The 72,089-nt window shown below is 29.3% G+C and overlaps 6 protein-coding genes across 23 annotated transcripts; 2 read left to right on the forward strand and 4 right to left on the reverse strand.

Annotated features, from left to right (window-relative positions):
• Nucleotides 1–2,275: 2,275 nt before the first annotated feature.
• LOC141527920 (uncharacterized) lies at nucleotides 2,276–7,214 on the reverse strand. 7 transcript variants are annotated; one of them, XM_074243676.1, is made up of 7 exons: nucleotides 6,886–7,214; nucleotides 6,093–6,506; nucleotides 5,241–5,446; nucleotides 4,418–4,629; nucleotides 3,049–3,509; nucleotides 2,720–2,872; nucleotides 2,276–2,472 (listed from the first exon to the last, which is right to left on the reverse strand). In XM_074243676.1, exons 4-6 carry the CDS (start codon nucleotides 4,572–4,574, stop codon nucleotides 2,840–2,842), a joined length of 651 nt encoding a protein of 216 aa, XP_074099777.1. In that variant the 5' UTR covers nucleotides 4,575–4,629; nucleotides 5,241–5,446; nucleotides 6,093–6,506; nucleotides 6,886–7,214; the 3' UTR covers nucleotides 2,276–2,472; nucleotides 2,720–2,839. The 7 variants fall into 7 exon arrangements, with proteins under 7 accessions (XP_074099777.1, XP_074099774.1, XP_074099772.1 ...); XM_074243673.1 differs by lacking the exon at nucleotides 5,241–5,446 and adding an exon at nucleotides 6,653–6,789; XM_074243671.1 differs by lacking the exon at nucleotides 5,241–5,446.
• A 131-nt stretch (nucleotides 7,215–7,345) lies between these two features.
• Gwl (serine/threonine-protein kinase greatwall) lies at nucleotides 7,346–10,155 on the forward strand. Its single transcript, XM_074243793.1, has 3 exons — nucleotides 7,346–7,793; nucleotides 7,988–9,725; nucleotides 9,850–10,155. The coding sequence occupies exons 1-3, from the start codon at nucleotides 7,581–7,583 to the stop codon at nucleotides 9,894–9,896; spliced, it is 1,998 nt and encodes a 665-aa protein (XP_074099894.1). The 5' UTR covers nucleotides 7,346–7,580; the 3' UTR covers nucleotides 9,897–10,155.
• A 54-nt stretch (nucleotides 10,156–10,209) lies between these two features.
• LOC141527986 (uncharacterized) lies at nucleotides 10,210–14,789 on the reverse strand. The gene is made up of 6 exons (XM_074243795.1): nucleotides 12,691–14,789; nucleotides 12,020–12,315; nucleotides 11,341–11,891; nucleotides 10,957–11,231; nucleotides 10,484–10,629; nucleotides 10,210–10,362 (listed from the first exon to the last, which is right to left on the reverse strand). The coding sequence occupies exons 1-6, from the start codon at nucleotides 12,782–12,784 to the stop codon at nucleotides 10,210–10,212; spliced, it is 1,515 nt and encodes a 504-aa protein (XP_074099896.1). The 5' UTR covers nucleotides 12,785–14,789.
• Nucleotides 14,790–16,809: 2,020 nt separating this feature from the next.
• Grh (grainy head) lies at nucleotides 16,810–46,333 on the reverse strand. Of its 7 annotated transcripts, XR_012479273.1 has the most exons (16): nucleotides 46,197–46,333; nucleotides 44,471–44,676; nucleotides 43,125–43,858; nucleotides 28,751–29,152; nucleotides 24,042–24,417; nucleotides 23,586–23,954; nucleotides 23,200–23,465; nucleotides 21,969–22,137; nucleotides 20,766–20,877; nucleotides 20,318–20,412; nucleotides 19,916–20,086; nucleotides 19,551–19,736; nucleotides 18,927–19,391; nucleotides 18,399–18,511; nucleotides 17,556–17,620; nucleotides 17,269–17,336 (listed from the first exon to the last, which is right to left on the reverse strand). XR_012479273.1 is itself a non-coding variant. In XM_074243791.1 (15 exons), exons 2-15 carry the CDS (start codon nucleotides 44,534–44,536, stop codon nucleotides 17,042–17,044), a joined length of 3,768 nt encoding a protein of 1,255 aa, XP_074099892.1. In that variant the 5' UTR covers nucleotides 44,537–44,676; nucleotides 46,197–46,333; the 3' UTR covers nucleotides 16,810–17,041. The 7 variants fall into 7 exon arrangements, 5 of the variants coding, with proteins under 5 accessions (XP_074099892.1, XP_074099891.1, XP_074099889.1 ...); XM_074243791.1 differs by lacking the exon at nucleotides 18,399–18,511 and having other exon boundaries at nucleotides 16,810–17,336; nucleotides 28,751–29,149; XM_074243790.1 differs by lacking the exon at nucleotides 18,399–18,511 and having other exon boundaries at nucleotides 16,811–17,336; nucleotides 18,927–19,388.
• Nucleotides 46,334–56,481: 10,148 nt separating this feature from the next.
• Dhit (regulator of G protein signaling double hit) lies at nucleotides 56,482–64,257 on the reverse strand. Of its 3 annotated transcripts, XM_074243648.1 has the most exons (6): nucleotides 63,226–64,257; nucleotides 62,151–63,095; nucleotides 61,775–62,076; nucleotides 60,002–60,407; nucleotides 59,401–59,638; nucleotides 56,482–58,386 (listed from the first exon to the last, which is right to left on the reverse strand). In XM_074243648.1, the coding sequence occupies exons 2-6, from the start codon at nucleotides 62,157–62,159 to the stop codon at nucleotides 58,370–58,372; spliced, it is 972 nt and encodes a 323-aa protein (XP_074099749.1). In that variant the 5' UTR covers nucleotides 62,160–63,095; nucleotides 63,226–64,257; the 3' UTR covers nucleotides 56,482–58,369. The 3 variants fall into 3 exon arrangements, with proteins under 3 accessions (XP_074099749.1, XP_074099747.1, XP_074099748.1); XM_074243646.1 differs by having other exon boundaries at nucleotides 56,482–59,638; XM_074243647.1 differs by having other exon boundaries at nucleotides 56,482–59,638; nucleotides 62,151–64,257.
• Nucleotides 64,258–65,339: 1,082 nt separating this feature from the next.
• On the forward strand, nucleotides 65,340–70,909 carry Chn (zinc finger transcriptional factor charlatan). Of its 4 annotated transcripts, XR_012479261.1 has the most exons (10): nucleotides 65,340–65,674; nucleotides 65,818–65,904; nucleotides 67,337–67,458; nucleotides 67,591–67,770; nucleotides 67,836–68,137; nucleotides 68,282–68,835; nucleotides 68,915–69,268; nucleotides 69,354–69,440; nucleotides 70,071–70,165; nucleotides 70,319–70,455. XR_012479261.1 is itself a non-coding variant. In XM_074243663.1 (9 exons), exons 3-9 carry the CDS (start codon nucleotides 67,359–67,361, stop codon nucleotides 70,321–70,323), a joined length of 1,596 nt encoding a protein of 531 aa, XP_074099764.1. In that variant the 5' UTR covers nucleotides 65,340–65,674; nucleotides 65,818–65,904; nucleotides 67,337–67,358; the 3' UTR covers nucleotides 70,324–70,444. The 4 variants fall into 4 exon arrangements, 3 of the variants coding, with proteins under 3 accessions (XP_074099764.1, XP_074099762.1, XP_074099763.1); XM_074243663.1 differs by lacking the exon at nucleotides 70,071–70,165 and having other exon boundaries at nucleotides 70,305–70,444; XM_074243661.1 differs by lacking the exon at nucleotides 70,071–70,165 and having other exon boundaries at nucleotides 65,344–65,674; nucleotides 70,319–70,909.
• Nucleotides 70,910–72,089: the final 1,180 nt, after the last annotated feature.

Below are 72,089 nucleotides of genomic sequence, written 5' to 3' on the forward strand. Positions count from 1 at the left end.
GCTAGATATAAGGAGGACGATCGTAATGTATTACAAGCGTCCGAAAATTGGAGGACAGATCTTTCACCACTAGAGTGCGCAAGTGTCTCTAATGTCAGGTTTTTAAATAAATGACGCGGAATGCAATGTACAATCACATTTATCAAAAGAAAACATTAAAATTTCATTTTAGTTGCGAATTGGGATAATAATAATAGTAATAGTAATAATAATAATAATAATAATAATAATAATAATAATAATAATAATAATAATAATAATAATAAAGTATTCAAATAGTTTAGGTAATTTTATTCTTAATTAATAAGCGTATATATGTTGAAAGTAGAATATTACTGAAGAGTTTAATAAGTTAAGCTAGTTTAGAAATTTTACGATGTTTCTTGGCCATCATCTTTCGTTCGTTAAGAGTTCGGTTGATAAGATTAGCTAAAAATTACCTCTCATAATTACAAAATTATTCAATATTTTAGCCGTAAGCTCCTTTTTGTGTTCATCACATCCTAGGATGGGGAGGCATTTAGCTTTTGCTATTTTCTCTAGCACTTGGTGCATAGTATTTATTTTAACAGTTTTAGTACCAACTACGGTTAAAACTATTTGTTCCAATTTTTAATTAGTCTGAATAAATTTTCACTGGGAAAATTAATCCACCATTGCTCATTAATTATATGACCCGATCACGTTCAGAGGAATTCGCAGAGCGTAATGTTTCAATACATTCACAGCAAGAAGTCATTCGCTGAAATTTTCTCGCAACATATCCAGCAATATAAGCAACTATACCATCACTGGTGGAAACAACATCATAATCATGATGGTAATGCTGGTCATCACGAAAACTATTACTTCCTTCCCAATCATTTTCACTTTGTAAAAAGTTTTCATTTGAATCAATATTAATTTTATTTTGATTATGATGATTAATGTTGTTTTCAGTAGAAGAATCGTCAACCTCAGTTAAATTTTCGAACGGATAATGATTATCGTGATACAAATCATCATCGTCCTCTATATCATCCTCACTATCTTCGTCTAATAAACTTTCGAATGGTTTTCTAATAAATGACGGTATAGTATCATCATTATCGTCATCACTATCTTCGTCTAACAAGCTTTCAAAGGGTTTTTTAGCCACAGAGGTATTTGGATGAGAAAATGTATTATTATTATCATCACTAGACGAATAATTATTACTAGAAATACCATTTTCAACAATAGCGTCAATTTCATTCAGCCAATTTTTTTAATGCATTAGCTGTAGCCAGAGAATCTTTGGACTGCATTAAAGATTGTAGTAATTCACCAGCTGTGACATTGGACCCTTTCGGCGGCGTGACTAATGAATATGAACACAATAATCGAAAAACTTGCCCGAAAAGGATTGTATCCGGATGATCGTTGCAACGACAAACACTCCGCATTATACCGAAGAACTTCTATAAATTAAATAAGATTCAAATATTAAAAAAAAAAGAATATTTACTATATAACAATTTTTAATTATTCATTTGATAAAAATCCAACGATTAATACATACTTCTAATTGATCTTGATTAAGCCGCGATGTCATCAAGTACTCAAAATTACATTCTTTTGCAAAAATTCACTTAGCTCTAAAGTAGCCTGTAACGTAATTTTTAATCCAGTAAGAGTACTAGGAGTAATTGCGAAAAAAATTTATCATCAACTTCATTTTCATTTTTGATTTTTGTTTTTGCCTTTCTTCTTCTTTTTTAAAGTTCTCTTTCTTCATTAGCTTTGGCTTCCCAAATCTTCAGATAATCAATAAAATCACTTATTACCTAGCAAAAATAAATAGCATTACTTATTTATCCTCTATCTTATGGTAGTAGAAATTACTCTAGAAAAATGCATGTTTCAGAAAATAGGATACATAGTCCAAGAGAATATCAGCTATGATAAAGATTAGGAACTTCCGCAACTAATAAACTCAAATTCATTGAATTTGACTATCATTTGAAGTTTCGTTTAATAAGTTTCATATTGAAAATGTAAGTAAACTTGCGAGACTGGATTATGTGCAAACATTAGTAGGAATAATGTCATGATAAGATTGGAGTGTCTTAAATTATTTTTATAGTTATATACTTACATATATATACTTTATAAATATTTTCCAATATTGGTTATAATATGTGATCATGTACACATGGTATAATGATGGTTTTATGTTGACAATGGTTCTCCGTTTAGAACTATAATTTTCGCTTTATTATTGCGAAAAAAATTGTATGAAGCTATCAAAAGACCTAATGTATATATTAAAAATTACCTTTTTCGGGGACAATTATCATTTAAACGTAAAGCATTCAAAGGAGTACGTGAACTCATGGCTTCAATTAAATCATTTACTCTTTTAATAAAAACCACTGTTGGATCGCAATCACTGAGCTCAGGAGTAGCGTTCTTATAAGTCGCCATTGCAACTTGTATATTTTTCGAAAAAAGCTAAAAACAAAAAGTTTTAATTTTTCTCATTAAAATTAGATAAGCAGTTGTTATGATTGAAAATTTATAAAAATTAATTTTTATCAAAATAAGAATAAATACATCTTATTATTTATTTTAACTGAATCAGCTATTTATAATATGAATTGTTAGAAATTAAAGATAAATATTAGGCCAGTTACCTCGATGTTAATGATAATCTTAAATTCATTTTAACTTACTCTCGCAGCTTTATAATTATAATTACCTGATAAGCCAACGGGACATTCATCTTTTGATATCCTTCTGGATTTAAATGCTGGGGAGTTAGTTGATAAGCTATTTTTAGATTGGCTTTCAGATAAATTTCATGCAATAATAAAGCTTCCTAATGACTTTTTCTTACAAAACCATCTGGAGTCTAAAAAATAAATAACATTTTCATAAATAATTAAATACAATCATTGAAAAATTTGATAGTTGTAAAATTAAATAGGTCACTTATGAATATATTCATTCCAATGCTAACTAAATTGAAAATTCAATCGTGAATAACAGTACACTGGTGTTAAAAATCATATTATAAGAGAAGCTTACCCAAAAAAACAATCGTTTCATAATTTTGTTCCTGAAACATTTTATTAAGTGTGGAAAATCCGAAATAAACCAAAGTCTGCGGTCAAAATTGCATGGATGATCACAGCTACATTGTCCATCTTTGACACCGAAAAGTGTCCATGCTCCTCTGTTCCATTGAGCTGCATCAGAAGTAACGACATCAACATAAAACCCAGCATTCTCCAGTAATACGATGCATTCAATGAGTAATTTGTGAAGAATGGCACTCGTGACAGAATTTCTGCTCAGGAAGCTACCAACTACTTGCACCCAGTTACCCTGAAAAGGTTGGTACATGAAGACTAAGGCATGATCAGCCCGACTGTTGATTAAATTTTCCGGAGTATGTGCCCCCAAGTCTACAAAACCATCAAGCTGCATAGTTCTCCGATTTAGCTTCACGGCTTCACTTAAAGCTACTTCATCTATTAAAAGGGTACCTAGGAGAAAAAATAAAAAATTGTTAGAATGAAATAAATGTGAATCAGATGTAGTCTAACAATAATAGCCAGCTACTGTTAAAAGTTAATGAAGCTTTTAAAGAGTTATTTAAAAATATCAAATACGAATTACTTTTTCAGCTAAAAACTTATGCGCTCGGATTTGTTAATATAATCATACTCGATAGCTAAGTAGAGTTGTTAGATATAGTTAAAATGGTTGCGTTTTTAAGATTTGCATTTTTAAGATTTGCAGTTAGTAGTAAAGTGTGACAGGAATGGTGCATGGATACCCCGTTTTTCATGTGGTTCCATACGTGAACTTTTAATACGAAGAGTGTCGAATATGGCTTTAGGGAAACCAAAAGCGCTATCCAACTTCTGGATATATTTGTTAAGGGTGTCTTTGCAGGGAAGAGGGAGGATTTGACGTTCTCTGAGTCGTTCATATACCGCAGCATTTTTATACCAAGTAGCAAACATTCATAAACCCACTCAACCGTATATCTTCGTTGTTTGGCATTTTTAGCTTTTACTGCATTAAAACAAGCACGAATTGCTAGTTGTTGCACGGGAGGCAAAATAGAAATTTCCGCTCTTAGAGCTTCATCTTTAATTGCCATACAATTAAGTCGTTGCGTTTCTATAATTTTGATGAGTGATTCATTCTGTAAAGGGTTAAATAGTTAAATAGGCATTTACAGGTGATTTAATTTAAGTTCTCAGATTGTAGTTGATTAAATTTGTATTCACAAACTAAACCGTATTGACGAAATGATAATGTAATGTAACGAGCATTGTATCAAACTTTTAAGTTTATTGAAAAAAAATAAAAGAATATTGATCTTAAACACTCACAACCTGTAAATAATCAAGTATACATGAAGAAACGATAAATAAGTAAATACCTACTTTACGTTTGAGGCGCTGAATTTGTTTAGTTTTCAGGCTCTCCTGGTACTTCAAGTCAGTGTACGAACTTTTAATGTCGGGTTTGACTTTGTACGATCGATTTTGCAATTTCCGTCTCAATTGCCGACAAGCAAAGCATCGAAAAAGATTCATTTGTTTCTTATATTGTTCGTCAGGCAATGACACACCAGAACACGCCGATGAACATCTATTATTAATGAGAAATGATACTAGTAAAGTTCATTTAACAAGTAATAAAAACCTTAGAATTATCATTTTTAGGCAATTGTAGAGTATACTAATGTGCTCCGTACTTAAGATACACAATAATTATTAAGTTTGGTAATCGATTTTTAAACATGGAAAATCGATAGCAAATTTTTTAAATTTATTAATAACAAAAAATTAATGTCCGTAGCCAAAAATGGAAAAGTAATCCAGTCCCTTCACATAACTCACAGTTTTCCAATTCCTTCAAAAACTCCCAAAAATCAGATATTTGGGAAAAATTGGTATTGAATTCTACCGACTCTTGCGTTTTCAAGTTAAGTAACTAATCAAAAGTATAATGTTAACATTACCACAAAAAAAAAAACTGACGTTCGAACATTAGATTCTTATGAATTTTCAAAATTCTTGAAAGCTATTCTATCAAAATCTTCAAAAATACGCGAAAAAAATCGAGAAAATAACTTTGAGAACTGATATATTTCTGTGTAATGTTCGCTTCGAAGAAATTTGAACATTCGTTAGCAACCAACGTTCGGAACTTTATGTTTATACTGTGAAAAATAAATTACAAGATCTAAAAATTCTTACTGATATATTGAAGTCTTCACTTATTTTTATACGAAATTTTAAATTCATGGATACTTTATCTAAATGACATAAAACTATATTTTTGGATTAACTAAATCTATTGTCCAACTCCAATTTTGTGGCAAAGCATTGAATTTCAACACGTTGATAATTGTTAATAAAGAACATTTCTCAAGACGTAATTCAGGAGTAGATAACTCACGTGGCTTGAAATGATTAAATAAACAAAAATTAATGATTATTTTTTTGTAATAATAGTTCTAAATTTATAGGAGACGATATAAGAGACATGTCTAAAGACTTAACTTTTTTAACATATTCATAATTCAGATTGTTTGACTTATTGAAATATCTTATAACATGATTCTTTAATTATTTCATTTACTTTTGTTTTAAAGAATTGAATAGAGAAAAGAACGTGAATATGAAAAAAAAATAATTAATAATTTCTTTTCGAAAGACTATTTGTTTTATAACAATATTTTTCAAATTTAACTCTCATACACTGCTATAATAAATTCGAGTAAACTTGATAATTTTTATAGTGAATGTTTCTTATTATTTATAATAGTATATTACACACCTACGGAAGAAAAGTAAGAAATGTCTCAGATCACATGTAATTGTCGGCCGAGGCGAAGCCGAGGTTGACAAATATGTGATCTGAGGCTTTATTTACTTCCGTAGAGTGTATACTATTTTTTTGCTCCACGAAGGCAGGGAGCTTCACTTTCTCAATATCTCAAGTACTTAAATAAATATTCTAACAAACAAGAGTAATTAGGCCTCCTAATTGTTTGTGCTTTTATCTTAAGTTGCAGAGTAATAATTCGAAATTTTAATTTTTCTTACCTGCATTTCGTTCTCACAATTATCATTTTCTTCAAAATTTTCAAATACGTCAATGCGTTTTGGTGACTCACAATTAATTATGTTTATGAGATCATTACTAATTATTGGTTCTTGGTTTTGTGGTGAGTTAGTTTTATGGTCATTTGTAATTAATAAATGGCATTGCATATACTGAGCTTCGTTATTTTCATTGTTGCAAGCTTTGTTTACACGGTTCGGATTCAACGTCGGAATAGCATCAGGCTTTAGCGAGTATCTTTTTCGAGGTAATTCTTCATAAATTCCAGTAGTCAATAATATTTTATCAGTTTTAATAATATCTTGATCATTAAAATGTAATTCACAGACATAATCTTTTTTTGGGGTGAGATCTTGCTTTAATCCACAGTACCACAATTTTAACAAGTCTGGACACTTGAATAAACAAACAAAAAATTGACATGAAGTTATATTTGGAAATAATTTTGATAAGTTACTTTGAGTAAAACGTTAGCTCCAAAAAAATGGTAACGATGCAATTTTTTAAAACTAATTCTAAGAAGAAAAAAATTACGTTATACCTTTTTACAATTTCTTTTTTAATTTGATCAAAAATGATACTAAAATCTACTGATATAAAAATTTTTGGGACTCTTGTAACATAAATTATTTAAAAAAAATATTTTGAAAAAAGAGCACTTATAATTTCCTTTAATTTCTATAGGTAAAATTTTTTTTATAATCATTTAATTAATATAAATTTAATTAGTATAAAAATTATTTCTTACAAAAATACTAAGTTAGGTTATATTACCTGTGGCACAATAAATAAAGACGTGTTTCGACTATTTAATTTTAATTTTTTATTACGATCTTTTATCCGGCCACTCAAACACCCATCAACTATACATTTATTTACCATTTTAAACTATTATCACTTTGATTATTAATTAAAAAACTAATTAACTAACTGAATGTCAATTTGGTGTTATTAATAAACAATAACAAACGGACGCCATGATCCGGACATTAGCGAACGTAGTGACGCCCTAGCGGCTTCTTTTTGAAAATGATCTATCCTCAGTTTTCCGGACGCACTAACTGTACATTTACCTATGTCGATCGTCCTCCTTATATCTAGCCTCCGTGACAAAAATATAGAAATGAAATGTTATCATCATGCTGCCATCTCTTAAATAATTACAAAACTATTATTTGAGACATGCGCATTAAAATCGTTAAAAAAAAAAAATCCCAGCAGCTGTTTATTGTCGCTGCCGCTGGGAATAGCCGCATATTTATTTATTTATTTTTTTTTTTTGACGTGAATACAAGAAAATAATGGTTAATATTTTATCTGTAAAATGACTTTTTATTCATTGATCATTCTTTATTTATTTTAGTCGTTCAAAATCAAATGTGATAATTAAAATAATTGGTAATTTATTAATTTACTAATTTAGTTGGTGATATTGATGAATTTAATTTGGCTTTGGGGTTATATTTGTAATGGCTCAGGTGAAGGAATTTTCTGAGAATAAAAGGTTTGACGTTGACGATTTGAGTGACAATGAAATCAAGGGCTCTATCAACGGTAAAGAAAATAATGACAGCAATTTTGAGGACAACTGTGGAGAAAAAACTCCTGTACAAAACAGAAGCACAAATAAAAACAATTCCATATTCAACACTATTTCAAAAATCGTTAATCGCTCTACTAAGGTAATTTTTTTTTTTTTTAAATTTGTATTCGAGTATTTAGTTGTTTAATTTTATTAGATTTTAATTATTCTGACATTAAACTATTTCAAGTTGATTACTTATATTTTTCTTGAATTCAATCATTATTTCTGGATTAATTTCCAATAATATTACTGGATAATTAAAAATAGAATTGTAATAATTGTTATTTTCAGGTCCCAGAGATCACGGATTTTAAAATAGTAAAGCCAATAAGCCGAGGAGCATTTGGAAAAGTTTTTCTGGGTTACAAGAAAACAAACCCAGACCAAATCTACGCAATAAAAGTAATGAAAAAAAATGAGATGATCCACAAGAACATGGCCTCTCAGGTAGTAATTGAGCGTAATGCTCTTGCAATCACTCACAGTCCATACTGCGTCCAGCTTTTTTACTCACTGCAATCTCATAGCTGCATCTACCTGGTGATGGAGTACATGGTTGGCGGGGACTTGAAAAGCTTTCTGGGTAACGTCGGTTATATGGACGAGTCAATGGCAATGTTCTACACCGCGGAAGTTTGCCTTGCCCTGGAGTACCTCCATTCTCACGGAATCGTCCACAGAGACCTGAAACCGGACAATATGCTTCTCTCTCGAGAAGGTCACGTTAAGCTTACCGATTTTGGGTTGAGTCGCATCAACGCTCTTCACCGTGACCTCGAAATATCTGACCTCGTAAATCATACTCCCACTACTGCAAATTTTTTAGCTCGGACACCTGGACAATTGTTATCACTTACCTCTCATTTGTCGTTCGGCTCCGGAAAATCTTCAATAGACCTCGATGGATCTATCACTGAAATTGACACTTCAGTATCTCAAAATTTGCTATCAGTTTTACAGAAAAACGCCGACAGCAGCCACTTGTCTGGAGTAGACCCGTTTCAATCAGCAGATGACATTGAGTACAACGCCGACGACGATGTTTTCGAGGCACCCAGTGGAGGTAGCAGCTATCACACCGCCGAATCCTCGAGAAAATTATCTACTACTAGCAAAGACACCGCTGAATCCACTTTTGGGAGTGACTCCAAGAGTATAAACAGCCCTTCTAATTTTTTGGTCTCGTTTTCCCGAGGAACTAAAAGAAAAAGGGGATCATCCTCAACAGGACTCACCCGGGAAATTCTTTTAATAGGCCTGGATGCTAATTCGACTCCGAAAAGACCCAACAGAGGACTATTGACCAGGACAGGAAGCTTCAGTGGAGAAATTCTCGGAAGAATAGAAGAAAATTCCGAGACCGGAAAATACAAACATGAAGCTCGGGTTGCTTTCAGTACTCCGGTTTCTTCTTATTCTTGTTCTTATTTTTCTAGACAAGGATTGGGTGGTGGGCCAGGAAAAAATAGAAAAGATAAAAAAGAGACAAGATTCGAGCTTCCAGAGACCGGATCATCTGCTGGAGAGCGGTCACCACAAGGGATTTCTCCGATAAAAACTCCTGCGGGAAGTTTACAAGATGCTAACTTTACACCATATAGAACTCCTAAAAGTGTGAGAAGAGGGGGAGATAAGTCGGACAGCAGGATTCTTGGGACTCCTGACTATTTGGCACCAGAGTTACTTAGGAAACAAGGGCATGGCGCTGCGGTAGACTGGTGGGCATTGGGGGTCTGTTTGTATGAGTTTTGTACGGGGATTCCCCCTTTTAATGATGATACACCACAAAAAGTTTTTGAGAATATTTTGAAAAGAGACATTCCTTGGCCTGAAGGGGATGAAATTTTGGGAAAATACGCGATTCAAGCGATTGATAGCTTGTTGACGTTGGATCAAAAGGAGAGGCCAACGGCTAAGGAGGTCAGAAAAATGCAATTTTTTAATGAATTTCCTTGGGATAAACCTGAAGAAGCTGTGCCCCCTTTTGTACCCAACCCTGATGATAATTGGGATACTTGTTATTTTCAAGGTAATAACCTCCTATATAGTATATCGTTATTTTTTTTTTTTTTTTTTTTTTTTTTTTTTTTCTCGCAAACTTGTATTATTTTTAATCAATAAATTTTTTTATTAATCATTTAATCATTTTTCAGCTCGAAATATAATGCAGCATCTAAATGTTAGCAGCTGTGAAAGTTGAACAAGGCCAAGGGTTTCTGCAGTGTGTAAAATAAATAATAATTCTTATCGTAAGCCTTATTTTTAATTAATTGTAAAATAATATTAATAACATAATTATAATTAATTTTAGTAATACCAATTATTGTACTGATATTTTAATGAAACTTAATTTTTTATACTAATGATAAACTTATACACATATATTTATAATTAAATTTTATTATTTAAATGCCCAGTCTTTTATTGGATTGATAAATATAACGGACGTTTACTATTAATATTATTGTTATTATTATTATTATTATTATTATTATTATTATTATTATTATTATCTATTTTAGATTCTTGTAAATCCAAGGAAGAAAATGAGTTACTCGTGTATAAACTCCTGGATATTGTCCTTTTCCGCACCCAATTCCCCAGCTTACTATTCCAACTTGTGTCCATCTGCCGTCGTTTACCATTAATGGTCCACCACTGTCACCCTAAAAATAAAAAAAATCGATATAATATTTCAAAAGATCTTTAAGAATTTTTTTTTTTTTTTTTTTTTTTGTTAAAATTTTAATTTATCAAAAGATAAATTTTTAAATTATAAAATCTTACAGAACACGAATCTTTAGCAGCACGTCCAGCACAAAGAAAACTGTCAACAATACCACCAGGTGCTGCTGCGCCATATTTAATTTTGCATTCTGCATTAGACCATACTGGAATTGCGACTTCTTGTAATACAGCTGGTTGAGGTCCACCTGAAAAATTTCATTAAAGATAATAAAATTTATTATTTCAATAAATAAAATCTTTCCACTTGAAAGGATTATTTTTAAAATTCAAAAAACCCGCCATCTTTAAATCTAACCCCAAGCGCCATCTTGAAGACTCATTACGAAATCACTATTTCCGAAGAAATTCAATCCGAACAAAGCGACGGTTTCGTTTATAAAAAGGTTAAATAATTTTATTTCGACATCTCTACCAAATTTATTCTAATTGATAAATAAATAGCATTAGGTATCAATTCGAAAAAAAAAAAAATCTTTAAATTAACTTTAATAAATTAAAAAAATAAAACATACTTTCCCGGAGAGATCCCCACCCAATAACAGTAGCAACTTTGTTGTTGTACAATTGGGAGCCGGTTGGCAGGCAAATTGGCCTGATGAGCTCTGAAAATTCCACAGGCTCATTCAAAGTCAACAGAGCTACGTCGTTATAGAGCGTCCTGGCGTCAAAGCCTTTATGCCTGACAACTCTCCTGACACGCCTTTCTACGTGACGGATTTCCGTGCTAGTCTTTATGTTGTAGTCTCCAAGTCTCACAGTGAGTCTTGCTACATCCCAAGAGTTCATGCTGAAAAACAGAAAAACGGTATGTTTTATAATTTACAATTTTAAAAAAAGTAATAAATAAATAAATAAATAAAAATGATGATGATGACAATAATTGTAGGATAACTCACTGAGCAACACAATGGGCGGCAGTAAGTATATGTTTGTCGCTGATGAGTGATCCGCCACAAACCTGTCTTCCAGCGTTGAAAAGCGCGGCGATCCAAGGCCACTCGCCGGGATCAGCATTGTGACCACCAACAATTCTTTTGTCTTGCTCCTGATCCCCGTTCTTGGCCCCGCACTCTGAGGAGCTGACAATCGTCGAGCTGGTGGTTGTTGTTACAGGTTTTGTTGTGGTGGCACCTGGCCACCAGCCGGGTTTTTTAGTCGGCCAGGTTGTTGAACTTGGCTTTTTGCTGGTCATCGTTACTGATGAAGCGGAGGAGGATGATGATGATGATGATGATGATGATGGAGGCATCAGGCTAGAAGGATACTCGTCTGATAATGGCCTCGAGGAGCTGGATGTTGTTGGCCTAGAAGATGAAGACGATGAGGGATGAGTGGGGAGAGGAGGAATTGTGTGATGGGGTGGATGGGTCGGCAATGGAGGCGGCCATGAGCCCATTGGTGGTGATTGAGGGGCCAGTTCGATTGGCTTATCGTGTGATTCGTATTCCTAGAACAATGTAAGTATTTTAATTTTCAATTTATCGAAAAATTAATACCAATAATCGATAAAAAAATTTTTAGTGATAAATATTAAATCTTAATAAATATTTTTTTTTAATATTGTAAAAAGTTTACTTCGGGATCTTCAACAGAAACAGGAACAGATACTGGAGCTAACGTCGTTGATGGTGCTCCTGAACAACATATACCGTAACCCATTCTTCCGTCACTCCGGGTGTAGCTGCATGTATCGTAGACTCCGAGGATCCAGCCGTCAAGAGCCCCAAGATCCGGGATTTTAAAATACGGGTAACATTCTTTAAAAGTTGTACAATTACCCACTTGACCTTTTGACGTCAAGCATTGCCCTCCTGGTTGTTTTTTTCCGGTCCAATCTAAATTACGGGCTCCTGGACGCGGTTCTGTTGGTACTTAAATTTTTTAATAAATTCTCAATATGCTCATAATAACTTTTTATTATTAATAACTAAAAATTGGCATCCAGTTAAATATTCTTTAGTATTGATATAAATTGAATACGTGTAAAAATTTGGCACGATTTAAAAAACATTAGAATACTTTAAACGTATATAAATAACATGTAAAGGCTCAATAAACACATGCACTAATAACATTATTATTGCAGACGTGAAATCGGTACGCTAGAAGACGCGTCATGAATACACAATGATTTTTTTTTTTTAATTTCTACGACATTTTTCGTAGTTCAAGGTCAATGTCAACAAAAACAATCAATAGTAATAATTTAATTAAGGATAATTAAACATAATATCAAAAATTTTTACCTTCTAGGACGACAGCGTCTTCGAAACAATAACAACAACAACAACACCAACACAAAAAAAGAGTTATTAAACGAAAAATCATTTTGAGGGTCATGATCACAAAACTTTCATTGAATCTCAACAAGTGAATAGTTGATATACATATATTTTTTTTTTTATTTTTATTTTATAAAGTAAGGAAAATAACGAAAATTAATAAACAAATGACTGATTCAATATCTATCGGTCGAATAATAATAAAAACACGTTCGGTCGAGTAAGAAAGGTAGTCAGGATAAGACTAAACCGTTTTCCAAGGCGCGTCTTCTTTATAACGGGTTAACCCTTCTCCTTCTCTTCTTCATAATTCTAGCTTCTATTTCACCCCAAGGTATCGTTTGTTTTAGTGAAGGTATTTAGCAAAAAAATTTGTTAAAACAAGATTGAAATTTATTAAGTAACCTTGAGAAGGGCAATAAACTTTATTGAAAATGGTTTTTTATCGTTAGTTTCAAAATATCTATTTTTATGGGTAATTATTTAGAATAAAGAAAAATAGGTTGTAGAAAATTTTATTGAAGATAAAAAAAGGTCTGATGCAAAATTGTCATAGAACAAATCGTTAAAAATTTTTGGTAATTTATATGACTTTTTATATAGAAAATATAAAAGGATAATGATTTGCGTAAAAGGAGAATTTTATGGCGGGTAAAAAAAATTTTACACAAAATTTTGATAGGACAAGTCATTGAAAAATTATGGCTATTTAAGCTTTTCCTTTTTTTTTTTTTTTTTTAAATCCAAATAATGTTGGTGGAAAAAACCCGATGGATTTTGTAAAAAAAAAAAAAAAAAATAAATAAATAAATAAATAAGTTAAATAATCCATTAAAAGTTAAGTGGGGAAAAAAATAACTGAGGTGACTGTACAAGACGATTTATTTTATTTCTCTCTTCGAGGCCTGGAAAAGGACTTGGATTCGCGTGATCTCCAAGAAAATAGATATCTAGTTGCAAAAATAAAATATAAATATATTCATCAGCAAGTAGATGATGATAGAGATTTTATTTTTTTTATTTATTTATTTTTTTCTTCCACTTAGAAGACATTGATCTGGGGAGGTAATCGATAAAGGGAAGTTTAACAACCCGTCAAACCGGACTTACTAACCAAAATAATCTTCTGCTTATTAGAAAGGTTTCACAATTTTTTGCAGGCTGGTTTTTTTTTTTTTTTTTTTCCCTTTTTAACAATTGTTCATAGTTCATATAAACAAACTTCCCCACGATTAACATAAGATTAAAAAAAAAATTGCCGGAGGCTACTCTATTCAGATAATAACGGGGCTTAAGATAAAAAAAGAGAAATTTATTTATACTCAAAAAACGAATTTGAGTGACATTTGTCATAGATTATAAAATTAAATGCAAATTAGTGTTTTAATAAGCCACGGGAAATTGGGATTAACTTGATCTATTGAGAGCTTTGTTTGTGTAGACGTTTGTGAAAGGTAAAAAATATATTGGCGTCACTGGCCTCGTCAAGGTCGCCAACGTACACGACTCAGTAAGCGAAATTTTAAATTTGCCGCTTCATTTAATTTTGTTTGTTTATTTTTTTTTATTTTTTTTTTTATTTTATTTATTTTTTTTTTTTTAAAAGAAAAAACTTTGAGAAAGTTTTATTTTCTTGTGGCACAAATTTCATTTAAGTTTGCATGACTGTATTTGTTTTTTAATTTTCGGTTTAGAACAAAAAAACGTTTGATAGAACGAGTCGTTAAAAAGTTATCAGAAATTGAAGTTTTTGAAAATTCATAATGGGAGGTTTTTACTAAAAATAATTAAAGAAAAACTTTTATTATAAAATGTATTTATTATCATTTTTTTTTTTACTATTGTATTGAAAATTTATAATATTTGATAATATATCATATCATAGTAATATCACCTCTGGCCCAATCTCACGATGGCAAGATATCGCGATTTTTTATTTTCATACATTTAATTTTTATGTTAAACAATGTTTTAATAAAATAACTTAAAATATAAATTTTTACTTACAAATATATATATATATATATATATATATATATATATATATATATATATATATATATATATTTTTTTTTTTTTTTTGCTATAATATACATTTAAAAATTATTTAAGGAAAAAAAATTAGCCCATTAATTTTGGGTAAAATTATTAGGTAATTTTTTTTTATATCAGGTTTGATTATTATTTAGTCTTTTATTTTTTAGCTGAGCAAAATATTGACTTTTTTTTAAGTAGCAATAACATTTTGTTATTTGTTTTTTTTTTTTTTTTCTAATTTTCAAAAATAAGAAAACTAATAGTTAAATTAATAACAAATTGGGCTTTCATGTAATAAAATACAAGAGATCCGTCTTTCACAATATTCTTATTTTTTTTTTCTTTCTTAAATTGATGAATAAAAAAAACAATGATCAATAATTATAAATGTCATGTATTGAGTCTGTTTTAAAATAAAAAATTAAAATTAATAAAAATAAACAAACAAATCTCTTACAATATTTTTTTCCACATACTTTAATAATTAATTAAAATTAATATTTTAAAACTTTTAATATCGCACTGACTTGTTTGACAATTAATCATTAATCAATCAATTACAAATAAAAAATTAAAAAATCCATTCATTTACATTCATGCCTTATTTATATAAAACATATTTATTTATTTAATATTTCAACTAATTAATTTTCTTTTATCTTTTATTTATTTAATTATAACAAAATATTTTTAACATGCATTTACAAGCGTATTTTGATCGTTGCTTTGATATTCGGTATGACAATATTAAGATTTAATATTACTATATTTTATATTAAATTTTTTGATTAAAAAAAAAAAAGAGGAAAAAAATTAGGACTAATTTTCTGTTAAGCTACGACTTATGCCAAATTATTGCTGGTGATTTTATTAAATTAATTAAACATGTATATAAATAATGTATAGGCAAGTAGGGCATTGTTAATAAAAATTTTTGATTAACTTTAAATGGCTATAACTTAATAACTATTGGCTTTTATGGAAAGTTTAGGGCATTTTTTTCTTTAAAAAAGAAAAAAAAAAAAATATGATTTAAGAAAAAAATGGCTTTTTTAGTATTTAAAACTTGATAATTTAAGATTTTTGGAAACTATATGACACTTTAAATGGCTGTAACTTGTAAATTATTAATTTTTGATAAAAAAAAAAAAATTAATCATATTTTTGGAACTTTTATATGACACTTGAAATGGTTGGACCTTTATGAATATTGATTTTAGTAAAAAACACAAAGAATAATCAACAGAGTTTAAAATTCTAAACAGAAAATATTCGTAGAAAATTTTGGATATCAATATCAATTTAATAAAATAGATAGATAAGAACAATCGTATAAGCAGCATACAATATATGAACTTTAATAGGCGGAGTATGTTCATAATAATGGATAAAATTTAATCTATCATAAACTCATAACTTAACAATTAATATTTCAATCTTTTACGTATTTGTTTAAACCTCTTCAACCCTCGATAATAGTAATAGTAATAATAATAATAATAATAATAATAATAATTATACGGTTAGTAAAAAATATTAACGATCAACTTAAATCAATTTTGATTGATTTATATCATGCACTTTGTTTGAAAAACGAAAGTTATAATTAATGACATAAAATAAAAATATAGATGCCTAAAACGGCACGTGGATCTTAAAAAAAAACCTAATTATTAATTTATTGAATTTATTATTATTGATAAATTAATAAACAATTTTTTTTAACATCCAAAAAAACCGACTGCCAGCGGATAACATTAACAATCAATAAAAAAAAAAATTATAACGTTTTGTCTAATTAATAATTAATTAATTAAAATGTTTTGATGTTCCTCATTGCCACCATGAGTTAAAATAATGATAATAATAATTATAATAATAATAATGATAATATAAAATAATAATAATTGTTAATAAACAATATTTACAAACATAATTGACACTAATTTACCTTTAATGATTATAATAATAATAATAATAATAATAATTATTATTATTATTATTATTATTATTATTATTATTATTATTATTATTATTATTATTATTATTATTATTATTATTATCATTATTATTATTTTATTAATGTAATTATTATTGTTAACATTGATAAAAAAAAATTAATATAATTATTAGTAGCAATATAATTATAATATAATTATTATCTTAATTAATTAATTTTTATTATTATTATATTAATTGCCAGTTTTTTTAATTAAAAAATCAATTGATTGATAAATTAATTTAAAAAAAAGTTTAATTAATTAAACAGTCAGAGAGCTCACGAATTCGTGACCTCGTGAACGTGGCCGTGAATATGAGAATTTACAGTCGCGGGTGAAGTTGATGATGATAATGACGGAGACGGGGGCGTTAATTGTGTTTGCAATTTAATTAGTGTAACATCATAACCTATTGACGTCGAGTCGTTGGGATCATCTGGGTCCCCAGGTGACCCTGGATTGCTTTGATTACACTCCGGGTTTGCCGGTGTCGTTGAATGACTCACTTCCAATAGGAATAAGTCTTCGTCGACGTAATGGCGGATCATGTCGTCGTCAATTTTCGCCGTGATTCTGTAACAAATTATATAAAAAAAAATGAATTTATTTTTACTGTTGTATATTTGAATAAATTTAATTATCATTTAAAACAATAACATATATAATGATAATTATAAAATTAATAAATGTTAATAAAAATATAGAATTTTCATGCATAATTAATTGAAAAATGTAGCATGTTAATGATTATTATAATTTATTATTGATTGCACATTCAACACATAAACTTACCCCTTTGCGTTTTTTCGATACAAATTATTAATACTCGAGGATGCAATTTTGTACTTTGATTCAATCTGTAAAATAGAAAAAAGTAGAACATTAGAATTTTTTCATCGCACTCTTTTTTTTTTTTTTCTTCTTTCTTTCATTTTTTTTAATATTTAAAAATTCATTATCATAGATTTTATTAAAAAAATTTCTTTTTTTGACAAAAAAAAAAATTTTTTTTTACGATTGCTTTCCACTTTTTTCTCAGTTACTTTTTATGCTGATAAAAATGGTAAATTATTTAATTAACCAATTAATTCATAATATGGTTATTTATTAGCGATGTATGTGATTTACTTACGTTAGAGCCTAGTGGTATTAATTTATAAGCGTTACATTAATTACCCAATCAAAGAACATTTATTCATTTACGTGGAAGATTAATCATGATAAGTTACAATGTTGCATGCTTTCTTGTGATATTTTATTCATTATTATTATTATTATTATTATTATTATTATTATTTAGATTTGAATTTTATTAACAATATATATATACAACAATAGCGCTGTAATGCATATATAATTTTTTATTTTTAAAAATACTTATAGCTTATGATAATGTGTTTTATAAATAATTAATATGTATATATTTAATGTTATATTCCAGCTACAAGTAGTTTTAATAATTAGCAACAAAAATAAAAAAAATATGCTAACTTTTTTTTAAGTAAAAACTAAATCATTGTTATAAAAAAATAAATTTGACGGGCCATAAAATTTAATTTAAATAAAAATAAATTAGCAATATTTTTTAGTACATTGTTAGCATTTCGGGGTTATTGACGGATACAATAAACTTACCCGTCTAATGAGCAGAGAAAATTGGAGCTTGGATGCTTGCAACCTCGAGGAAAAAACGTATTAATGGTGACCGATAATCACTGCTCCAAAATCCAGTTTTCTCTGCTGCAAGTCTGAACAATAACAAATAATAAAAAATATAACACGATATTCTATTTTGACTTAACTTATTTATAAAATACTAATTTTAACAATCTTAAACGGCGGATTCCCCCGTGTGATAAGATCAAATAATTATTTTTTCTATTTCCAATAAGCCTATCAGCTGAAATCGTAGAAAAAGTGAGTGTCCTTTCTTTTTAAGTTGGATATCTTCGGTATTGGTATAACTTAAAATCATGATTTTTCTTACTTACTCTTAAAATTTATTTATAAATAAATAATTCTATATTTTGATTGGTTTAAAAAAAAAAAAAAAAAAAAAAAGTTTTTAATAAACAGGCTGTCACACGGCGGGGGCACCTCTATTTAACTAATTTTAAAAATAAATGATATTACAATTAATTAAAAATTAACAAATATACTTACAGCATTGAGGAGTCCTTGGACGGTAGGAGGCGTGACATGTAACGGCGTGTAGACATCTTCAGATTCTTGTCTGACATAAAGCATTACCCGTTCTTCAGAATTGTTTCCACGGAGGTGAGATTGCTGAGTTTGGTGCTGAAGATGCAGACGATTACTAACACTTGAGACGAGAGTTCCTGCAGTAGAGGTCAAAGCACCTGGAGGAACTCCTTGAAGAACGGTGCCTTGCAATTCCTGGACTTGCATAAGCAGCGAGTCTTTTTTGTCGTGGATTCCGGCGAGGTTATCTGGAGGAAAGTGGTTGTGAAATTTCAAAGCTGGAAGACTGGGTCTTCCGCATCCTGGATACGGACTACTGGTTCCTGTTTTCATTCCGCCCTCGCCGTTGCTGAGCGATGAGGTGTCTGTGTCACCACTGCCATTTCCCGCGCCGTAGAACCCTGATAATTCCATTGTAGAAAACTGCTGAACAAAAATTTGGTAATTAATTTATAAAAATTTTTTTTACAATTTAATATATTTTATATTATACAATATTTATTAAAATAAAAATATTAATTCTATTAGATATAATTTTTAAAAATAAATATTGTATAATTAGGTTAAGAAAGTAAAATAATTTACCTTGTCAAGTGCGTGCTCAGCGGGTGGTGAAAATAATACCGGTGGTTTATGAAGATCAGTCATTGAATAAAATTCACTGCGTTCAGTAACAGAGTGATACAATTCATCAAGCTTTTTCCTGCCTGTAGCAGTCATTTTACGCTTGGCTGCTCTTCTCTCTTCGTCGCGTGTCTTTCTTTCGGCACCCTACATTTAATTATACTCCATTTAATTCAATTCCTCTCTACTATATATATATAGTTAACTGATGAAAGGTCGAATCACAACAAGCCTTTAATACAAAGTCTCTACTTATGCATATAACATGACACACAACATACATATCTAGAAAATTTAATTAAGTTATTAATTATTTATTCATTTACCTTATCACAAAAAACTTTTATTTGACAGTAACCACGATGAGAAGGTGGCGTGTATGAATGAGAATGTGAAGGTGGTTCTTCATATGTGTCCACTTGGACATGTAACGGCAATCCTTTTACACCTTTTTGACTTGAAAAATCCGTGCTTAAACACTGTACTGCGACGTTTATCTGAAATAATGTCAAAAAAAAAAAAAAAAAAGTAAATTTAACAGCAGACATTTAAATTTTGCGCTGCGCATGCGCATTTATTTATACTGAGCTATTAACATCCAGAGACAATTTTGTTGATATTTTGAGATTCAGTTAACTCGATTAACTTGACAGTTATATATTTATTTCAAATCATAGAGTTATAAAGGATCAGTGAGAGAAAAATATATGACAAAGAAAAATTTTTACCTTTGCTGAAGATTCTAATGGATTCCAATATACAGCAATGGCATTATGAGCAACTTCTTCGATACAGCCAACCAATCCAACGCTATTTTTTGTGTCTAGATAAAAAAAAAAAAGTTAATTAAAACCTTACAAGGAAAAAAAAAGTGTTTGCATTAAGCATAAATTAACAATTGGCATTATTAATATGGTATAAATAAAATAGTTAACTTGACAAGCTAATTTGAATAAAGATATATAAAAAAAATATCGATTATGATAATTTTATTGGTAGTTAAGCGCTTACCGGCTTAACCTCAACTATATAGTTATCCTTAGCTCGAACAGTAAGCTTGCGTAAGGAATAGTGTGTGTGTTTTATTAAATTTATTATTAATATAAGATAATTTGCTTTTTATTAATTGTCATTGTGCAATAATTAATTATTATTGCAGATATTTATGAACCTTACCCGCATCAAGAATCCGTTGCTTCACTGAATGCTGCCTACCGTGCCAAAATTGCCAAGCTTTTATTTCGTCTTCTGGGCTTTTTTCTTCACGGAACATTAACATTACAACACTCTGTAAGTAATAATAATGATAATATTTAATTTTTATGAATAGAATTAACATAATTGCAGTTATTGCCAAGAGAAAGTCAAACATTTATGTGTTTAAACTTTTGGTTACAGTTTTATTTCATATAATCTCAATTAATAAAGCTGATTTTTTTTTTCTTGCAATAAAGACCTCTAATGACAGAGGAAAATAATTTCGAGCACGGTAATTTCTGTGGTATATATCTTAAAAAAAAAAAAAAAAAAAAAAAAAAAAATTGATCGATAAAAAATTACAAACCAAAATAATTGAAAACTGCTAGATAGTTACATAATAAACTTCCGTATTTTAATTCATTAATCGAATAGTAAAGAATAGAGTATAAAAAATTAAGTTTCACTCGTAAATCTATTTATATATGCAAGCGCTTATATATAACAAGTTCTAATTAGTTATTGATTTCAATTAGCCTCAGCTACTTTACTTACAACCACGTTATCCCACAATCTTGCATAAATTATCTGCCATTTTCATCACAATCACAATCAACAAACAATTATTTTTTCGTTTAATAACAGATTAATAATATTAATCAACAATTATAGTAAAAAATTGGATCATTATAAAAACCAACACTATAGATATATATATATAACTGGTGCAGTGATTTTTTGTGATTCGGGTGAATGAACGTTAAAGTTATATATAGATTGATCGCGTTATCAAACCACAGATTTGTTACACTTAGTTAAGCGCAAACGATCGAGTTTACTTCCTTTACCTTTTTCTATTTATATTTATCTTTTTTCGACTGGCAATCGTTTATTTCTCTTCAATTTATTAGCATAATAATAATAATAATAATAATAATAATAATAATAATCATAATAATAATAATAATAATAATAATAATAATTATCAATACCACGAAAAATAATTATTACAATTATTATTATTATTATTATTATTATTATTATTATTATTATTATTATTATTATTATTATTATTATTATTATTATTATTATTATTATTATTATTATTATTATTATTATTATTATTATTATTATTATTATTATTATTATTATTATTATTATTATTATTATTATTATTATTACCTTAACAGTTTGTCCGGTTTTCAAAAGCGGTTTGTCTGGATCGGGAACATAATCTAAAGTGATTCCGTAAAATTGACCCTTATTAATATAAGTTATTCTGTCATCCTCCCGTCGCTGTGACGTGCTTATCGGTGACTCCAGATGATACTTGAACCCATACGCTGAATAACTGAAACATTAATCACGCAATCAGTTGCCTTTGACCATCGATATATCTATAATAATGGTTAAAACTTTTCCACAAGTTTCCGAATTATTTAAAATAATCAGATAAACAAAATTCAAGCTTCTTTATCTTTATAGTTCTTAAAGTCCTCCTATAGGTAATTCCAATCGCTCAGAAAGCCTGATTTTTCAATAAAGTCTTCTGAAGAAATTAAACAGTAAATTATTGGAAATTGATAAAGGTGTGGAACGAAAAGTTTACAAGCGTAATAAATAAAATTTAATGTGCTTTTATATTTGTCAAAAAATAACAAATAATCATTAAACAACAACAAATAGGTTAGTTGTTGCGGCAAAACACGCGACTCAAATCATCATTGTCTGGAAAAATATCTGTAATAAATAAGTAGTATCGTATCAGATGTAATTACCGTATCTGACAGCTCAGAAACTAGGAAATCCAGAGTCTCTCGAGTGTATATAGTAAAACGGAATAGCTATCAGCAAAATGCTTACAAGTGAGGGAGTTGTAATATTTTAACAGTGCGAGCTAGTTAACTGAGCCAATGATGATAAGACGATAAGCGTGAGCAGTCACCAGTCGGTAGTACTCGAGGAAATAGACATAAAAAGGCGGCCGTTTGAAAAAAAAAAAAAAAAAAAAAAAAACAAACACTTCAGGTGAACGCCCGGTAACCATTAGCAATTGATTCTTTATAACAAGTCTAGTCTTGCCACTTAGTTTTGCCCGCGCCCGCGCGACACATTATTAAATTTTTATTGCGACTTGTATCAACTCCAACACAACATTAAAATAAATTTTATGATTGTAATTATTGAAATAATTATTCATAAATACAATATGGAAAGAAGAAAAAAAAAAAAAAAAGTACTAATAATTAATTTTTAACAAGTATTAAAAAATTAACCGGACGATAATAAAAATGAATTTATATAACGGTATCATATACTGACTAGGCAGAATCAGTTGGTCCTGAATTCTGAATTATTCTAATAAAATTTTATGCGATTTATCGAATAAATTATTTAAACTTTGAATACTCACATTTTTGGTATCTGAATTTTATCTGCGTCATTTTGGCGCCCAAAGTCGTGCCAAGGTCTGGATCTAGGAGGATTTGGAGTAGTAGAAGGTGAAGCTGAAGCTGAAGGATTCACCAGTCCCCGCTGTACCTGGCTCTGATTGTGAGACTGTTGTAATTGCAGCTGGAGAGGTGGATGATGAACAACAGCTCCACTTTCAAGGACCACTGTTGATGGATTATTATTATTATTATTGCTGGGACACAGCTCAGTGTAGTCGAATGAAGACTGAAATAATAATAATAATAACAACAATAATAATAATAATAATAATAATAATAATAATAATAATAATAATAATATTAATATTAATAAATAATAAAAAACTACAAATTTGTGGGAACAAACCTGATGCAAAGCTGTCGGAGGATGGTGGTCCTGTCTTGGAGTTACTGCATCAGCCCCAATCCCAGAATCGGGACTAGGAAGGTCTACGGTGAGGACCTTGCTGCTGCTGGACGAGGACCTTATTGCGTGGGTGGTGTATGAACTGGGCACCACCTCGTACCTGGTGTAGGACGTCGTTGTCGTGGAAAGTGCGGCTGAACTTGAGGACGCTAAAGGTGGAAGAGCTTCACTGGTCACGTAGACGGTGTTCCCGTCTCCTTGGTGAAGACCTGGTGTCGCACTTCCGCTGGCGTTTGAACCAGAATTGTAGGTTGATAGCCGCGGACTGCACGCCGAGTATGGATCGTAGGGGCTTCCGTATTGTTGGACCTGGAAGAGAGAGTATAAGATAGATTAATTCTAAAGGCCGTAAAGAAAAAAAAATTGTAAAAATTCAAATAAAAAGTGAATATTTACTTGTAATTGATGCTGCTGCTGCTGCTGCTGCTGCTGCTGCTGCTGCTGCTGATGATGATGATGATGATGATGATGATACATTCCCGGAGGTGTAGGACTATCCGGCTGAGCCTGTTTGTGCCGTTTAGACTGCTGAGCACCACGTGAGGAACTCAGGTCCTCAGGTTCCCTCTTGATACCAATTCCCGAAGAACCGTCGTGTCTCAGAGATTGCGGGCTGAGGGGCAAAGGGATGTTACTCTGGAGATTTTGATTTGGACTTGGCGATTGTTGATTATATTGGTGCAAAAAATGGTGGAGTTCTCCGCTTCCGTTCTCGGAGTTCTCTAGTCGAGAGCCAGCGCTCTCGACAAGAAGTTTCTGGCCCATAACTCCGCTGTAGAATAGAAAAATATATTATTAAATAAAAGTTGTTATCTGAAAATCTTTGACAGTTTTTAAGTAAACATAGGGTGTAAATAATAACTAAACCCCCGTGAACAATCGTCAATAGGTAGTTTATAGTTTATAGTAGTTAGCTAGAAGTTCCTTGGAGAAGAAAATACGAGTGCGTCGATTGTACCAAATAGTTAACATGTTATATTTAGCATGATAATGCAGACAATAAAAAAGTGTCTACCCTCGAGCGTCTTATTATTGTTAGGAGTTGAATAAAACGGAGAGAATCGGTGCTTTACCCCTACCCCTACCCCTACTAAATTTGTAAAGTAAAAGCAGGGGACTTGGTTTGGATCTTCACAGCAACCTGGTTCGAGTCGTCAACTTTCCTATCATCCTTTATTATTACAATTAAATTCCACCCTTTTTGGCACCATCGCATCATCATCATTCTGAGGATCGAGTGCACATGCGTCGAGCAGAACATACCAAAACCCTACGGTCAGATGCTTCGATACAATGCGTCGCAGATGATACCTGATACCTGATACCTGCCTAAGTTTCCTCCAGCCTTTTTTGCAGGCTCTCTTATGGTCTCATGCCCGTCTCACCTCTACATATATGTATAAGATATACAGATACACACACACACACACACACACACACACACAAGTTATATACGTATAAATAATATATATATATTTACGCTCTTCATGCGCACATGTCTCAAGTATCTCTTGACGACGCAATGTACCAAGTACGCACAAGAAATAACGAACCAGCTAAACTTTTTCTGGCGGACGAAGATGATATTAAGTGTGAGATGGAATATGTCATAACCTCGGGCTCGAATAAAGTATGCATATTTACAAGCACATATCTCAACATAACTCAACCCATTTATGGAACGATATTTTCGATTTGTATAGATGTGAAGATATATATATATATATATATATATATATATATATATATATATATATATTGGTATGTGTAAAATCCATGGATTGGAACCCTATGAATTCGGCTTATATGAAATGGATCCGAAAGGACGATCAGTAATGCGATGCTAATCCGACGGGCGCCAAAGAGCAGTCTTCTGCCTTTTTTCATTTATAAATCCTTTTTATTACTTTTATTTGTAATCGCTTTTTTTTTTCTTTTTTCGAATCCCTCAAGAGGTAAATAATGCATTTATCATTTTGGATTAAATGCAATTTTTTTGACTACTTTATCCTGTTAGTATATATACATTGATCAATCGAATATTTTTTATTCAATATTAAATAATAATAGCGATATAAAAAAAATTACAATTTATATAATTACTTCGATTTTCTTACTTAACATCAAATTAATTGATTGTGTCCATTAAAATCCGAAATATATAATGAGACATTTAAATATTTACTGTAGATTTAAAAAACAATAATTAACATTTTTAATTGATTTCATTTTATCAATTCTTACATACATAATTAAATCCAACTGTTGTTTATTAACGTAGTATTTATATATATATATATATATATATATATTATATATATCTTATATATTAATGAGATTGCCCAAAAAATAAATGCATAATAATAATTGGGATAAATAATTTGGCTAACCTCCGTATAATCATAAATATAAATAAATAAATAAATACATCTATAATATATTGATATATATTAAGGTCATCGGTCTTAGTAGTTATTCAGCAAATTAGCCATTCCACTTGTCGCTAAATGTATACGATAAATCATTATTCGCTTATTATACGCGGCTAAAAACAACGTGACAGAACAAACGGTCCTGTAATGAGATAAATGATTATATTTTTATTTTTTTATTTATTTGTTTTATTTTATCCATTTTATTAATGGGTTATTTTAGGAATTTTTTGTCCCGAACAAAATCCGACAAGATTCAGTGTAGGTCAACCCGAGGTCAGGGAGTTTTGCCGACAGGTCGATTCTTATTTTTATTTTTTTCCAAGAGGTAAAGAGAAGACCTAAGATTATGTTTTACTTGTGGTACTACCGGAATTCCCGGTTACGATGAGGTTTAACCGGAAATCTTTCATGGGCAAATTAACTTGACACATGTCAGTAGTCATGTTATGCCAATAAATCACATTCTATTTAATTATTCGAATATTTATAGTCACACACTATAATTATTAAAATTTAAATTAAACTTAAAGTTTAACGAAAAATCTATTTTTTTCTTCTTCTTATGCTCAAGACCTTATTATTATCTGTGAATATTCAGTGGTCCATTGAAATGTAAAATAAAGTATTTTGTGTAAATTTAATAATTTTTTAAAAATCTAGACATTTTAACGGGGTAGATGATCTAAATTAGGAGTTTAAATTATCAAATAAAATGGTCGAATGCCCTCTGACTCTGACTCTGAAAAAGATCCTCGTTTTCGTGAGTGTCACATCATAAAATGAAACAGAAACGAGCTTCATCATATCAGACTGTCGACGACAATAACTTATAAAAAAAAAAAAAAAAAAAAAAAAAAACAGACGGAAGAAACTATTTAAAAAATAACAATAACGATAACAACAACAAAAAAATATGCATAATAAAACAATAAAGTGTTACATTTTATTCCCAACACGTATCACCGAGTCTTTATTGTGATTTACTGCCGGTAGTTTCGTGATAAGTTAACGCACAAGTGCCGTCCGAGGTTTACATTCGAGATATTTATTTAGTTAAATAATTTAATTAGTATCTTGTCGGCATGCACCAGACCGGGAATTGTACACGGTTATACGGAGACAGTATACAAGAGACAAGAAAAGGTGACGTGAGATGACTATGAGGTGAAACAGAGCATAGAGATCGTGTTACATTTTGTCGTGAGACACTTTGTCGTATGCCGTTTTAGTTTCTTTAGAATTTTATTAAAATAAAAAATTTTTAATAAAATAAAAGATAAAACGTAACTTGTTATGCTGTATAATGTAATTACGCTAATAATTTTTTTTTTAACTTTAACTTTAAATAATTTATTACAGTTTGTTAGATTGTGACTTAAACTTTGAGGATAAAATTATATGTAAACGAATATTTTTTTCTGTGGCACAATTTTATTTATTGCAATTATATTATTTTGATAATATAAATTGGATAAATAATGTTTAATAATTATTATTTCCTACTGTAAAATATTCACAAAAAATTAGCAATTAAAAGTTGATTGTTTACCTAACAAATATATATGCTTAGCATAGAGCGATATTAAAAAAGGGCATGGGATAGTTGATAGTTGATAGTTTGAGTACCGAGGCCCGAGATACAAAAAGATAAGATCGGAATGCGAGATAATTAAGCCCTGCAACTTAAAATGTTAAAACGCTCGGATAAATATATTTATAAGTAACAATTGTCATTGTAATGACAAAAAACTATTTTTATTGTTAAAAAAATATATATGACTTTGGCCGGGTTGGAAGATAAAAATTTCTCAAAGAGTAAATTAGAAAATATGCTAAGCGAGCGATATAAATCAAAAACTACCGCTGGAGCTTTTTATTTTATTTTATATTGCTTGGGGTGCAGCAGCTAAGACCAGCACCAACGAGATGTAAATAAACTTTGAGCGCATAAGCATAAACCCAAAATATATCAACCCCCCTAGTGCCTCAGCATCCGTTTTAGTTAATATATATTTATATATTGCATGTTACATATTGCATTTTATTATTATATTATGTGTGTATGTGTCTCTGTTAGCATGTATGAGTGGATACAATAACCGTTGTCATTGAGAACACGCGAATGAGATTCGAGTTTGCAAACCCAACAAATCGACCGTAAAAATTCAACTCAAACCAATTTGAGTTTAATCCATTTTATTTTTAAATCTCTCTCTCTCTCTCTCTCTCTCTCTCTCTCTCTCTATATATATATATATATATATATATATATATATATATATATATATATATATATATAATTAAACTCATTTTTTTTATTATTATTATTATTTTATGTAATATAATAAAACGAGTTTAAATTGAGTATATAACTTTATTAAAAAATTCAATAAGACTATTTATCAGTCGTGGATTTGAAAATTAAAAAAAAATTTTTACAACAATTAAAAAAAAAAAAAAATCAATGAAATTTTTATTAAATATACCGTGGAGGGTTTTTTTCTGAATACGATGCATTGATGCCTACGCGGGTAATCGAGTCGTCTAGACAACATCCTACGTCATTGCATGATCGAATAGTTTTGATTAAAAAAAAAAAAACATAGAAATTAAGAAACGGGTGACATTTTCAGCTTGAGATAATTAAAAAAAAAAAAAAAAAAAACTTACGTTGGCCATAACTCGTGAGTCGGCGTCAATTTTACGTCCGAAGATTTCTCAGGCAACTTGTAGTACTCGTAGACGTAGGGGACGTTCTGCTCGTCAGGGTGTCCAGAAACCGCAGAGACCTGGTGCTGCTGCTGGAGGTTGAGCATGGCCGCAGTAGCTACTGAAAGCGGATGCTCGCAGTAGGCCCTCCAGTCGCCCTCCATGCCCTGGACTTGAACCTGAACGGCAGCGACACGTTTTGAAGCTTCGTCGGGGTCCTCAGGGTCAACCTGGTTTTCGTGATGCTGTTGGTGATGATGATTACCCTCTTCCTCTGTTGACTCACGGCCTACTGCGGTGCCGTACTGCTCTGATACTCCGACCACGCTTGATTCGCAATCTGATGAAGAACGACTACGTCTACTGTAACATATAATGAAATATTTTAAATTATCATCTTTACATAATTAATAATTTATATTGAAAAATTTTTCTATTATAAAATCCCAATGAATTTTTAAAAAGTTAACTTAAAATTCATCAACTTATAATCCTATTTATCAATCTTTGCTGAAAAAAATCTAAATCCAAATTCCCGGTGCCTGGCACGTACAAATTTTTTTAACATATCGCCTCTAATTTATGCATGTCGAATCAATCTCCCTTTATAAAATTTAAAACACACGCACCTGGATAACCGTCTTGCCATAAAAAAATCTCACTACAATATATATATATATATATATATTTGATGTATCGTGATGAACAAAGACCAAGTGGAGAGATACTTTAGCATCTATACAGATATACAATACGCATTACATACATAGAAATATAAAAGGAAAAGAAAAAAAAAAAAAAGAATAGTTAAGATACAAAGATAGTCACCCCGATAATGAGCTCCCGCGAATCCCGTGCAAATATTTTTCTTTCCTATGTTTGCATAGGTAGATCATTTCGATGAAAAATAATCATCGTCTTCATAGACATCAATGTCTAACGGAATGTCTGTTCAGACACTGGAAATAATTCTCTTATTTATTTAGATTATATATTATATTTACTTATATTTCGACGATCTAAATTCGCTGCTTTAAATTTATTGAAATATTATTAAAAAAATTATTTTATCAACAAAATTTAGTCAAGTTAATAATTACTACAGTTTTATAAAAGCTTTAAAATATTTACCTCATTTTTTAAGTTAGAACAATCGATATAAAAATTTCGCCAGTAAATTTAATAGTTAGAAATTTGACAATTAAAAAAAAAAAAAAAAATATATATATATATATATATATATATATATATATATATATATATATATATATATATATATAAAATAATAACTCCTAAAATCGTATTCTAAAACCCATAAGTCCAAACGGAAAAGACCTGATAAAAAAATACAACAAATAACATTATCATCCTTCCGTTAATTATCTCCTATCCACATTGGCTTACTGTCTAGCTACCTCTATACACAGTACTATCATTATTGACCGTACTTACCACTCATACAAACAATTAAACTTTAAATACACCCAAGTTTATATCTCTATCGCGTTCATACTCCTTTACTGTTACGTGTTAATTGTCGTTCGCTGACATGACTTTAAATAGATATATATATATATATAATGAAAAAATGGCAATAATTTTTATAACTGTATTATCTATTTTATATTTTAAAAAAGCCAAAAAATTTGCCGCGAGCAAATATTTGATTTTTTTTTGCTCCCATAAATATGAATATATTATTATTAATATATATATAGGGTATGAAGGATGTGAAGGGTTACTGTCGACGAATCAATCAAATTTTTTTTCTACTGACAACCGGATCAAATTTCGTTGAATTTTTTAGGCCAAAAAATTTTAATAATTCAAATTCCCTCCCTTTATTTTTTAAATAAGAGGAAGATATTTTATTTTATTTTGTTTTAAAAATAGACGTTTATTAATGTTTGTATCGGCGAACGAGAGGTATTCGCGGTATTTTCAAAATTTAAAAATCAAAACATGTTTTATACGCGTGGATAATACTCGGGAGGAATATTAAGAGAGATTGTTGTCGGGTATGCGGCGAGTGGTTAAACTAAAAATAAAGGATTACGAGATAAAGTTAAAACATGTGTTATTATTTATGTAAATATGTCGTATGTGTAAATAATAATATAAATGTGGATGTGTTTTTAGTAATTTAAAGAGGGACAAATGCTTTCACGTGTCGAATATGTGATATTACTATAAATTATGATGAGAAAAATAAAAAAATTATTTTTAGGAATAAGCAACGGAGGAGGGGGTAAGAGACAAATGTCGGTAATGCAGAAGTCAACTAACAGTTAAGGGTAAAATTAAACTAACAAAGTTTAATAAAATTTTATTTATTAAAATAGAAAAATAAATAAAATAAATTTATATTTAAATAGGTGACTGAATATCAGATTAAAATTAAATCTATTGAAAAATTCCAAACAAAAAGTGTCATGTAACATGATAAATGAACATTAAATCCTGCATATCATTTATAAATTTTTTTACAGACTTAATTGGCAACAAAAAATTTAATATTTTTTTAAATAAATCCGTTAGGTTACTAATTAATTTCCGTTTAGTGCATTACCGGAAAGAAGAAAATCCGGTAGATATATATATATATATATATATATATATATATATATATATATATATATATATATATATATATATATATATATATATATATATATATATATACATGTATATTTGTTTGTAAGGACATCTATGCATAAATAGAATAAGTATTGTAAGAGAAAAGAACATAAAACCGGATGCGCAGGTGAAGTTTGAAGTTCAGCCGAAGGGGTACAATAATAAAAAAAAATTAGCATAGCTATTTTTTAGTGTCTCAGAACTTAAAATTTTAGAGGCCTTTCTGCTCTTATTTCTCATCGTTTATCGTTAATATTTTCTCTAAAAACTCGGTACTTGACAATATATACAGCAATAAAAATAATTTTAGGCTAGTCACGTTTTTAGTTAAGAGAAGCCGACGTATGCTTAGATAAATTTTAAATTTTTAAATTATTGTCTAAATTTACTTGCGCAATAAAAACATGTCTCAATGTTGGTTTGTTTAAAAAATGTTTGGACAAGGTTTATTATGATTATTATTACTATTTTCTGATAATAAAGAAACAAAAATAATTATTTAATTGATAAAGAAATTTTTTAAATAAAATAGAAAATAGAAAAAAAAAAGACAAGTATTCCAAATTACGTGGGAATTATTATTAAATAAACAATTAAAAATAATGACTTAAAAAATGAATTGTTTCAAACAGAATACTGATTGATACACTCTGTTCTATAAATCCTTTTGTGCTGAATAGTTTATTTACCTTTTTGGCAACCCCCCACGGTGTCCAGAGGTGGTGGACCAAGGTGCGGAAAAGCAAAACCCGAATAATAAAAAGTAAAGCACAATAATAAAAGGAGAATATTATGAGAGAAAAAAGTTAGTTGGTGAAGGGATGCTGAGTGAAGGACACAGTACACTCATGTGATGTGTATATATATATATATATATATATATATATATATATATATATATATATATATATATATATATATATATATATATAAATGTATAGTATGTAACAATGTAACAAGTACAATGAACACAAGGTGAGATATCCTAGTGTGAGGTGAGGTATCCTTCGCGCGTGGCTCGTCTCCTTTTTTACCTCTACATACTTTAACTAAACTCTTTCATTTCACTCTTGCGCTCTTACTATTACGCTCATCTATACAACACACAATACCATTCATCTTTCATCTCTATGGATATGTGTTATATGTTATGTATTATGTGTATAAGACCGAGAATATTCTGAGTAACACTATATTATTATCCTTTTTCACACTTTCTTGCACCTCTATGCATATTCTTCTACTCTACTACCATTGTTAAATATTATTCTTAGTGTTATACAATGTAACATCAGTTAATTAGAAAAATTTTATTATATTATCAATTAGTCTTTTAAATTAACAACAATGTTTAGTCATAACTAAAATACATAATTAGAACATAATTAAAATAATAATAATAATAATAATAATAATAATAATAATTCATTAAGACAAAACAGTCATAAAATTTGGTTGTAGATACTTAAATTGATAATGTCAAACAGGTTGCCATGTAGGGAAAGGGTATCTTTACGAAAATTGAGACGTTGCATTTATATATAATACATACACTTTGTCTAGAGTCTAAGGTCTAAGGTCTAAGGTATTGATCAAACAATACGATAATCGGTTCATCATTTATTCTATTGCCCATTCCATGCGATATATCTATCTATTTATTTATTCAAATATCTATATCAAAGATAGACATTGCCGATATAGTGTAGTATTCTATTTCGTTCCAACAAATTATTGTTAATTCTTCCTAATAAAGATTTTGTTCTTTCATAAATGCAAAATATTTGAAATATTTAAAAATTTTTTTAAAGTTTTTTATAAAAATAGTAAAAGTAAATGCTGGCTGTCAATTTAAATCCCCTTAGACTTAGCAGGAAAATCTCTGTTAATATATAGAGATGTAATGTATTTAAGTATGAATACAAGAATTACAAGATAAAGATGAAAAAATTAATGAATATGAGGAATATGAGAAATATGAGGAATATGAGGGACTATCAAGTTGGTTTTTACAATTCTTCAACACATCTTGCCTCTACTCACAAATCATCGCTCGTTAAGCTATTCACAACACAATATATTACTTACGCATATATATATATATATATATATATATATATATATATATATATATATATATATATATATACTATATATATGCATATAATATAATATATGGATAATGCCTTTGCATGGCATTTCTGTTTACAATTGTACGCAAATCTATTCGTTTTCTGGTTCCTTTATACCAACCATGTAACTATTTGTTATTTTCATAAATTTTATTATTCATCACATTCATATATACTTTTATAAACTTTATTTTCTGAATTTTTTATTTAAATTACCAAAAGAAGAGTGTTTAATTAAAAAATTATCTAATAAGCAAGTAAAGAATGGAGGAGATAAATTTCGGTAGAGCAGAGACTGGATTATAAATAATAATTACAATAATGTATTATGAAAAAGAAAGTCGAAAAATAAATATTCAATTCAGCAATATTAATCGATTGCAACATTTGCATATTACAATTACGAAAATATCGAGCATTATTATATTTAAAAAAAAAAAGAATAATTGCGAGTTGTTGTTTAAGCTTTTACATTTCTATAAAAATTAAAATTATCGACAACTATTTATTATTGGAATAGATAAGTGAAAAATTTTTCAATAAAATGGCAAGGTGAAAAATTTAATTATAAGAATAAAAATTCATTAATATACTCAACGGCTGGCATTTGAAATTCTTATTTAACAATAATAGTCATTTATAATAACTCGACAATATAGATATATATATATATATATATATATATATATATATATATATATATATATATATATATATATATATATATATATGATGATGATGATGATGATGATGATGATATTGGACGTTAGATTAATGAATAATTAATCTCTTTTCCGCATCTACAACCAACACTATCAAACTCTATCTATTTCTATCAACACTCCTACAACAATTACAATTATCATTATCATTACGAATAATTATTATTAAAAAAAAAATCATTTATAAATTTATACAAAACTAAATATAACTACGTCGTAAGTCGTAATATCATAGGTTTTATTATCGTGGCATTTGACTTTTCATTAAAAAAAAATATATATATATATATATATATATATATATATATATATATATATATATATATATATATATATATATATATATATATATGTGTGTGTGTGTGTATGTGTTAATTGATTGCAAATCACAAACAGAAATATTTTTCAAAAATATATAAATAACTTTTATAAATTAAGTAATAAACTAATGATATTAAAAAAAATTTTTTATGATTTATATATATTTTTTAATGTAGATGTAATAAGCATTTAAAATATTTGAGCGAACAAAAACGGCCTCCCATTGAGTACCGTGTGCTATTACGCTCGATTATTATATGTATTATTATTGTATCGACTTTATATGCTCAAATTTTACGGCGCTGCCTACTTTATTATTGTACAAATACGATCTTACTATTACTCCAATTAAAATTAACTATTTCAATAGGGTTTTTTGTGAATCACAGTGGGTTGACTTTTTTAAAATTGTGGTTTTAAATTTTATTATTATTAATCAAATAATATAATTAAATAGTAGAGGTTTTTGAGGATCTAGTAATGATAAAAATATTTAAAAAAAAAATTAGTGAGCGTCTAGCAAAATGGAATGCAAATGACACAACCGGTAGATTCTAACCCTTTTATATTTGAATAGGGAGTTTTAAGCGTCCGTAAGTCCAGTAGGTCACTTAGGGATAGTTATATAAAATGCATAAAGCCAACCCAGACTGCTGAGGGTCATCTTTGGTGTTTAGCCGAAAAGGGTGAAACTTTACTATAATAGACCATTATAACTGGTGTCTCACTTGGAGCCTTACTTGGGAATAAAGTAATACCCGATGGACAACAGCGAGGAAGAACGAAAAACAAGATAAAGATGGACGTGTCCCACGGACGAGGTACTACTAAGTGCATACCTTATTTTTTTAAAGGTCAAAGTTAGTATATACAATTTATACAATTAGGTCGTACTGACCATGGGAAATTCGCAACCCCCCAACCTTTATACCGATTTATATCTGTGGATATTCAACCCGCCGGCATTCCTGCATTTGCTGACAGCTTGATCGCCCATTTGCCGACTAATCTACTCATCGTCTTCTCCAAAAATATTTATTTAAATGCCCCATTTTAAGATCATCATCATCATCATCATCATCATCATCATCATCATCATTATTGTTGATTAAAAGGACGCTTAATGTTATAAATTATTAACAAAGCAACAAGATGTATCAAAATTTCTCAGGTTTTTTGTTATTTTTTCAAATGAGTAACATAAATTTCGTTCTTTCCGACCTGATTTCCTGAAAGTTGAACCCAATTACACCATATCATTACCAGAAACACCATTAAAACCCTAAGGACACATTGTAAGACAAATTTTTTACCAAAAATGGTAACATTTTGGCATGTCCGTGATCAGTGTTTCAAAGAAGCTATACTTATTAATAAAATTATACATCGATAATGCTAATTATTCCCTCGGGGTCCGGTCATCCTGATGGGTAAAGGCGCTCTGTATTGCAATTAGCACCATTTCTATCACGGAAAAGTGCCCTTTTATACTTTTTTTTTTTTTTTTTTTTTTTTTTTTAATTTATTTATTTTAAAAATTCGAATCAATTATCGAAATAAATCGAGAAAACTTAAACTTACTTTTTAAAAATAATAGTTAAATCCGTGTGTTAGTTTGTGCTTGCAGTAAATTATTTTTCAACTCCTCGCCGTGATTGACACAGCACAGGAGTATCATTGCGCTTATCGTTTTCACATGAGTCCTTAGATCAGATTATATATTTATAAACCGGAAAGTCTTGAGGACACAAGATCGATAAAATTATAAAACTTTAAATGGTCACATGAAGAATTCACTGTTTAAAATAGAAAAAAAAAAAAAAAAAAAAAAAATCACTGAAATATTTTGATTACACGTGTGATAAGTGGCACATATGAATAATTAAAAAAAATTTTTTTTAATTTTTAAAATTTTGAAAAAAATGATAGGAATGAAAAGCGCGGGATTTTTTCAACTGGATCACAGTATTGTATATAGTTTATGATATAGTATCGGTATATGACTTTCCGGTTCGGTGTCTTGTATTGGACTGTGCAGAGGTGGCACCTTCCAGTTTGAAAACTTACATCTTGTCAGGTAAGTGTGAGCTTTTGCGGTGTGCCACCGGTTGCGTGCGTAAGACGTACTCCGCGCATGCGTGTCCAGTGTCTCTGCAAGTGCGTGCGCAGGACACATATGTCGATGTGTTTTTATCCTATTTTATTTTATTTATATATTTATATTGTATAAAGGAAGGAATTATATACGTATGTACGTAATGTAAGTATCAGTGTAAGTGTATGTCTCTTCATTCGCCTTCAGAGCAACGATATTGCTCCGCCTCTTTCGTTATTACCCCACCATATACGTGACAATCCGATAAGAGCACCCAGCCACTGTATCCTACATATACTAAAACTAATAATATATACTATACGGCTTTGCCGCTTTTTTTATCATCTAAATATAAAAAGTACTTATTTTTTTATAATTAGAAATTTTTAATTATTTCGAATGTTGTTAACAATTTAAAATTTTTTTCCAATCGTTATTGGTATATCTTATGAATTTAATTTAAAAAAAAAAAATGTTTATAAATGAATGATTCTATCGGCTGTTGATTTTGCTTAAAATTGATTATGACTATATAAAAGAAATAAATTATCAAATTTTCGAAATATTGAGAAAAAATAAAATTTCAGGATCTTAATTTATTTTATAAAATATGTGATAAAAGTAAAACGTTAGTGTTAATGTCAAAATTCCTCATAAAATTTCTCTATGAAATTGAGCTGTCAAAGCTCCAAAAAATTTGACTACCATAACTAATCAGACAACAATATAAATCTATAAAACCTGTGACATGTCCCGTAAAATAATAAGTCAGATCGGGTTCCAGATAAGAATTAAAAGCAATATATATATATATATATATATATATATATATATATATATATAAATAGTGGAAAAAAAAAATTTATAAAAAGCATTAGAAACTCTGAAACAATTCAAGATCCAACTCAATATTATTAAATGGACATTGGAATTTATTTAGCTCGGCAAACGGTGAAGTGCGTCTGTAGTAATGGTAACGCTCGAGAGGAAATAATAATATCCGAGAGTAAGACCAAGATCTCGATAAATTTTTATTTCCAACTAAGTCGTTAATGGCTACGATTTTCTAAGTTTCAAAAACGGTGAAAAAATGATCTGGCTTCTCTGGATGGCTTGTGAAAACGACAATAAAAAAGGCGGATGATCAATTAAATCAGTGAAATTCGTATCGATTTCCCAGCTCGTTATTTATTATTTCATTTAATTCAATTTTTTTTTTTTTTTTTTTTTTTTTTTATCGCGTTAATAATACCGGTGTTTCTTTTAAACAAACTATATAAATTATTTATTTTATCAATTATTGCAACCGAATTTCTCTCGGCAAAAAAATTTTAAATTTATTATAAAAAATCTTTCAATGGCAATAATTTGATCGGAAAATAAAAAATTGACAAAATAACTATTAAAAAAATAAACACTTAAAAAAAAAATTAAAACTTTATTGCCCCCCGCTTATATATATATATATATATATATATATATATATATATATATATATATATATATATATATATATATATATATATATATATATATATATATATATATATACTTTAGTAACGTGCTCGGAATAAATATAATAATAAGTAAGAGCAAGGCTGGATGGACCACGCCCTGTCTCCGTTTTGCTCTCCTTTTCTTTTCTCCATCACCATCATGATCCTCATATTTTTCTCCCGGTGTTTCTCTCGAGCGCGGGCTGCCTTTTTATCGTGGAATATTTCTTCTCTTCTCTCTCTCTCTCTCTCTTTTTTTTTTTTTTTTTTTTTTAAATCACTTGTGCGCCAGCCGCTCGTTCATGGACCCCAAGCAAACTGATTCGCGAGCTCCTTATCCCCGGCGACACAGAGACACGCGGACAACACTGATATTAGAGACAAGCGAATGAGTGTTAGAAGGACTCTGATTGGTGTAGACATGGCACACTTCCTTTTCTCTATAAGATTTCTAACATATACTAAAATATATACATACTTATATCTCGATATACAATATATAAATATACATTTAGTATTTTTTTTTACTTAAAATTTTTCTTCAACAATTTTTAATTAAAAATACAGAATTTTTAGTTTTACTATGTATTTTTTTTTCTTTTGTCTAGACATTTTAAGTTATTATAATTTATAAGAATAAAAAATTGTGCTTTTGACAAATAAAACACCATTTTCATATATAGTTAAAGATAGTTACGTAATTTACTGGCGTTATCTGTTGATGTTGCGGAGAAACAGTGTAAATACTGTGATTTTATTTTAAAGAAAATTTTCTTCAGTCGATAAAAGAGGATTCAAAATAATTTGACAAAATAGTGAAAGGAATTTAAGATTTTAAATGTTAATGAAAAACATAGCAATTTATTAATGGACTATTAAAATATTAAACTATTGTTGAAAATAAATTTTAATCTAATTTTTCTCGTAATTTCTTGTTCCAGTAATTTGTTATTATTGTTGTTGTTGTTGTTGTTGTTGTTGTTGTTGTTGTTGTTGTTGTTATTTGGTTAATATCTCGCTTACCAAGAGTACCAACTCGGAACTTGTGTTACACTCAACCAGGCCGGATAGACAGGTTGTCCAGATGCCACGGAAGGTCGTTTGCTTGCTAATATATTATGCCTGATTCTTTTCATCAGCATCAACATCAACATGAGCACAAGCTCCTCTAACGCCCGACGGCTCTTATTTATCTTTCCATTTAAATAATAATAATAATAATAATAATAATAATAATAATAATAATAATAATAATAATAACAATTATCATTCATTCGGGTATTTTAGATTAATTTATGAGCCTTCCCGTAAAACCTATATCAATAATATAAACTCACTACTGAACTTTAAATTTGATTCTCAATTGGCAAAGGGCTAAATTTTAAATATCAAGAGAAATAAATAATCAATGATAAAATAAACTCTGTAATATTAATTTAAATACAATTAAAAAAAAATCAAGTGACAAATAATTAATAGTTGTATTATAAAAAATATTTAATTACTGTTGAGTTATAAAATTCCAAATACCAAATGCCCGGTCAGTATTTAATGAATAAATAAATAAATAATTTGTTAAAGTTTTAATAAATAATAAAAATAAAAAAAATTAAATCGCGTGGTCTGGATTTCGCGCCGTGGGCAGACACGGGTTGTATAAAAGGTACGCGGAGAGAAAGCAGAATTTCTTTTTTTTTATTTCCCAGTTTGCTGCAGACTATCTCATTCTCTCTTTAGAGACATATTACAAGAGTTAATATTATTATAATGTAAAAAATCTAAAAGTAAGCGAGCTTTTAATCTGGATTACGACAGATATTTCCTTTTTTCAACCTTACATTATTTTATTTTTAAATGTATCGTTATAATAATAATAATAATAATAATAATAATAATAATAATAATAATAATAATAATAATAATAATAATAATAATTATTATTATTATTATTATTATTATTATTATTATTATTATTATTTAAAAGTTTAAACTTTTTGCCGGACAATTGTAGGCAATTCATGGGATCAAATAAAATTAGTAAGATGCAAGATGTTGAATGTGAGATGTAAGATGGATGGAGGTTAGAATTAACCGGATATGACGACCGGTAGGATATATCATATTTCTTTTATAAGCTAGAGTTGTCATACAGAGATAAAAAGAGTCACAAAATGGCGTACAATTGAAATTAACAGCCATTCATGCTAACTTGACATCATTTTTTTCGATTGTTAAGAAATTTAGATCATAAATGCCAAAGATTTTACCAACTTTACCTTTTATTATTATTATTATTATTATTATTATTATTATTATTATTATTATTATTATTATTATTATTTTTTTTTTTTTTTTTATATTAAATCAAATCTTTGAATTGGTCAAAGAGATTTTAAAGAAAATACTTTATCAGTTGATTAATATTATCGGACTATTTATTTTCAAAATATTTTTCTTGAAAGCAAATTTAAAAAGAAAAAAGTCTGAGGACATAAAATCCACCAAAACTCATAAAACTAAAACTCTACAGCATTCTTACAATAAAACTTGTAAATAAAAAACTCTAAGACTTAGTTAAAAGTTAAAAGACAATTTTATCGAAATAAAGTAAAAAATTTAAAAAAAAAAAAAAAAAAAATGTGTAATCACGATGATCATTTCTATTTTAGGTATACGATGAATCACGTGGATGGAAGAGCTCCAAACCCAAGGAATGGAATGGAACGGAATGGAAGAATTTGCCAGGTTCTCAACTGAACCGTCCATTGATATCAAGACACCAATAAATTTTATTCTTGCTGATGTCAAGTGAGTTTTTACTTTTTGTTTCAAGTTTTGCTCAATTTTTTCGCTAATCATAATAATAGTAATAATGAAAACAGTAAAATGATCGATCTAGTATGAGATTTACCCAAAGTTAAGGCCACCAAAAGAAAAACATTGACGGGTACTATGCAAAGGGGATTTAAATAGGGGCGAGATGCGGTCAAGGATGAAATCAAAAGGGAGATACCTTATAGATACCTTTTTTTTTTTTTTTTTTTTTTTTTTTTATTAACACTTGGACTAATGCAATTTAAAAACCCAAGCTTCTTTTTTTTTTCTTTTTAACTTTAATTTTCTCTTTCCTTTATCATCTTTCAATTTTAAATTTTAGTCTGAAAAAATTTTTTTTCATCCAATTAAAAGATGTAGAAAATTTTTTTCTTTATTTTGAACTCTTGAGGAATATTTAAAAAATTTTTTTTTGTCCGCCATGTTTAAGGATAAAAGATAAATTTAAAAATTAACGATTTAAAAATAAAATTTCGATGTTGGTTGAACGTTTTTAAGCAGTTTAAGTTTTTAAAATACTGTAGATGAAGGTCGACAGCAATTTGATTCTTTTTCTTATGACGTCTTTAAATACACGTGTAAAAGAGATAGTTTCCCCGTCTATATATATATATATATATATATATATATATATATATACCTGTTAATACATGTTAAAAAATAAAATAAATAAAAGAAGAAAATAAGAAAAAGCTTTAGCATAAAATCATAATAATAATAATAATAATAATTGTTGTCGTTATGATTATTTTTATTTAAAAAAAAGATTTGGTATTTGTGATTCGCGTGTATAATACCAAGGGGAAAAGAGAAAAGATTAAACGAGTGTATATATAGAGACGGTCAAACAGAAACAGTAATAATCCGATGGATCTTTTTATTATTGCTGTTAATTTAAAAGTTTTTTTTTTTTTTTTTTTTTTTTTCCTATCGAAAATTCACATTCCCTTTCACTTTAATCTTCTCACACATTAGTTGTGTTTATATGTATAAGATGTCTTTAGTCTTCGTTGATTAATAAAACTTTTAAAATGATGACGGTATTTATTTTAAATTTTTTGTTAATATTCAAATTTATATATGCTGCTTGTTATTCACTGATACTCACTCAATTATTATTATTATTATTATTATTATTATTATTATTATTATTATTATTATTATTATTATTATTATTATTATTATTATTATTATTATTATTATTATTATTATTATTATTATTATTATTATTATTATTATTATTATTATTATTATTATTAACATTAATATTTCAATGTTTTTTTTTTTTTTTTTTTTTTTAATGCTTTTATGACTGGCGGTTCCATAAATTGTTACAAATTTTATGACAATATTTTTGAGATAATTGTCTGGGATTTAAAATACTGTTAGCTGTATGAAAATTCCAGCAAAGCTATTTCCAATAGCTTACGATGCTATAATTTTAATAAAATAAAATCATTAACCTGGTTAAAAAAAATGATTAATCAAAGTCTAACGTAAAAACAGAGAGTATATTTGGCAACTATCTCTGCTTTACTGCTGGTAATATGGAATATAACGTACATAGATGACGCGTCGGTAAATACGCGAAATTCTTCTAACTTATAAGTATACTTGAATGAATTTCTCAACACATATTTTTAATGATTTTCAATCTTTTTCACTAATAGAAAACCATTTTTCTCAGTAAAAAAAAAAATTTTTTTCTAATAATAAAATATATATCCTCTTGGTTGATACCAACACTATTACAACCCCCAATAATTACCATAGGCTTTTAATTACTGTAGCATTTATCTACAGACACCATCACGTATAATACATTCTACATCTTTCTCTATCGTCAATATCGTGTTCATAAACTTTAATGGTTATTAACGTTTGAATATTTATAATAACAGTGTATCGACTATCATGCAGAAGGAGGAGCGTCGTTTGAAGTGAAGCCGTTGGGTAGGTGGAATATATTAAAAATAACATTTATTAATCATGCATCTCCGGGTCTTGAGTAAAAATAATTAAAAAAAAAAAACAATAAAATAAAAAAAATAAATAAATAAATAAATAAATAAAAAAAATAAAAAATAAAAAACTTACCCGGTACGAAGAGTTGCGGTAGGTCCAGAAGTTGTTAGACCAAGTTCCGCAGAAGCGGTTGACGGATCCGCGGCAACAAGTTCCGATAAGACCAAAACAGTTGTCGTAGTATTGGCAGGAACAGAATTTCCATTGACAGCACCAGAAGAGGCTGCTCCTCGAGGAAGGTCATCTTCGTCGTGCTGGTGAAGCTGGAGCTGGGGATAGTGATGGAGGTGGAGGGTCGCAGTGTTTCCTACGTTTGTTGTTACTGCGTGTCTCACGTTTACGAGATTTCGCGTCGATTGAGGGGTCGCTGGTGGAGAAGGTGAAGGATTCGGAGGAGGATATTCGACTACCTGGACCCGATCTGCTTCGCTCTCGTAGATTATTTCTTTGTCATGGGTGTACATCACGGTTTTTTGGCCATCATTATAGATCAGGTCGATCATTTTGTGTCCCAAACCTGTCGAGGGACTTGACTGGGTACTACGACCGTTTTCTTCCTCCTCCTCCTCCTCCTCCTCCTCCTCCTCCTCTTGGTGGTGGTGATGGTGGTGGTGGTGGTGATGATGATGGTGCGGATGATGCTGGTGGTGCCGCTGGTGGTGGTGCTGATTGTACTTGTGGTGTATGTGCTCTGTTTCGTGGAGATCCATCACATTGACTGGTTGCATTGTCGCTAAAAGTACTTCGTCATTTTGATTTTGGTTGCTCAAACAGGATGAAGCGGGAGATATAGGTCCTTCTTGAACCTACCAATCAGATTTAAACAAGTTATTGAGGGCTGAATTGTTATTTTTATTTTTTTTTTATTTTTTTTTTTTAAATGAAAATAAATTTTCTCGAGAGACAATCAAGTTGTCCAACATTGTGTACGTATGTGGCGGCGCCCAATAGAGTTTTGAAAAATGGTCGTAGCACCGCGGGGTTTGATAAAAATATCCAGAAAGATTTTGTAGACAATATTGTGTGAGTTACTGATGAAAATTTTTCAAGTTGAAGCTGTTTTTAAATTATATATATATATATATATATATATATATATATATATATATATATATATATATATATATATTTTTTTTTTTTTTAAATAAAAATGTCTCTATAAATTTTATAGAAAATTCGATCCTTTTGAAATAAAAAAAAAAAAAAAAAAAAAAAAAAAAAAGTCTCGTTAAAAAGGTAAAAAATCAATATGCTAATTAAGTGTCTCGGATCACTACATACTCTTCATTATTAATGAACTGGCTTATTTTATACCGAAGAGAATTTTAATAACCAACGTTATAAGATCTTGCGATAAGAATGCCCATGACGTGATTTACAACATAATGATTAACACGAAAAATAAATAAAATACATACCGGGGACATGGTGGTGTCCTGTATATGAAGAGTTGAGTTATCGGCGTCGTCAGTGCAAGTCGACATCCTTATCAGAGTCAAAAAATACTAACCAGTACTAGCAATTTAAATGATTTGACCTCAGCGTCAGACAGGCAATGCAACAGGTTAAATATCACAGGAGCTGGTATGTCTATGGCACATCAATTGATGAGGGGCACCTGTACCTTTTAAAGAGCAGAAGCATTCCAAGAATAAGCATAACAAACAAACAAACAAACAGGTATAATACAGTTGGTTATAATAATATAAAAAAAAAAAAAAAAAAAAAAAAAAAATAATAATAATAATAAAAATAAAAAAAAAAAAAAAAAAAAAAAAAAAAAAAAAAAAAAAGAATTGTAAATCGAAAAACCAGAACTTGAAACCACTATGCAAACAAAAGTATAATAATTTCATTCATGTAACTCATTGACGGATGAAAGAACAAGGAAGAGTGGTGTGTACCAGCAGAAGAGCAGGCCAGTTTCATTCTTATGTTGGTTGTTGATATCCAGCAACCAACCTGGCAAGCAACTTTAAGTAGCCATACGGGAAATAAGGATTGGCGTCTCTGGTAGTGTCTGGTAGTATCTGCTAGTATAGTGTCTGGTGTCTGGTCACGACGGGGTTAGCATCACACGGAATTTAAACGGAAGAGTTTCAGACTAAAGAAAGAGGAATCATCAGCATCACCATCTGGGATAATATATAATAGCAGCAAGCTTCTCTATATGCTATAACATCAGCAAAAGCATCTAAAGTGTAAACAGGGAGGAGGAGGAGGAGGAGGTAAGATGAAGCAGGTTCAGCCGGTCTAACCTGATTCTCCAAAGGACCCACCTCCGTTTGTATTTCAAGTAGCCGCACGCCCTCGCGCCCTCCTGGCAACTCTACACTATACTCTTAGATGTATTTGCTTCTTAAACACGGTCAAGTAACGTCTTAAACAACAACTTTGTGTCTTTCATAGATTGACGTTGAATCAATTCTCTAACAATCTAAATCTCTCTTCAGTCTTCCATTTAAATAGAGATTGTGCTTTTTTCGTTAGAAATTATCATCAAGGTCATCCGGTTCGCGGTTTGTGCAAGTGATTTTTTAAGTGTTCAAGGGCTTTTCTGGTGTAGAAAGTGCTGTAACCGTTTGTCCGAATAATATTCCACAGAGAAATCTCTTAGAAAGCAGGAGCCATGATATTATTCTGGGGCTTGAGAATTTGATTTCGGATTCCCAATGCCCAGGAGTAGCAGCAGGTGGAATCCAGATTTTTCATCGTATTTTTTTTTAACATTTTTGTTTACTTAATTAGAGAGAGAGAGAGAGAGAGAGAGAGAGAGAGAGAGAGAGAGAGAGAGAGAGAGAGAGAGAGAGAGAGAGAGAGAGAGAGAGAGAGAGAGAGAGAGAATATAGAAATGCAAAATGTTTAAATTAGATGGATTTTAATTAATTTTTAAAATTTCGATACTTTTTTTTTGTCCATATCATTAAAATAAATATGTAAAATCTATCAAAACATTGAAACCCATGAATAATTTTAGTTTTTTTTCAAATAATTTTTATGTAACTATTTTAATAGTTAACTACTATTACAACACCAAAATACTTTTGCAATTCAAGTGACTTTAATGCCTCGAATAGATGTTTGTGGTGTTCTGGTTTTTCAAAAAGTGTTAAAAAGTAAAAAATAAAGTTAAGAATAACTCACGTGTATGTGTACAGAAGTGAAGTGATGATCAGATGAAAATCTGAAAACTACAAACTACCAAAGTGATAACTAAAAAACTACCGAATCACATTGTCCGTAATATAGTCATCGCATTTTCCACCACACCACTTGATAAATCATAGTAACCATAATAAATGTTAAAAAATCAAGACGGAATATATAATAGGTAAAACACCGTAGGAAAAAAAAAATTAAAAAAAAAACACACTCAATATCACAGAAGACAGTTTGTCTTCTCACGCATCCTCAAAATTGATCAGCAACAAATGAACCATCAGCACAAAAAAACTCACTAGTTATCAGTAACAAATAATAATTATTTAATTATTTAAATTAGTGTAAACTAATATTAATAAGTTAAAAATGAATAATCGGAAGCGAAACGTCGTCGCGTACACACTACACAGAGTTCTCTTCTCTCGAAGAACAACATGGCCGCCTCAACTCCCAGCATCCAAGAGTTCCTTTTTCCCCTTTCTCACCCACCGTCTTCGTCTGAAAAGAGTGATATATACCTATATCGACGTACCATAAAGGTATCTTGCTTTAACCTGAAAGCTTTAAAGGAACTGTTCTTGTCTTGCAGCCTTCTACTGGACCAAAGTCTCTATCCCACTCCGAGAGGATCCAATGTAATATTAAAGAGAGATAAAATTTTCTGTCTCACCTGTGCTCTCCCACTACTACTACCTGCTTCCACTACTCAAGTGCTTCTTTGTCAGTGTGTGGATACTTGTTGGGCAGAAACTTTACCTGTATGTGTTCTATCTGAGATACCCAAGCCAGCCTCCCACCATTCAGAGCTTGGCTTGACGACGGTCAGCTACACCGATACTCAAATTAAGCGGATTCATAGGTGCTTCCTAGGTAATTTACTTACCAACGCATTTAAACTTTTTTGTCAATTTATCAATTTTTCCTTGATTTTATAATTTTAAAAATTTAATAATCTCTACAGTTTCAATTTAGTAACTGATAACGCAAAACTGGTCCTTGCTAATGTTACTCTGCTAAATTCTGATTTTATTTTTAAGCTTTAATAAAGTTGGCAGCTTTCTGATGTTGGACGGATGGAAAAAATTTTTAATTCTCAGGAGAAGGGCAAAAAAAAAAAAAAAGAAGCAGAGGATTCTGAGGAACTAAAATAAGAGAGGATGATGATGAATAAAAATAAAATACCAAATGATGAGGTTAAAAAAGGAAGATGTGAAAAATGGGATACTGAGATAGAGAGAAGAATCGCCTGGAGCGCTACGTGTAATGGTCGAAGACTAACCTGAAACTCTTCAAGTTCAGAATGAAAGAGAGAGCGAGAGAGAGAGAAATAAAAAAAATAATGAAATAAGATGAGGTTAGTGGAATGGGTTGGTAAGAAGAGATGCGATTGCTATTGGAAAATTTTATATTTGGTTGTGATATATATTTCTCAGTCAATGGAGATGTTTTCGATTTCTTCCAGACATTAATCGTCTGCGAAATATTGTTATAATTCTATATTGAAATATTTTTCCACGGTAAATAATCAAATGTGTTTAGAGAATTTAAATCAAACTAATCATAATTATTTTTTTTTTTTTATTTAAAATAATTTTCTGTAGTGACTAAACAGAATTTTTTGGTAGCAATTAAAAATTCTCTTTATAATATTTTTCGGATTACAATATTTAATTTTGTGAATTTTTTTTTACCATTTATCAGAAATTTTTGTATAATTTTTAAAAATTAAAACAAAAATATTTCGTTCTATTATATTTAGCCGTGTTGAATTTAGCCCCAGGATATTTTAAAAAATTATTCAACCTTTATTTTCAATTTTCACGGATACAAACAAAATTTTCTAACAATGATAAATATAAAAAGTAATTAAAAAAAAAAAAAAAAAAAAAAAAAAAAAAAAAATGATATCTGCAGAGTATATTGTTGATAAATAATTAAATAAATCATAATAATGAAGGAGGTAATCACCGAAGAATGCAAAAAAATAATGTTATCCTGCAAGTATTAAGCAGTAGTATCCTATTTAAAAGGATATTTATAAACATATGTATATATTCATTGCCTATCCAGTCATTGGACTCACCATCTCCCATCTCGAGATCTCATTCGCTTAAACTTTGTATATAGAGTTTAAAACACTCGAGCATCTTAAACCCCACCATTGCATTAAATTACATATACAGAAAGACATTATTATATCTGTTCATCCTCCATCAGATACTGTGAGTGTGTGCGTAGTACAGTACCTATAATACATACTTTAGAGCCTCCTCTCGGTAACCGCGATACGGTTCTCAACCTACAGCATTATTTTCAATCACCAGTACTTATTCATTCAGTTTTAACCTCAATGTTAAGGATCTTACGCGTCATTTACTCTTAGAAAATAAAAAACATAATAAATGATATACTCTTTTTAATAATTAAGGGAAAGGGAGCGTTTTAAAGATATAAAAAAATTTTTTTTTATCTTCAATATTGCAATTTAACTAATTAATTGAATTGATATATTTTGGTTGTATTTGAAATAAATAATATATCTAATGCAACAATAGCCATGAGTGTGACTTTGACGTCCTTTTAAATAGAAATAAAAAAAAAAAAAAAAAAAAAAAAAAAAAAAAAATCGGTCTGTTGGTTAAAATTTATAGGTAGTTGGTATTCTCAGTCCTAATATATTATTATCTGTATACTGCCCAGAATTTTAACGTCTGAAAAGATTCTAGTGACCTGAACTATTATAAATATAGAATAAAAAAAAAAAAAAAAAAAGGGAAGGTGCATAGTTGTGTAGATCAAAGGAGATACACCTGTCGAAAAAATGTTCCCTACTCCCTAGTAGGCGCTTTACTACTCGCTAGTGGTCCTGTGTCCTGTCTTTACAATCTTTTACCTGCGCAACTAACAATAAGATGTCTAGTGTAAGACGTGTTATTATGTCGAGTGGAGTGGGCCCTCCCCGGGATTACAAGCTTCCCAAAGCTCTACAAGGCACAAAAATTATCTAAAACGGGATAATAAGAAATATATGGGGGAAAATTTTAAATTTATCCCAGCAAGTGCTACTACAACTAAGTAAAGCGGATTATTGGATAAGATTTTCCGATTTTAGAAACTTGGAAAATAAAATTTTGGGATCTGCCTTTGTTGAAGATGAGAAATTTTATTTGTGATTAAGTTAGCGTGGTTAATGCTTCTTCTTATTCCATCCTAAGCGTGTTGGAGCAAGAGATTAATGATTTTGATACGGAATACGCAAATTTAAATTGATAGTTTTTTTCTTCTTCTTCTTCTTCTTCTTCTTCTTCTTCTTCTAATAATAATAATAATAATAATAATAATAATAATAATAATAATAATAATAATAATAATAATAATAATAATAATAAAGTTAAAATTTTTTTGGATGTAAATTAATAAAAAATAAAAAATAAAAATAGCTTGAGCAGTATCATCGAGATAAGAACATTTGCTATGCGTATTAAGATACATAAGATATATTTATAGACATATAAGTATCATGTATGCGTGGAAATAGGTTCTATGCGTGTCTATAGTATTTTACATTAGGTAACCGTGACTCGATAAATCCCGAGGGCTGGCGATTAAAAGGAAATATTATATAGTTAAATTGGAAAACTGCAGCACGGTGGAACGGGTTCTCTGAAATAGTATATATTATATCTTGGTGATGTAGTCGACACTCTGTTAAAAAGTTTAAAAATAAAATTTATTAATGGTAACTTTAATTTACTATTAATTTTATCCCCGGCAATTATTTACATTTTTATATTAACTTTTAATATATTAATTATATCTGGCTCAATATTTTAAATATTTGATTCAGAATAAACATTGAAAACTTGAATAAATAAACTATTTATTAATTTTATTAGAATAATGATAATAATAATAATAATAATAATAATAATAATAATAATAATAATGTTGGATGTGCAGAAGTTAATTTGGTTTTAAATAGATGGAAGATTGTCGTAAATCGAAGAACTCGGGAAGTCTCTTGTTTACAAGCCGCCAGAGTTTAAAAGACACCCAATAAATGGCTGTAAACCGCGATGGATACCAAGGAGGCAAGAAGGATGTTTAACTTATAAGTATACTTTTGCACCCTGCCGATATATTATATATATATATATATATATATATATATATATATATATATATATATCGAGAGCACCGCGAGTTATGATCGGTAGCAGAAGAAAGAGAGAGAGAGAGAGAGAGAGAGAGAGAGAGAGAAAAAGTTCTTGGAAACGACGCCCCACGGAATCGTCTCGCATGCCTGATCATAATTAATAATCCCTGTAACAGAGAACGGACTGTATTTATAAAGACTTGGACCCTGCGCTACAAGTATCAGCCGCATCGCGGTGATATCAACGATCGAGATCCTGTCTAGACTTACTCTACCAACCACCAACCAGAGATCCAGATAGATTGTGATATATACTGCGTGAGAACGAGAGAGAAGAAAAAATAAAAAATAATAATCAACAAGCTGACATTAAATGTATAGAATATATATATATATATATATATGTAGATTGGTGGGTCATGCTACCAGGGGGATGCTGCTTTCTGCTTTCTGCTTTCTGCTTTGAATCAGGAGCAAGAAAACCAACGCCCACTAACTTGTCTAAGGACTTGTATTACCAATAAGTGCGATTGTGATTACTATTTCCCTTCTTTTAGATCCTTTTTCTTTTTAGCTATTAACTACTTTCACATACTATGCAAATTGTCATCTTATATATCTCAAGCTCAAAAAAGATTCACTAATTTCTTCCTCCCATTAAAAAGGTGCTTGTATTTTATTAGTTAAAAAAATGAAAATATGTATTAAAAAAAAAAAAAAAAAAAAAAAAACTAACTAACTAACTAACTAACTAACTGTCAGAGTCAAAGGATAGGATTTACTCTGGAGTGAATGACGATAATCTGTGTGTGTCCCTACTGTATCCCTGTTCCTTGTTTAATGTCTCTGTTATCTTGGGGTAAATCGGCGCCACGCTTGGTCGCTATACACTACTCCTGCTGCTCCTTCGGCTGTCTCACAGCTATTATAAATACAAATACAAATACAAATCCATAAAATAAAATTAAATTAAATAGCTGTATGAAATATTTATTTTTCTACAAGCAAATTAGAAAAGCCATTGGAGTAACTCGTCGCGTGTTACATTTATTACATTTATTACATTTATTACATTTATTACATTTACTACATTTATTATTATAGATATAAATTGGACACATCTACCAACCAATCTATCTGCATATATTTATTTATATATCATAAATTTTAAAAGGATAATATTATTTAGTGTAAGGATTAAGAATGACTGAAAGAGTTTATAAAGGGATTTTAATAATTTAATGCTTAAAGATACATATCATTGTCAATGTATGTTATATATTTTTAATTAACTTTTACTATTTTTTATCTTAATAATAACGTATTATAACGTATTAATATCCGTGAATAATTTTAAATTAATCTAGTTATTTATTAAATATATATTACCAATTTAATTGTTAATTCAATGAAATTAAAAATTTATAAATATATCTGGTCATATATAGCTACTATATAATTAAATAATCGAGTAAAATAAATACGAAATAAAAAAAAATTTTTTAAATTGATAAAGATAAGTCGTGTAAACAGTACATATATATATATATATATAATAAAATGTAAATTGATTCTAAAATTGTTGGAACATTTATCGAGAACCCCAATCCCCAATAGCTTTTTTTATTAACGATAATATTTTAAAAAAATTTATGGAAATATTTCATCGTGATTAAAAATATAATTATAATTTTTAAGTCTAAATATTATTTGTCCGCAAAACTTGTTTTATTCCGATAATTAAAATTCGCAATAAAAAATTTATTAAAATAATTTAAATGTCGAAGGTCGTAGCATCTGTTGCATAATCCTTTTCGTCCAAATATACTCACATCAGTATATCAGTTTAAAAAAATAAAAAAATAATTAACGAATAAATTTATTACTGTCTGCTGCGATATCTTGCTTAAAATTGACATTTACGAAATCACTACGATTATTCACTTAGTTTTTAATTTTTTTTTAATTCTGATTCACAACTAATATTTAAAAATTTTTTAAATAATAACATGATAAGTTAGTTATCGATTAAATTTCAACGATTTTATTTACTATATTATTAATATTATTATTTTATCACCACCAACAATAAAGTTTAAAAAATATCTTTTATTATATTAAAATTATTAACGATATTTATTTAAATAATAAATATAAAAATATAACCAAGTCGAAGGTGAGATTAGACACCCGTCCGAATTCTCACAGCTCAAGGGTGAAAAATGTCCCGTCAGATAAACCCATTCATTTCTTAATTTGAGTCTTGGCATATCTATTTATCTACTATATATTATTATTATTATTATTATTATTATTATTATTATTATTATTATTATTATTATTATTATTATTGTTGTTGATATTTTAAGTTAAACTCCCTTACCCGGTAGAGAAAGAATACCGACGATGACCACTAGATCCGGTTTAACAAGTTTCCGGATTCCCGGGTCCCGAGTGTATTGGGTCTCGGGGTCATCTTGGGTCCTCAGCACCCTTTTTAATTATTTTTATTATGTCCCGTTTTACTGCAAGGACCTGCTGCACTATACAGCAGTACCGTTTATTTAAAAAAAAAAAAAAAAAAAAAAGATAAAAAATATTTAGCTCCCCCATATACTACAGTGTCCTTAGATCCTTAGGCGGTATGACCGTCCAATGGTCATACGCATAAATTACCCCAATAATCCGGTTTTGCAATACTGAAAGTTAGAGCTCTAGCTATTATTAGCCTAGGATTTGGATTTGGATTTGGATTTGGAAGTGCTAGTGAAAATCGTGAGACTAAATTATTTTTTATTTTATACCAAGGAGGGACACATGATCTTGGTCACCTGCACAAGATTGACCTAGACATGACATTAAAGTACAACAAATAAACTTGTTTTTAAGAGCATCATCATCCCTGAGATTGGGAGGGATGATGACCATCGGATCGAGGGATGACCACCGTCCATTGGGGTTAAATCCTGTTTCTAAAAGATTCTTCCTCATTTCCTGGACTGTGGGAACCAAAACCTGATATTATTTGTGCTTTATGGTGGAAACTGTTTTTTAGTGAATCATTTCTTTCAGAATAGCTATAGCTATAGTCATCCATACAATATATGATGACCGTTGCAGCCGGACAATATTGTTGCTAAACAGGATCTACGATAATGTAAACGGTTATAACTTATAATACACATTTTTGTTTGAAGATTATATTATTACACCGGACTCGTAATGCATAGATTAACTGACAAGCGACAAAACGGCAAAACGACAAAACGACTAAACGACAAAACGACAAAACGACAAAACGACTAAACGACTAAACGACTAAACGAGTCCTTTGAGGAAGATACCACTTTTTATTTTTATTAAAGATTTTAACTTGCTGCAATATTTTTATTAAAAATTAAACCGACGTTTTAGTGCCGTTAAATCCCATCGTCATTATTATTAATTTTTTTTATTGACAATTGTATGTAGAATTGATAATAAATTAACTTGTTAATATTAATATTAAAAAATTGAATAATTGTTTTTATTTTTATTAACGAATACCGCTTGGCATTATAAAGTTTAATTAGCAGACGGAAGTTTTAAATTAATCAAAATAATTTTAAAGTTTAGACGGTTATTTATATAATTATAAAAATTCATGAGCACCTATTTTACCTGCAATATTGAGCTCAGATGTTATAATATGCATAATAAAAACATTTATTGATAATTTATTACTATTATTACTATTATTAGTGAATTTTTAGAAAAAATTTGAAAAACTTGGCAAGTTAAATGTTGGAGCAAAAATAGAAAAAAATGAAAAAAAGTAAGTGACTCCTTTCTCTTTTATCGTTTGGCCCTCTCGAGAAATCGAAGGCTGATGGTTGGAAGGTCGTCTTCGGGAGCAGCGTACGGGGCGTGGCTGGGAGACGCATTTATTCGTTGTTCGCCTTGTGTTATCTCTTTTGGTCTTCCTGGTGAGAGACTCGAGCCGGCTCTCTCTGGTCTTCTGGTCTTCTGGTCTTCTGGTCATCTGGTCTCTGGCTCATCTCATCTCTACAGCACTTTTTTTTTATTCTCTTATTATCTCTTTACTTGTGTGTCTTTAAAAGTTGCCAAGAGTGGAGTAGAGTGGAGTAGAGTGGAGCTCTGAGTTGAAGAGCACGCATGGTATCCTCCTCATCCTCCTCATCCTCCTCATTCTCCTCATTCTCCTCATTCTCCTCATTCTCCTTATCCAATTTGGTTTTATTTCTCAGCTCTTCTCTTGGTATAGGCCTGTTATCTCTTCAGGCACGTCCGCGTATTCTTTTTTTATTTTATTTCAAGTATTTATTTTTTATTTTATTATTTAGTCCGCTGCTCTACTCGTTGATATTATGCTACCTTCTACCATCCTTATTATATATATATATATATATATATATATATATATATATATATATATATATATATCTTCTCATTGGATATCCTATTCTATTATTATTATTATTATTATTACTTTGTTATCCTCGCTTTCAGATTTTATCTTTTTATTTATTGAAAATATCTAGCCTTATTGATTCTTAAAATCTATCAATTGATATAATTAAAATATCATGATTCTTGAATAAATACATATAACATACACGCGTACTTAAAATCATGTCGTTGTACTTTTCTAATTGGCGCTTAAAGTTTACAAACCAATATATATATATATATATATATATATATATATAATATAAAAGATATAAGAAAGAACTCATCTTAAAGTCAACTCACGGATTGATTCCACGGAGAGACTGGTCGTCGATTCCAGACAAGAACGGAAACGACAAAAAGCGCGTGCCTATCACTCTATATATATATATATATCTGTTTACTCCCTTTTTCTATAAGGTCTCGATACCTTTTGCGACAACAGAACAAGACTCTCCAGCTTCTCATACGAACCCTTTTAAATTTTATTTTCATTTTAGATTTTGTTCTTTCTTATTTATTTTTATTGTTTTTTTTTTTTTGTGTAAGTTTAATCCTTTAGAGAAGAATTGCGATATAGGAGACATTAAAGGTATATACGCTGTTCCCAGACGCTGGCGTTAAGTTTCGGATTAAATTTCACACTTATCTTGTGGTTTCGTAAGGGAACTCTCAATTCTATGGATTTTTTTTAACAAATTTGTAGTCACACAAACTCAAAAATATATAATAAACTCTCAAGTCGACGAATTTTCTTAAAAATTATTTAAAAATAATAAACTTATTGTTTATTGATTAAACCGGTGCGATCAAAATTGACTGCAGCGATCTCTGTAGAAACAAATGTGTATTGAGGAACATTTTACTGACGGTAAGTAAAATCAAATATGATAAAACCGTTTTTTAGTAATAGAGAATTCTTAAGATATCAAATTCAGTTGGCAAAAAAATAAACTTTATTAACAATTATTAATAAAAATTTATCAATAATATTAATTAATCATTTTTAAGATTATATTATTAATTTAGAAACAATAAGGATAAATAAAAACTGCAATAAAGGTTGAGAAAAATTGTGCGTTTATTTAACGAAGACGTAGGACTGTTTTATTTATCATTAATTTATTTACTTTATAATTTGTTAAATATAGTAGACCAGGCGTCTCATTAAATCGATCGAGAACACCCTGTTTAAATTAAAACGCACTTGCTTTTGCCTCGATAATAACTTTATATTACTTATCTTTTTTTTTTTTATTATTCAATTATACCGTTCAATAATTATATTTAATATACTCATTATTATTTTTATTATTTCAATATCCAATATTTATCTTTTTATTTATATTTATTTATTTACGCCTGTTGCAAATCAATAATAATAATAAAAATAATATTAATTAAGTTAATTTGTCAAATTAATTATTTTTTATTAATTCCGAATTACCGATAGGTTGTTATTATTATTATTATTATTATTATTATTATTATTATTATTATTATTATTATTATTATTATTATTATTATTATTATTATTATTATTATTATTATTATTATTATTATTATTATTATTATTATTATTATTATTATTATTATTATTATTATTATTATTATTATTATTATTATTATTATTATTATTATTATTTAGGTTGAGTAATTACATGTCTTTAATATATTTTATTTATACACTTAAAAATTAATTCAATTTTTATCACCACGCGAATCATATAATAATTTTAATTACATCACTCGTCGCTCATTAGTCATTCAACATGATATTATAATTATAATAAATAAATTGCGCGTAACATTGCTGCTTGCTGAGTTTATTTAATTTTTCTCAAAACAAATATATTTCATTTAACTTAAATAATATTTTGTGCTAAGTAAATAATATCAATTGTCGTCGTCGTCGTCGTCGTCATCATCATCATCATCATCATCATCATCATCATCATCATTATTATTCATTTTTTTATTTTTATCATTTTATCACTCACATTCATTGCTTTTATTTTAGTCTAATTTTTCATTAAATGACGGTTTTTTTTTTTTTTTTTTTTAAATTTTTTAAATTTTTTTGTTTATTTATTTATTTTTTTTTTTTTTTTTTAATGTTGTTCCTAACTATTCATAAATATCTACAGGGTTCATATATATTTTACTTATATATATTTACGTTTTTTAATAATTAATTACGATTTGGACTCGAGATTTGGTTTCTGCATTTTTAGAGCTCTATAAGATCGACCAATTTTTTATTGTTTATTTTTATTAATGTCAGTCAAAACTTAATTTTTCGAATTGGTAATCTGAATTTTTATTTAATTTTAGTTATTATGTAAATTTTTATAATCAATTTGAACTGTCGAGTGTAAAGATATTTGTCTTAAAGCGATATGGTTTTTTAAATGAATTCTTTCAATTAATTAGGCAATACTAAATTAAAAAAAAAAAAAAAAATCAGTCGACTTACTGCTCCATTATTAAAAAAACAAAAGACAAATCTTACAATAATTAAAACATAAAAATTCATTACTTATAAATAATCCTTTTCTCTGGTTATGATGATGATAATAATAATAATTATAATCTCAATTTGACACCCTTACATAATAATAATAATAAATATAGTGACAATTATAATAATTATTATATTTGTCGAGTAACGTTGAAAATAAATTATTTTTCGTGTATCACTTGACTCGAGTACGTGCCAAACGAGCCAGTATTAATCACTTGCATGTGTTAAACATACGCCGATTATTATCATTGTTACAATTACTATTATTATTATTATTATTATTATTATTATTATTATTATTATTATTATTATTATTATTATTATTAGGCCTTTTACACAAAGTACACCAATAATTTCAATTAAATAAATAATAAATAAACAATACAATAATTTTATTATTATTACTATTATTAATATTAAGACGATTTACGTATGCACATTATTAATTAATATTTTTTTTCACAACTGGTCTTTTCTTAATTGTATAATTTTTGTCTTGTTTGTTAATATTTATTAATGAATTTTTTTTTTTTTTTTTTTTTTTTTTTTTTTTTTTTTTTTTTTAAAGGTAATAAGTATAATAAATTCGATAAAACACAATAATCGCACAATCTCTCAACGCTCACATATTGTGCGCGTTTCACATATACATGTGTATATATATGTGAATTAGAGTTATCAAAAAATCAAAATTTTTTTATTTTTCTTTTTATCTTAAAATTTTGTCAAAATTCCCAACAAAATATCATAATAATTAAAAGAAAAAAAATATTTTCAATTACTTTAATACACCCTAGTGTATATATGGCGCGATATAATTATAGCAGCACACATTATTTTTTTATTTTATTTATTAACTAATTTTTATTACTATATTCTTCCGGTCATTTTCTACTTCAAAGAGCGGCAAAGTATCTTTTTATTATTTATTTTAAATGTTTTTGGTCATATTCGCTCTTTGTTCATTATTATTATTAATATTCCATAATTATAATTACGCCTAAGTACATTATTAATTTCAAATAATTAAACTAAACTCATACCTAAAATAGAAAAAAAAAAAAAAATTATAACAAAAAAGAAAAATTTTATAAATAAATAACAAAATATAAAATTAAAAAAAAAAAAAATCAACAATTAATAAATTACAATAAATAACGCTAAAACACAGACAGTTGAGAAAAATATCTGATAATTGGATTGTCAATGGGCCCATAGTCTGAATTAACATTTAATTACTTTTTTTCACTCATCAATTACAATAATCATAATAACAATAATTAATAAATATTCTCTATTAATTATTATTATTATCAATAAAATATCCTTAATAATTATAAATGTTACTATCAATTATTAATAATCAATCTTAGTAGTGATAATTTATTTGTTTTAATTATTATTATTATTATTATTATTATTATTATTATTATTATTGTTATATATGTATCAATAATTTAAATAATTAACACGCTTGAAAAGAATAATATATATTAATATATCCAGAGACTGGTTGTCTCTCGCCCCAATATATATATATATATATATATATATATATAAGACAAAATCGCTACGGCTTAGCGATAGTAAATCGTCGCTACAGGTACAGAGGTGGGTTCATTAGATAATTAATAATTAATAATTAATAAATACGTGTCGATTAATAATAATACACTGTAAAAAATTTACAGAGTTAATTTATATTATTAATAAAAACTTTGTCAAGTGAATTTTGTATTTTTTAATAAAAATAATGAATGGTTGTTTAAAATTTGTTTCAACAAAATTTCAAATTACTCCTGATTTTTTACAGTGTAATAATAAATAAATAAATAAAAATTAAAGTTACTTTGTTGATGTTTATTTATTATTATTATTATTATTATTATTATTATTATTATTATTAATATTTATTATTTATTATTTTAATTTAAAAATCACAAATTATCTATAAAATAATAATAATAATAATAATAATAATAATAATAATAATAATAGCCGATGGATTATTTCAAGTACGTAAGACTACGAAATGGATTTCTTGGATTTAGACTTACTGGTCGGTATGCCAGGAGTTACAGCGCCACCTATTATCTCAGTGGTGTCTTCCGCGGGACTTGGTGGTCCGCTGCCGAGTCTAGCGGCTCTGCGAAAAATATCACTGTTTACGAATCTTGGATACGAGTCGCGATGCATCAGAGTGTAGATCTGGAGTTGGGCTTCGTCGAATGTGTGGGGTGTTGGCTCAATCATATTTCTATTGACAATTTCACGTACACGTGAATCTAAACTAACCTAGATGGTAACAAAATTTCATTATTTATTTCGGATAAATCGATAAATAATTATTTATTATTGGATTATTGATCGGTTAATTGGGAAAAAAAAAAAATAAAATAAAATAAAATAAAATAAAATCTTTCAGATGATATTCAGGTCAGTTAAATTATTACCAATTAATTTATTTTTATTTATAATATATAATAGATTTTATTGGACACAGAAGATATTTAGATCCAATAAAAGCTAATAAGACCAATAATTTTCAACACTTGGAATAAAATTTTTTTTTTTTTTTTTTTTTTTTTTATTATTATTATTTTTTTTTCCAAATTAAATCCAACATTTTTTTTCTATGAAAAAAATTAAAAACGTTACCTCTTTAGGCGACAAAATCGATATGTAGTCCTCGTAAATATACCGCGCCTTTTCCTCTATTTTTTCTGGATTATTTTCACGCTTGAGTTGCTCACAGGCCAACCAAAATGCGATATTTTCTTCGCTGTACTCGCTCATGAGGAACTCGCGGAACAGTTTTCTACCAGTAGCACTGCGCATCAGTTTATCAAATGATGATCCCCAAGATCGTACTTCTTCTAGGCCACAGCATTCTGTACCAGTGCCATCTATTCCGTCCAAACTATCAAGGACATTACCAGTTCCTGAATTAGAATCTATATGACCACCACCTGACCCAGAATCAGGCCCAGTTCCGCCGTTTCCGCGTTTCTTTTTTGAATCTCCGGTTCCTGAAGTTCCATTTCCCGTTCCAACTACTGCCAAACTGTTGACAAAAATAATTATCCTTTTTTTATTTTGATTTTGTTTAATTTTTTTTTTTTCCCTCGACTCTTATCTATTTTACCATTTATTCCTATATCGAATGCATGAAACAGAAATAAAAAATTACGATAGTTTGATTTTTCAGTAAAGTTTGTCGTAAAAAAAAATCAATATTTTAAATGCTAGACAATACAAATGCCAGATGAGAAATAATATATATTACACCCCTTGGGAAAAAATTTGGAATCTAAAAATTTAGAACCTAAAATTACCATAAAATCAATAGTTGGTTAAGTGCTGTTATTAAACCCAAATTAACAATAATATTTATGCCCGAGGTGAAGAACTTTACCGTAAAAAAATTTCACCCAGTTTGAAGTTTAAAAATAAAATTTATAAGCCGTCTGATTTTCATTGATATCAATAAAAAATTGAGCATGTACAGGTGGGAATCCCTCCACCCTGAAAGAAATAAATAGAATAAAAAAGCATGCGGTTAAATATTGCACAGAGCTTGCGCAATGCAATAATCTTCTGTAAATAGGTCGTCGAAATAAGTTACTTTTGTGATTACCCAATAAATAAAATATAATTATTTTCATTATTAATAAAAAAGAATAAAATATTTTAATCTTTTATTAATTAAATGAAAATATTCTTCTAAAATAAACTAAAAAGCTAAAAAGAGAATTTTAACGATGTTGAATGAGTATTCAACATATAACACATGTACGGTATACCATTTCAAACTGTTGTGATCCACATTGACGTAAAAACAAAACCTGGATGAATAAGAACAAAAGAGAGATATATATATATATATATATATATATATATATATATATATATATATATATATATATATATATATATATATATATATATATATATATATATATATATATATATACGTAGTGAAAAAGAATAAAAAACAAAAAAAAAAATAACATACATAAATAAATTGAGGACAGAGGTATTGCCGAGCAAAAGAGGGAGACAAATAGTTTTATTAATGGTTATATTTTAAAAGAGAAAGAGAAAGATAAAGATATTAATAAGTATAGTTAGGATTACTACGCTAAAAGTTTATATTCGGATTCGATCGAATTCCCCTTCTCATCTACATCTGTAAACGCGAATAACTCTGATAACGCGGATAACGCACGTGTTTCTCTACTCGTGACACATCAGCGCATGGTCCGTTATGTTAATATTAAAAAATTAAACTCAAAAAATATTCGTCCCACAGAAAATTATTTTTTATTTAAAATATGCCATTTGTGATAAAATTTTGGCAAAATATTTTTCAAGTCAAGTTGAAAAATAAAAAAAAAATTAAAGTCAAAGGTAAAGGAGCGGTAATACCACGAGCAACTGCAACAACACCACCAACACAAACAGCAATTGTCTTTCTTGCTCCGTCCATGGGGTGGATTTGGTCGAGGATCTTTCTGTCCTGAAGATGGTGGTTGACACTCCTGAAGAGTCTGATCAGACTGGGCTGAAGTCTGCTGTTGGGACTGAGACTGCTGCTGGTAGGATTGTTGGGGTGTCTGTTGTTGCCCTTGAGATTGGGCACGGAGACGACATCCGCTGGTAATGTTGTCACTTGTTGGATTACTGTGACTCACGCCGATACTCATTGTTGCTGTACCAAGTCCACTCGACATCTAAATTTATTGATTAAACGATTAATAATAAAATTAAAAATATAAAAAAAAAAAAAAAAAAATAATTTACATACCTCTAACATTGCCCATCCAGGGGAAGCAAGCAGCGCTTGCCACCACCACCACCACCACCAATTAATTGTTAGATCGTTAGATCGTTAAATCGAAAAACACACAACTCTTGATCTTTCTTTGTTAAGTAATTGTAGGTGCAGGCGCAGGAGGGGGTGCGGGACTTTGCTAATCCCAAACTTCTAACCTAGTCCATTTGGACACCTCAAAATTTGGCCCTTGCCCCGCATCCTTCCTGCACCTATTACTCAAACGCGATCACAACTTGGAGGTTAACTTACTCCAAAGAGGAAAGAGGAAACTTAATACCCAGCAGCATCCAGGCTTTCAACAAGACACCCTGCTGCTACAGCATCATGACTCTCCGGCATTTCCCGCGTAATCACCAGCAACTACTGTTGCCATGTAAACGTAATCTTAGCCAAAAGACGACGATAAAATCTTCTGGCAAATCTCATGTTGAAATTAATTTTTTAAACAGCAATAACAAATTCTCGAGCGTTACAGCGTCAACTGCTATGCGTGAACTATATATTATATATTGTATATCAACGGCATCGACAAAAAATGGAGTGATGTTTTAGGGAGCTTGCGTGATGATCACGAACTAGCTTTAAAGCCGACCGAGTCGACACACTGGCGTGTATTGATTGGCGGGCGGACGACCTCACGAGGAGCGTCGTACGACCTCAGCGCACTGTTTTTTTTTTTTTTTTTTTCTTTTTTCTTTTTTTCTTTTTTATTTCTTCCCTTTGTTTTCTGAAGCACGGGCTCGTCTCTTTCATCAACAAAAATAATCTTAAATATAAAATAAAATTTTGTCAACTGGTTAAATTCCTGATTCAAGGTGATGGTGTTCCTCCTTGAGGATTACTTCTGCTGGCTGGTGAATTACATTTTATGATTATCGAACACTGCTCTGGCCAAAATGAGCCCTTATTCCACCACTAAAACAGATTAGGAAATTAGGAAATTAGTTTGTTAAAATTTTAACTTTGATAAAAAATAAAATTGTCTTCCTTTGTATTGTAATTAAAAATCCACCAGGTAAACTTAAAATAAAAATATAAACCTTGCCTTTTATTTAAAAAAAAAACACTCCGGAAACGTTTATGTTGACGGCTCGACGGCTGAGCCCTTCGTACTTTCGTCGGACAATCTGTCTTGCGCTTAAGCTCCCCCAGTCGTAAGCGCTCGGAAATCCTCGTGATGTTGCTGACTGTTGTCGCTTGCCGACGTAGACGTCGACGTCGTCGCTCTAGTCAATATGGCGCTCCATTTATTATTATCATTATAATCATCATCATTATTATTATTATTACGATTGTAGCAGTGTGCTCTTCTAAAGCTGTCCTTTTCTTGTTGGAGCCCCGGCGCAGCGAAAGCTTTTGTATCAAAGTATCGGGGATGATTTAAAAAAAAACTAGCGGTAACCCTGATAGCCAGCGCTTTCTCAGTAAGTAGTTGGCTTCTAGCAGTTACGGTTAACTTGACATCGAGTTAGCGGTAATTTTTTACATGACAACAGTTGTAAGCAAATTGACGGAAATCTACGGCCGAAACTTGAATACAAGTTAACAATCAAACTTGTAGTTAAATTTCCGTTCAACTTTATTACAATTTGACAGAAATACTTGTACAGCAAGTCTTGACGTCTGTTTGCAGAGTAAGTTATAGGTAACTAATAGTTAATCGCTTGCTTTACCAACTCTTTTCGTCAAGTTAGCTTCAAATTGCGGACGTAGTTTGACAGTAAGTTACAGGTAAGGTGGCTATCAGGGAAGATGCCTCAGATTTGAATAGCTCGTGTATGTTACGATGTGATAATATTATAACTTTTGAAGCAGGTTATTTTTTTGGCTGTCGGTAAGGTTACTTTTCATTTTATTAACCTGGTCTAGGTGCAAACGCTCTCTTTACATTACATAATAATGTTAACTATTATTATTATTATTATTATTATTATTATTATTATAGTTTAAACATTCGTTAATTAAATTAAGTAATACTTTTCCTAATTTATAAATAAAAATACGTCGGAAGTCATGAAATCTTATCTCTTCAATGCTTCTATATATTTTTAATTTCTTCATTTAGTGATAATTGACGTTGTCAATCGTTTAAAATTATTATTTTTTCCAACCATTAATTTATAGTTGGATTTGAATTTAAAATTGTTTTTATCACTTTATTGGTAAGATAGCAGATTTATATAGAAATTCGAGTTTAGTTACTAGTTTCTTTTTTTTTTTTTTTTTTTTTAACAAAATGAATATATTTTAATTTAAAATTTTTATTTTTAAGAGGCAAAACTCGATGAAAAATTTTAAATAAATTTTTAAAAACGAAATGTTCAATAATCTCAACCAAAATCCCTGAAAAATTTAAGAGAATTAGTGAAACCCAGAATTTTTTAACAAAAGTAAAAGCAAACCCTTCCAAGAATTATCATCAGATTTAGTACCTCATTGAACAAAGCACGTATTCTCGATAATCCCAAAACAGAAAAAAAGAAAAAAAATTCTGTTCCCATCTCTACATAGATATACAGAAAATATAATAATGATAATAAAAATATAGTCATTGAATGTAAAGAGTATGCGTTGGCGTAGTCGACGTCAGAACCAGACATACGATTGAAGAGTGTCCATAGTGGGTAGTAGTGGGTAGTAGTGGGTAGTGGGAGTGAGGATTAGGGTCTAGTCTCTCCACCTTTTGCCTTCTATTCCTTTTCTCAAAAGATCCAACTTGTAGTTCTCATAAGACACATACAACACACGACAGACATACAGACAGACAAACAGACACACACCAAAAAATAAAATTTCCAAGTAGTACAAGTCCAAGTGAGGATCCAAGAAATCGAGCAAAGGACAGCGGGCCTAGGCTTTGGGTGGGTAGGGGCTAGGGGGTAGGGATCGAAGAACGTTTCCACGTTGTGTAGGTATAGGTATGCGTGCGCACATCACCAACACTAAATACTTTCAGTGAGTATTTTGTGTTTGAGCATGCTGATGCTCATCTACTAGCATCTACTCATCTTGCTTTTATCCGAGTAGTAGAATTAAATCCAAGTCCTACATATCCTACGTATCCTACATATCCTACATATCCTACATATCCTACATATCTTACATTGCTGAATGACTCAAGAGGGTGGGTGTTGATTGAAGGTTTGCTGGGACATTCTCAACTACAACTACAACTACAACAACCTACAGCCTATAGCCTATAACCCAGCACATCAATACATAGACACATTTATACATATAGATATACATATAAATACCAACACAAAAAAAAAGTTACCTCACCTCAGCCCCCCTCAACCGCTCAACCATTTTGGTGGCTCCCTACCCCAGTCGAAACCTCACTCCTAATGTAAGGGGAAAGTCGTCCCCTGGTCTATCTACCCTTCTCGTCCCTCGGGTCTCACCCCCTCCAGCCACCCACAAAACCACCCGCCCACCCACTTGCCACCCGACTGCCGTCGAGGAAACAACCTGCAACTCCTAACCGGCTTTCTGTAATTTTTATAACTTTACAAATATATTATTTATATATATATATATATATATATATATATATATATATATAGATAAATAATAATAAGTAATAATATTCAACCCTGTTTTGTTTAATCATCAACATTATCAACGTTGTCAACAGGATATACTTATTTTATTTTGGATTACGGTGATCACAAACAACCATCTCGTCAAAACTGACTGAAGTTGTTCCTGAAAAATAAACAGGGTAAGTTTATCTTCATTCCACTCTTATTCGTCACACTATATTATATTTGTTAGCATCCAGCATACTGCGCCTAACCACCCACGACCCCCTCCATACCACTATCATTACTATTTTCCATTTTTTTTTTTTCTATTATTTTTTTTTATTTTTTATTTATTATTTTATTTTATTTTTTTTTTTCCATCACGCATGCATAATAATTTAAATATTAATAATAAAAATAATATTTAATACCTGCATTTTTAAAAATAATAACTTGATAATTCGGTCCTTATTTTAGGTTATATTTACATTGTGTTATTTTTTTTCAATGATCCAGCCAGCCAAGCTGATTCAACGCTTACGTTTGAGGTTATTGACGCCATTTTCTAGCTGTTTTTCATCAAAACGTCAATATTTTTGCTTCCGGTTAACGAAATACAGAAAATTATAAGAATAAACAAATTTCGCGGATATTTAAAATATTTTGCACAGTGTATTATCATCTCCGTCGATTAAGAATTCTTTTTATGAAAATGATCCTGCGCATACGCCGGACCGAGGGTTTTTTTCTTTCTTTTTTTAATTTGTTTTTTAAAATTTTTTTTTTTCCTGTGATAATTTGTGGTGATTATAATATATATGTTTATGTTTTTGATATTTAATCAAGTTGATGACTGAAATGTTGATGATTTTTTCAGTTTTTTTGGATTATCTGGTAAATATGATGTTGAGAATGAATTGTTTTTTGGGATCTATTGATTTTCCCCTCGAATTTGGTCGGTCTTTGTCTTTCTGCATGACATAACCGCTCACACATGTGAGCGTCTGTGTTTTACATTACACTAAGTGTCAGAGTGTGATGTTTAAAAAGACTTTATTACTTTGATGGCATAGTTTTAGAGTATGCTATTTTCAGGAACTATCATTGTACTTGTTGGATATTTTGTATATGGATTTATATATGCATGTATATATGGATGGATGGATGATACAGATGCTTTAGTGCATGAAGCATGAGGCATGAGTTTACGATACTAAAGGCCTTGTAACTTGTAACACGCGTGCGTAGACAAAACAAAGAAATCAAGTATAGATATGTTGATTTATTGATGATTGTATGAGTTGTTAGGAAATCAATATTGCGGATTCTGTTTGTTTTGTTGTTTGATGCGTTTAGAGTATTTTTTGTTTTGTCCGCAGGCGATCCTATTGCTGTTTCATTTATTTTTTTTTTTTTTTTTTTTTTTTACATTTTTCCATTCGATTAAATTAATCCAGAAAACTAATAATATTAAAAATTATTTTTCTAAAATTAAAAGTAAACAAAAATTTTTCATTCAAATCTTAAACTTATAAATTATAATAATTTTTTTTTTTTTTAAATCTTAATAAATTTAGAGAAAATTATTAAATTTATAATTTTTTTTTTTTTTTTTTTTTTTTTAAACAGATATTAGTTAGAATAATAAAAAATGGAGAGCGGTGCAATTGGAATTGGTCGACTCGACTGCTATGAAGATATGTTTAAAGAAATAACCCGTAAATTATACGGTGATGATCCTGATCACAGAAGTAATTATTTATCACCATAATTATAATATTCAATAAGAAAAATGAACTTGAATAAAATGTCAAAAAATACTTAAATAAGATATTGAAAAATAATAACTAATAAATTTTAATATACTAATGAATTATTAACAGCTTCGAGTGTTCAAAATGAATTCGAAGCTTCAGTGTCATATAAAACAGAAGATGACAACGGAGCCAACGATTCTGATGATGGTAATTGGACATGTGAGGATGAACCGCTGAAAGGAACAGACGGAAGTCGAATAGCTGCTTACAATCCTGGAAAAGCAACGTGGCGTTGTGATGAATGTGGTAATTAATAATTATTTTGCAATTAAATTATTAATAAAAAAAATTTTAAATAACTTATTTTTCAGGAGATTGCTTAACTGGAAGTCCACGTGATATTGCTGAACACTTTATAGAGCTGCACTCATCCAGATTGCTGGATAACCGACATCACCGGGGGGACAGTACGAGGAAAGATTACCTCCACAGTGACCTGAAGCTTGAAGACATACTTAGTTACCTGGAAAAAGTGCGTGATAAGGCTGAAAGAATATCACCGCCTTCAAGACGCACTCAAGAAACTCAGACAATTCCTGCTGCTTTGTTACCTGTTACTCCTAATTTTTTGCTTCAAGAGTTACCTTCAACACCTCCGCAACACTTACATTCGGTAAATATTTATCTATCTATATACATATATAATTTATTAGTAATAATAATAATAATAATTATTATTATTATTATTATTATTATTATTATTATTATTATTATTATTATTATTATTATTATTATTATTATTATTATTTATTACCAGAGTCCAACGATGATGACTAATTCGTCAGCAACAACAACAACACTGACGAGCAACAAACGTTACACTTGTCCATACTGTCCTTACGGAACAGATCGCCGTGATCTCTACACTCGACATGAAAACATTCACCGGGAAGAAAAGCCTTTTCATTGCTACGTTTGCTACAAACCGTTTAACCGCGCTGACCACGTTAAAAAACACTTTTTGAGGATGCATCGTGAGCATACATATGAATTGTCAAGGATACGTCGTAGTCCGGGATCTTCGGATCCAAAACCACCTTTGATGCAGGATAACAGCGCCAACAGCAATACTAATAATAACATCAATGGAAACAATCAGAATAGCTATACTAATTACAATAATAATAAGAATTATCAGTTACCGACTAGTCAGACTAATCAAACGACCAATTCAGTCGCTAATATTTATCAGACTTCAATGCCTACGGTTAATAATATTCCTGACAACAATTGTGGCAACAGAAGGATCCAGTCTACGGGTTGTAATAGCAAAAGTCATTTGAAAGCTGGCTCCAAGGGTGCCGAAAGAAGGTTAGTTAGAATGCTAAATTTAATTATTATTATTATTATTTTGATTATTTTGATTAATAAACAAAATAAATTATTTTAGATATACCTGTTGCTACTGTTCCTGGAGTGGCGTCGACAATTGGTGTTTGAAGCGACATTTGAACACTCATCTTAAGCCCTTTGCATGCTCGCTGTGCGAATACAAAGCAGCGAGGGCCGAAAGACTGGCCACTCATGTGCTAAAAGTACACAATAAAAGACAGTGCTCCAGGTGCTCATTTTTGGGCGAAGATTCGGCACAGCTTCAGTTGCACCAATTACATGTCCATCGGATCAACAATGGAAACGCCAACGCGGCCACGGTCAACAATACCAGCGTTGTAACGACTTCTACGGCGCCGACTAACTTACAAAATTCTTCACCTACCACGCCATGTCGCACCGATCCTATTCAGTAAGTAAAATATTAATTAATTATAATTATAAAAATTTTAAACTTGATTTTTTTTTTTTTTTTTTTTTTTTTTTTTATTTATTAGTTTAAGTGGCGGTCGTCCCCCTCCAGGACCGCCGGTATTTCCTACTCAGGCGACAACAATAGTTCCACCACCTACGACAATACTTGGGTAAATTAATTAATTAATATTTTATATTGATTTATTATTATTATTATTATTATTTTTTTTTTTTTTTTTTTTTTTAATTTGATTTTGTATCGATTTATTTACTCAAATGTGATAAATATGCACCTTTAATTGTTTTTTTTTCGTTTTGTATGTGTTATAATGTTGTTTATTATTTTTATTTATCAGTTATTATTATTTGTAAATTATTACTGTATTTATTCAGCATGCTTAACTATAGTTAATTTATCTTGTTGAAACAATCCGTTGTAAAAATATTTTGATTTAAATAATAGATGGATCATTTTTAGAATTGGGAAATTTCTAATTCAAAGATTAATAATAATTAATTGTTTTTACTACATTATTGTGTTAATTAAATTTATTTATTTTTTAACTGACTAAATTAGATTTTTCATAAAAAGTTTTCTTAATTTTTCTTACAATATTTTATTTTTTTAATTTAAAAATTAATTGTGCTTTATGAAATGGATTGTTTTCAACGAAAAATTAAAATTTTCGTAGTCGTATAAAACAGTATCATAAATTGGTAGATGAAATTATTACTAAAAAAGAAAAAAAAAAAAGAAAAAAAAAAACTATCATTAAAACTCTAAAAATTGTATACAACAGCGCCGCAGTTGTCGCGGCAACAAGATGGTAATGATAAACAACATTAAGACAACAACGATCACGTGATTACATCACGAAGATAAATAATTGATCAGGTGTGTTATCACTAGCATTAACAAAATAATAAAATAATAAGGTTATGTAGAAGAAAGTAACTAAAGAAGAAAATTTTTCTATATAACCTCTACTATGCCTACTAATCCTTCTAAACAATCCGATATTGTTTTTACAAAGACTTTATTTACCAGGATAACTAATGGACGGAACAAAAGGAAACAAAGAGCGCCGCGGAAGATTATCAAACACGATAAACAAGAGAAACACGAGAAACAAAGTAACGACGAACAGGAAAACTGTTATGGAGGAAGCGAAAATGGAAATTACGAAGAAGATGAAGGAGAAATGAGTGAAGATACTGGGAACAAAACAAACTGTTTAAGCACAAGAAGCTTTAGGTGTTACCTTTGTCCAAACAATGCACACGCAAGAGCATTATCAACGAAACCCTATCATACGAAAGCATCATTAACTTTACATAGACTATGGTGGCACTCGCAAAACAATAATATTAACAAAAAAATGATTGTCGATAGATTTAAATCCAAATCGGCTATGATTAACTTTTTGTGATGTTAACAATCGACATTTATAAATTTATATTGTTGTACCAATTGCTTACCAATTATAAATGTCATTTTCACAGTATGTATTGTTGAAGATAGTCATCTCATCATTTTTTAATAAAAAGAAAAAAAAAACAAGTAAACGTGCAATGAATATTATTGATTATGAACAAATGTGTGAAAAAATGTTTGTATAAGCAAACTAAAAAATTTATGTGAATACTTATATATATATATATATATATATATATATATATATATATATATATATATATATATATATATATATATATATATATATATATTTTTTTTTTCTATGACTACAGTCTATAAATATTACCAAATTTTTAAACTCATACGTTTGTTTTGAATTTTTGTATTCATTGTTTCGTTGATACGAGGCTAGTACTTGAAATAATTATTTATTTTTTATTGTTATTATTATTATTATTATTATTATTATTATTATTATTATTATTATTATTATAAGGATTCTGTTTAGTAAAATTTTTGGTATTTTTTTTTTTTTTTTTTTTTTTTAAGACTTAAATCTTGTGTTTGTAAAAAAAATCTTTAATTAATATTGTAATATTATTGTTTACGTTATTACATTAAGTATATACGATAATAATAATAATAACTATTATATTTGAAACAAAAAATTTGTTTTTTTATATTTTAACACCTTGTTATAACCTCTTAAAAAAATTGTTCTGTCTGCCCGAAAGTTAATATAAAAATTTGTTTAAACTTTTACTTAAAATGGCGGTGTGTAAACATATATATATATATATATATATATAAATATATATGACAATGGGTTGTTTATCATTTTAAAAATTTGCGTAAGCAATATTTTTATAAGAAGAACAATGAAATTAATTTACATAAGCAGTGTTGTTATTAGGAGAACAATTAAGCCGATTTATTTACGTGCCTTAACAAAATAAACGGTATGTAGTATATAAGCGCAGATTTAACAATGTGGAATCATAACTTAAACTATTTTAGGCTGAAGATATCGTAAGGAATAAAAATTTGTCAATTAAAATAAAATATTAATTGCGTTAATAAGAAATAGAGGAAATAAAATAATTTTGATCAATTTACAGACCAAGATGCGTTTTATAATTATCTTGTTGGTTGTCGTAATGGCTATCTACGTAGAGTACGTAGCTGGTGACTGTGGTAGCGGATGTAAAGGCGGTGGACTTTTGGGCAGTGGACTTCTAGGCGATGGAATCTTGAACGGTGGAGTCCTACAAGGTGGAATTTTAAATTCCAATAGTGGAACAGGAGGATGTAGTAACTGCGGCCGTCCCAGGTACGTTTTTTAGGTTATGGAAAATATCTTTTGGAAAAGTATAAAGATAATATATATTATATTTGTTCATTA

This window comes from Cotesia typhae, unplaced genomic scaffold (genome assembly GCF_013202065.1).
Source record: "Cotesia typhae breed Kobodo isofemale line unplaced genomic scaffold, CoteBio_Ctyphae contig_413, whole genome shotgun sequence".
NCBI lineage: Eukaryota > Metazoa > Arthropoda > Insecta > Hymenoptera > Braconidae > Cotesia > Cotesia typhae.

Coding starts and splice junctions, on each gene's coding strand:
- Dhit (XM_074243646.1), bottom strand. Junction 60,408..61,774: donor TGGTGTTGTTGCAGTTGCTC/GTGGTATTACCG, acceptor TTTTGTCAACAG/TTTGGCAGTAGTTGGAACGG. Junction 59,639..60,001: donor CGATTTTGTCGCCTAAAGAG/GTAACGTTTTTA, acceptor GTTACCATCTAG/GTTAGTTTAGATTCACGTGT.
- Grh (XM_074243788.1), bottom strand. CDS start 44,536: ATGTCGACTTGCACTGACGACGCCGATAACTCAACTCTTCATATACAG. Junction 20,087..20,317: donor CATTAGAATCTTCAGCAAAG/GTAAAAATTTTT, acceptor ACATTATTTCAG/ATAAACGTCGCAGTACAGTG. Junction 17,337..17,555: donor TATCGAAAAAACGCAAAGGG/GTAAGTTTATGT, acceptor AATTTGTTACAG/AATCACGGCGAAAATTGACG.
- Chn (XM_074243661.1), top strand. CDS start 67,359: ATGGAGAGCGGTGCAATTGGAATTGGTCGACTCGACTGCTATGAAGAT. Junction 68,138..68,281: donor CTCCGCAACACTTACATTCG/GTAAATATTTAT, acceptor ATTTATTACCAG/AGTCCAACGATGATGACTAA. Junction 69,441..70,318: donor CCACCTACGACAATACTTGG/GTAAATTAATTA, acceptor TTTATTTACCAG/GATAACTAATGGACGGAACA.
- LOC141527986 (XM_074243795.1), bottom strand. CDS start 12,784: ATGACCCTCAAAATGATTTTTCGTTTAATAACTCTTTTTTTGTGTTGG. Junction 11,232..11,340: donor GCCGCCCATTGTGTTGCTCA/GTGAGTTATCCT, acceptor TCTGTTTTTCAG/CATGAACTCTTGGGATGTAG. Junction 10,630..10,956: donor GTGGGGATCTCTCCGGGAAA/GTATGTTTTATT, acceptor GAAATTTTTCAG/GTGGACCTCAACCAGCTGTA.
- LOC141527920 (XM_074243671.1), bottom strand. CDS start 6,118: ATGATAATTGTGAGAACGAAATGCAG. Junction 3,510..4,417: donor GCGCCTCAAACGTAAAGTAG/GTATTTACTTAT, acceptor TTTTTCTCCTAG/GTACCCTTTTAATAGATGAA. Junction 2,873..3,048: donor TGAAACGATTGTTTTTTTGG/GTAAGCTTCTCT, acceptor TTTATTTTTTAG/ACTCCAGATGGTTTTGTAAG.
- Gwl (XM_074243793.1), top strand. CDS start 7,581: ATGGCTCAGGTGAAGGAATTTTCTGAGAATAAAAGGTTTGACGTTGAC. Junction 7,794..7,987: donor TCGTTAATCGCTCTACTAAG/GTAATTTTTTTT, acceptor TGTTATTTTCAG/GTCCCAGAGATCACGGATTT. Junction 9,726..9,849: donor GGATACTTGTTATTTTCAAG/GTAATAACCTCC, acceptor ATCATTTTTCAG/CTCGAAATATAATGCAGCAT.